The sequence below is a fragment of the Pholcus phalangioides genome, unplaced genomic scaffold, assembly GCF_987345545.1.
Source record: "Pholcus phalangioides strain wild (caught in Gottingen) unplaced genomic scaffold, Ppha-v1.0 ptg000019l_1, whole genome shotgun sequence".
Taxonomy (NCBI): Eukaryota; Metazoa; Arthropoda; class Arachnida; order Araneae; family Pholcidae; genus Pholcus; species Pholcus phalangioides.
Window position 1 is genome coordinate 6,798,117 of NW_028301612.1, and position 72,089 is coordinate 6,870,205.

General features: G+C 38.5%; 2 protein-coding genes across 2 annotated transcripts; both read left to right on the forward strand.

The window, feature by feature from the left end:
* Positions 1-21,020: 21,020 nt before the first annotated feature.
* Positions 21,021-49,782, forward strand: LOC149071171 (muscarinic acetylcholine receptor M2-like). Its single transcript, XM_089248201.1, has 2 exons — positions 21,021-21,560; positions 42,837-49,782. The coding sequence occupies exon 2, from the start codon at positions 42,988-42,990 to the stop codon at positions 44,692-44,694; it is 1,707 nt and encodes a 568-aa protein (XP_089104327.1). The 5' UTR covers positions 21,021-21,560; positions 42,837-42,987; the 3' UTR covers positions 44,695-49,782.
* Positions 49,783-57,810: 8,028 nt separating this feature from the next.
* LOC149071172 (uncharacterized) lies at positions 57,811-63,778 on the forward strand. Its single transcript, XM_089248232.1, has 2 exons — positions 57,811-58,116; positions 61,432-63,778. The coding sequence occupies exons 1-2, from the start codon at positions 57,972-57,974 to the stop codon at positions 62,058-62,060; spliced, it is 774 nt and encodes a 257-aa protein (XP_089104358.1). The 5' UTR covers positions 57,811-57,971; the 3' UTR covers positions 62,061-63,778.
* The last annotated feature ends 8,311 nt before the right edge of the window (positions 63,779-72,089 follow it).

Below are 72,089 nucleotides of genomic sequence, written 5' to 3' on the forward strand. Positions count from 1 at the left end.
CAGGTGGCTCGAGACAAAACTCACAACCGTGAAAAAATTACGATACCAAAATCAAAAACATCCATTGCCGCTCAAGTGCAAGAATGGTCTGGCATTGTTGCTATCTCAAATTCATTATGTTACGCATTTTTGCAAAATAGACCTTTTTGTTGTTGTTGTTGAACAATTGAATTTTGCATCGACTCATGGCATGTAGGTTATAAAAGAAATATAGCCAGTAACGTAGTCCCTTTCCGTTCAGAGAGTTGCTCTGGACACTTCTCGTATCGAACCCGGCTCGCAGTGGAATTTGGTTGAGGGTAGTATCGATCGTTTTGCTTCATTCCTGATGTTCTCTGTCATTGATGCAGATGCACCAAGAGAGGAAGCTATAATACTTTCGCGTTATCTCTCGTGTTCGATAGTGTCTGGGAGGCCCATTCGTCCAATCAAGCAGCTCCTTTTTGTTTGTCGAAAGGTGAACTGTATGAGGGAGAGAGTGAGATTTATGGACTTGAACCCGAGCAACACTCAAATACAAATACAAATACAACGCCACAACAGACAAAATGCCCAACGAGGTGGCTGATAAAAAGATGCCCATAAAAATATGGATGTCATATATTTCAAAATAATACAGCAACCCAATTAAAAATGCAATTAACATAAATTATAAACAATATATACACATGATAAAATATTATACAATGCCCATAAAGAATACTTATGGTTGTCTTATTCTAAGAATGGATAGTTTTTCGATTTACCCCAACATGTTTATCGTATTTCTTTTTAAACGTATTAATTGTGTTACAATTTACTACCTCTGGGGGTAAGCTATTCCATTTATTAACAACCCTATTAGAGAAAAATTCCCTGCGACACCATAGCCTTGCATTGTCCCTCACCAATCGATACTGGTGCCCCTTGTAAAAGCAGTCGATTGGCGGTGTACTAAAAGTTCATTGTCCATCCTATCCATCCCATTGAAAATTTTGAACACTTCGATTATATCTCCTCGACACCTGCGTTCATCCAATGTAAACATATTCAAAAAATGAAGTCTCTCTTCATAACTCAAGCCCTGTGTGCCAACAAGGACACACGTAGCTCTTCTCTGCACCCCTTCAACCAAGTCTATGTCCCTCTGTAGGTATGGTCTCCAAAACCTTACAGCATACTCCAGTCCAGGACGAACTAAGCCTCGAAAAAGTGGAAGAATGACTTTAGGAGAACGCGAAGAGACCTTTTTGAAAATGAGACCAAGCATTCTATTCGATTTTTTGACCACCGCTGAACAATGTTCAGAAAACCTAAGTCGCTCGTCAATGAGAATTCCCAAATCATTGACCCTAGTTGCATCCGGGATAGTGACACCATTCAACACGTAAGAGAACCGTGGGTTGTTCAAACCAAAATGAGCGATCATGCACTTATCTACGCTAAACGTCAGGCTCCATTCATTTGCCCATGCTGCAATCCTGTTTAAGTTAGTCTGGAGCAACTCCCTATCGCTTTCATTCCCGACTACCCCCATTAGCTTCCCATCATCTGCGAATTTGCTAGTAATTCCATCGATACCCTGATCGAGTTTGTCGATAAAAAGTGAAAAAAAGTATGGGGCCAAGGACACTTCCCTGAGGAACTCCACTTGTGACGTCTGTCCAACCAGAGAATTCCCCGTTCACCATAACTCGTTGCGACCTATCTCTTAACCACGATTCTATCCAATTCAGCAAGTTGCCCCCTATTCCAATCTCGTGTAAACGCTTCAAGAGTTTGCCATGTTGGACCCAATCGAATGCCATCTGGAAATCAAGGTAAATAACGTCGACATTTTTGCTCTTACCCAAAGCCTTAGTCACGTAATCATAGAAGCAAAGGAGGTTAGTTACACATGACTTCCCCTTCCTGAACCCATGCTGATTATCCGACAATACATTATTCTCGTCTATCCACTTCACAAACTGCCTTTTGATGATAATTTCCAAAATTTTCGAGAGGGAGCTCGTCAAACTCACTGGACGATAATTGGACACAGCTTCTCTACTACCCTTCTTAAATATCGGAACAACGTTAGCCAGTTTCCAATGTCTCGGGACGATACCCTCAGCAACACTACTCCTGTATATCTGTTCGACTGGCCCCAACAATTCATTAGCACATTCCCTGAGAACCCTGGGATAGATATCATCTGGTCCTGGTGCTTTGCTTGCACATACATTTCTTAGAAGATTTAGGACATCCACGTCTTCTACTTGAATATCGTTGAGAGTTTTACTACCCCATACAACACCCGTGTATCGAATATCATTATCTCCATTAAAAACCGACGCGAAAAAGTCATTGAAAGCACTACACATGCCTACATTGCTCTCTACCCTAGAGCCTCCTATCGAGAGGGGGCCAACTGTCCCCTTACATCCATTACTGACGTATCGAAAAAATGATTTTGGGTCAGAGCCAATGTTATCTGCCAACCTAGATTCAACTTCCTTTTTACTATCCCTTATCGCTTTCTTCAACACTCTTCCTTTATCAGTAAACAATGATAGGTCACGTCGTCCACTTTTATACTCTCTGAATGCTCTTTTCTTTTCAAGATAAAGGTTACGCTCGCTATCCGTGAACCATAGAGGGTGCGATGTGCTAACACGCTTTTTTCGAACAAAGGGTATGACGTCGTGCAAAACAGAGGACAGCTTCGTACTAAATTCTTCGATCGACCGGGTTCGCTAGCGGGTCTACGAGAAGCTACATGTGTTATGTGAATAATTATTAGTCATTAGAATTGCTTGATTTATAATATTAGCTATAGAGCAAATGTTCCTGAGAGGAGGTGAAGAAGAAACTCCATCACATATATCATGCGCTACACGTTAGTCATGCCCCCCCCCCCACATCATTTAGCAGCAGCTCCACCCCCGGCTGAAATCTTTAGCAGGGCGCCCAAATCAAACTTATCACAGGCCCTTCTAAAGTGAATTTATAGCATGAAAAAAGATCATAGTAATTGTTCCGGGCCGCAGGGCTGAAGCAGGGCGGTAACTATTTTTGCCTCCCTGGGGCAAACATGATTCAGCCTCAACTTTGAAATTCGATAATTTATAACGGTGTTCTTTGTTCTTACCTGAAACTGCCGCCCCCTAAATTTTGCTGCCCGGAGCAGTTGTACCCCCCCACCCCTCTCTAGTTCAGGCCCTCCCTCTCTAGTTCAGGCCCGTGTCCGGAAAATTCACCGCCAGCAATTCACCGACAACAATTCACCGCCGGAAAATTCACCGACCAACAATTCACCGCTAGGAAAATTCACCGACCAACAATTCACCGCCATGCTATTCACCGCTAGGAAAATTCACCGACCAACAATTCACCGCCATGCAATTCACCGCTAGGAAAATTCACCGCTAGGAAAATTCACCGACCGACAATTCACCGCCATGCAATTCACCACTAGGAAAATTCACCGCTAGGAAAATTCACCGACTAGCAATTCACCGACAACAGTTCAATGCGAGGGAGTGAGCGATTGAGTTACTGAGTGAGTGAGTGACCCAGGGAGTCAGTGATTGAGTGACTGAGTCAGTGATTGAGCGACCGAGTGAGTAAGTGATTGAGTGACCGAGTGAGTGACCGGGTGAGTGAGTGACCCAGTGAGTGACCGAGTGAGTGAGTGACCGAGTAAGTAAGTGATTGAGTGACCGGGTGAGTGAGTGACCCAGTGAGTGACTGAGTGACCGAGTGAGTGAATGATTGAGTGACCCAGTGAGTGACTGAGTGACCGAGTAAGTAAGTGATTGAGTGACCGAGTAAGTAAGTGATTGAGTGACCGAGTGAGTGAGTGACCCAGTGAGTGACCGAGTAAGTAAGTGATTGAGTGACCGAGTAAGTAAGTGATTGAGTGACCGAGTGAGTAAATGATTGAGCGGGTAAGTAAGTGATTGAGTGACCGAGTGAGTAAATGATTGAGCGGGTGAGTGAGTGACTGAGTGACAGAGTAAGTAAGTGATTGAGTGACCGAGTGAGTGAGTGACCCAGTGAGTGAGTGACCCAGTGAGTGACTGAGTGACGAGTAAGTAAGTGATTGAGTGACCGAGTAAGTAAGTGATTGAGTGACCGAGTGAGTAAGTGATTGAGCGGGTGAGTGAGCAATCCAGTAGTGACTGAGTGACCGAGTGAGTAAGTGATTGATCGAGTCAGTGATTGAGAGGGTGAGTGAGTGACCCAGTAGTGACTGAGTGACCCAGTGAGTGACTGAGTGACCGAGTAAGTGATTGAGCGAGCGAGTAAATTGGTTAGTGAGTGAGGGAGTGAGTGAATGGTCAGTAAGTGAGTGAGGGAGTGAGTGAATTGGTTAGTTAGTTAGTTTTTAACGTAGTAGTGTCACAAATGATTAAAAAATCCGATTGTTCCGAAAACGTATTTATGATGAAGTGTAGATTTGAAGACACTTGGATCAGGCGTCCTCTTCGTCGTGGTGGTCGTCGTCAGCCGCGCTTTGACATCGACATTTGGAACTGCTTTCAAGGAACGCGTAACGATTTCCCTAATACCAACAATTCTATAGAAGGATGGCATCGAGCGTTCCGACAGCAATTATCTGCTCACCACCCAGATACATGGAAGTTCATCGGTGCCATAAAAAGAGAACAGAGTTTGAATGAAGTTCGGATGGAGCAAATTGTAAGTGGACGAAACCATCACATTGATTAGGAGAAAGAAATACCGGGACTCTGCGCAGAGATTAAAGAATTTAGTTGATAAGTATCATCAAGGATGTGACATTTAAGACTATTTGAGAGGTATAGCTCATAATGCATCATTTTAATTATGATATCAATATTTGTGAGAAATGAATATTTTTCTCCCGTTTTTCCTTACATTTGCGTGTTATCTGTTTTTCTAGATTAGTAGATTGGAACCCTTTAATTATAAATATGTAAGGGAGGAAATCATGTCGAAAATTGTTAAATAAATACTGTATGTTTTGAATGAAAATTTTGTCAGATATTACTAATTAAATATTGTAGGTTTTGATTGAAAATTACCAATTAAATATGTATGTAATGAAAACTGTGTGAAAATTATCCTTCTAAAATACTCCTCTAACATTGCCCAAAAAGAATGCCATGTTTTATATCGTTTTTTGAAGCTGTGGTTCCGTGAGTTTCAGTTTTCGAAAATGTTATTTGTCACCCAAGAGGTTTTATGTCCAAGAATTGGATGTTTAAAACGAGATAATTTCATACGATTTTTGAGCTCACGCATATAATTTTAAACAATATGAGGCTATGGCTTTCTTTTACCAGTTTTGCTGATTGAGAAAATTAAACTTATCTTTATATTCACTTTATTTCATTAATTTGTTTTCCAGCATCAGTAGTAGGACATAATTATATGGCCTCTACAAAACGAACTGCGTCGTAGTGAACTAATATGAGGTGGGGATCATACATAATCACCGGTAAATGTTAGAAAATAACTAAAAGAGCTCTAGAACAATATTCTAAAAGTGAAAGCAATACAGCCAGACTCGGTTATAACGCCGAAATCCCGCGAAATCTTCGATGTCGTTATAACCGAGTTTAACTGTATTTAAAATACTGGTTTTAATAGGTGTGGCATCATCAACAACCAATTTCAATCCACTGCTGGATGTAGGTGTTCTCCTTAGATTTCCCCTCAAACGAAATGCGATATTTTATGAAATTTTCGAAACTTCTATATGGTAATATTGCAACAAAAAATTAAACAACAAATTCAAGAAAACTTCGACTATAAACGAGTAAAACCGTGACATTTTTCAAAAAGTCTGGATGGAGAAGAAAAAACAGAAAAACCGAACTGTCACGGAAAATACGAGACAAAATGCAGGACATGTGGTCACCGATGCTTAGACTAGATTTTTAAAGATTTTTAAAATCACCCCTACCAACAGCGAGCTCTAAATCCACCCCCGTCTTCGACATATAGGCTTGTGTCATCTGCGAATGAAATTATTTTACCGTTCTACTTAATTTTACATAAATCATTAATATAAACTAGAAATAATTATGACCCAAGGGCCGATCCTTGTGGGACTCTTTTCATTATATTTCAAATGTGCTGATTTTACCATTTATTATGGCAACTTGTTTCCTATTGTAGTAATATGTTTTAAACCAATATAGTACATTACCTCATTTGCCTGCTGAGAAGTGTTTTTATTTGTTAGAATATTTAAATCAACATAATCGAATGTTCGTTTTAAGTCTAAGACTGTAAGTCAAATGTCAAAATTCAATCCCCCTAATAAAGAGGGGGGGGGGTTTGAAAGGTTATATGGAGTAATCATCACTGAGCCGAAATCCCTGAAGCCATAAATATAAAATTTAGTAAGCATTATATTTTATTACGAGTTGTTATCCGCGGCTTCGCTCGCGTGGATTTTGCAATCTCAAAATTACTCTCACCTCATAACCCCTATGGGTGATGAACTTTCAGAAATCCTGTCTTAATGTGTATGTACATTATAAAATATAATACTAACTAAATTTCATATTTATGGCTTAAGCGACTTCGGCTCAGTGCTGATTGCTCCATATAACTTTTGAAACCCCCCCCCCCTAGGGGGTTGAATTTGGAAAAATCCTTTCTCAATGAGTCTATATTACAATATTGATCTAATATCATATTTATAGCTTCAGCTGTTTCGGCTCGGCATGATTTCAACGTTGACCCCCCCCCCCCTCTTATGACGCCCATAGGTTGTCGAATATGGAAAAACCATTTCTTAGTGAGTAGTGAGTCTTTACGTCGTGAAAAAAACTATTCACAAAATTTGATATTTACAGCTTCAGCGGTTTTGGCTCGGCGATGATGAATCAGTCAGGACATGGTATTTTATATACAGTACTAGGGGGCTCTGCCCCCCTACCACCTTTGGCGGCCAACCCCCCCCCCCTTTTCTCTTCATAACATATCTTGTTTATTTCGTTTCACTTCATCAGTGTGCTATGGAAAGGGACACGTGAAAGCACCAGCTTACAGAAGAAGCGAATTTTATAATAATAAAGCAACAAAAAACAAACGTGATTCATCAAGTAACCCCAGAAAACTTCCCCATGGGGGGGTCCCCAAACTCCAATTCGTTGAATTGTAGTGGGGGCCCTGACTGGGTTTATCTCGGGCTACCAATGTGTTGCAAATTTTACAATGTTAAACAACAAAAATGAATGAGATTCATCCAGGGACACCCGAAATGAAACCTGTCAACTTTTCCCATGGGGCCCCGACCTGAAGGCTTGTCGGACATACCCCCTGTGAGTGGCCACGAAAATTTTAAATTTTTATCAATTTAAAAACGAATAAATCCAGGGCCCACATCCAGTAACGGGACCCAATACACAGATATTTAGTGGGGCACCCAGACACTGGATTTATCTCGGGCTTCCGCTGTTGAAAATTCTACAATGTTAAACGACAGAAAAGAATGAGATTCATCCAGTGCCCCCAAAATGAAACGAGACCCCTGACTCGGAAGCCAATCGGGCATCCCCCTGTGAGGGCCACTGCAAATATTCATTTTACCAACGAATAAAATCCAGCCCCCCCCCCCCTCGCAATTACCCTTGACTGAATTCGCAAATTTTATGGGGTCCCAGACTGGATATACCTTGGGCTTCCACTATCGCAAGGACCCCTGGAAATGAAACCTTTTAACTTCCCCATGAAGGTATATGTGCAATCCCCCGGGTACTCCGACCCTGTATGTTTGGAGCACTGGTGACATATGTATATTTTACGTATACATACCTCTCGGCATGTCCCCCACGAGGGCAGGGCTGGCAGGGGCAGGAACGTTTCTTATCGCTTTTTGATATTTTCACACTATAAATTAAGCACAGAGGGGCCCGTGAAAAAGCTGGTTTGGGGGCCCGCTATCTATTTCAGCTTAGGGGACCTGCTGTAGGATGTGGGAAACTCTGGGTACATGCACATTACTTGGTCCCGATGTGTCAAATGGGTCCCGATATATGCAAGAGTTAAATGAAAACTTGACCCCAAAATCGTAACCGACTTCCGTAACACAAAAACGTAACAGATTTCCATCACTCAAAAAACGTCACCGACTCCCGTAATAAAAAAATCGTCACTAATTTCCGTTGCATAGGAAGTATATATATACGTATATAGTAAATATAGAGTACATATACTAGATACGCACTAGGGCGGGATTCCTGAAAGTTCATCACGTGAAATCGCGGGTAACAGCTAGTTCAGCAGAAAAAAAATCCATTGGTTACTGATGATCAGCGATGTTTTTTATAACATCAAAGTGATAACAGGAGATGATTTAAGCATTTTTAGGAAGTTAATTTATCGCGTATACACTTACTTTATTATCTTTTAATTCTGTTATTATCCCTTTTAACATTTCATTAGAAGTTTCTGAGTAAAACAGAGTTAATGGAATTTTGTTGAATATACTATCTTATATTGGGCAACAGCAATTTGTAATTTATACAAATACAAGGCCACAACAGGCAAAATGCCCAGCGAGAAAAAGATGCCCAATAAATATGGATGTCATATATTTAAAAAATACAGCAACCCGAATCCGTATCATCTGAATTTATTCTCATACAGTCATTATTTAAACTTTCCGCCATATCCTTAGGACATGGCACTTACTCACTCAATAGATCACTCACTCACTAGATCGCTCACTCACTTAGCAGCTCGCTCACTCACTCACGGACTGACTTACTCGCTCATTGAATCAGTAACCCACTCGCTCACTGAATCACTTACTCACTCGGTCACTCAGTCACTCACTGGGTCACTCACTCACTCACGGACTGACTTACTCGCTCATTGAATCAGTAACCCACTCGCTCACTGAATCACTTACTCACTCGGTCACTCAGTCACTCACTGGGTCACTCACTCACTCAGTAACTCAATCGCTCATTCCCTCGCTAACTGACTCGCATCGAACTGTCGTCGGTGAATTGCATATCGGTGAATTGTTGGTCGGTGAATTTTCCTAGTGGTGAATTGCATGGCGGTGAATTGTTGGTCGGTGAATTTTCCTAGCGGTGAATTGCATGGCGGTGAATTGTTGGTCGGTGAATTTTCCTAGCGGTGAATAGCATGGCGGTGAATTGTTGGTCGGTGAATTTTCCTAGCGGTGAATTGCATGGCGGTGAATTGTTGTCGGTGAATTTTCCGGCGATGAATTGTTGGCGGTGAATTTTCCGTAATCGCGAGTCTTCGTTTGGTGATTGGCACTGCATTTGATTGTAATCCTTGAACGCAATTTTTTATAGGGTGTTTAATTGAAGCGTTGATCAAGTGCTCGCGAGCACATGAAATCGGACACGACCATTGAGCACTCTTGGTGCTTCAGGAAGCCCCATATGGTGCTCACGAGCAACAGGTTGAAGATGGCCAGCTCATGGCCCCCATGGATCACATTTTGTCTTGTGGCGCCCCGTATAGGCCAGGGCCTCCGCATCCAAGATTGAGATACTTTTTTTTTTATTATGAAGGAAATTTGAATAAATCAGATCAATATCTGGAATCCTGGCTAGGCACGGATTCAAATGGTGGATTATCATCCTTCCCAGGAGTCAAATTATATGGTAAAAAACGGTCTGTGTAAAATACGGGACGATCCAACGAACCTGCACGATAAATCGACGACCTTCCCAACACATTAACCGTTGCTCTGGCGGCCCTCCATACTTAGCTGGAAATAACAGCTTACATATGAAAATGATAGTACCAGATCCCATATAGTGCAGTCCCCTCCCTCCATTATAGACATGAAGACCCGGGTCATGCCCACATAGATGACCCTGGTTCTATGGACGGATCTCATGGATTCTGAAAGTAGTAATATTGTTCAACCATGTTTCCCTTTTAAAGCTTTTCCTCTTCACAGCTTTCTATGACTTCCTTCACCACCTGTCGTGGATCACCTTTCTTCTGATTTTCTCCCATGGGCCCCCCCCCCAGAATATCTCAGGACCACAAGGGGGCAATATGGCCCCAGGTTGAGAACCACTGCTCTAGACCATTGGTGAAGTCGCCAACACCCATCCCTTTGGACACCACTTGTCCAAAGAAATGCAATTATCCCTCGCTTTTGCTTTTTCTAAGGTCATTATTTGATCTTTTAGTTTCGATTTTTTTTAATCTGTCGCCTTCTCAATAAGTGCGTGTTAATACGTAATTAATAAGTGTGTGATAATAAGTCCGCTGAGATACAGACAAAAGTGTAGATGCAGAGAGGGGAGCAAAATCAAAGATGCGTGTGGATGACCTAACATACAGGGTGAAAACTCAAGTCCGTTTCACCTTAACTGACACATAAACCATTGGATTAACGTTAACGTTAACATTAACCATTGCAGGGGTGGTAAAACCAAGGCACGCGTGCCACAAGTGGCCCGCCATTATATCAGGAGTAGGGCACGCGAACGCTTTTCAAAAAAATTAAAGAAATTCTGTTCCATTTTTGAATCAAAGAAATTCTCTCCAAATATTAAACAACCCTTTTCTTATGAATGATGGATGGTCTTGTAGGCTGCCAAACCTATATTTAGTATGGTTGGCACTCTTAAATAATAATTAAGTGACAACTTTCTATGCAATGCCCCTGGCCGTTTGAACAGCATCGTGCGTTGCAGAATAAAGCAATATAATAGGTAATAGAAACCTAAAAATTTAAATTTAAAACAAAAAAATTAAATGTCATTCTTCCTTAAGAATAAGCGATTAAATAAATGAAATTAGTGACATAATGGCTGAAATGAATGAAATTTTTGTTTTGTAAATTGAGTTTGGAAGCTCACCCTTTCAGAAAAAAAAACTATATATATATATATATAGGCCTGTACAGGGTGCTCTGTTAATGGACCGACAAACTCAGAGGATTGTTAGTAGGCCTCAAGAGGAACAAAAATTGCAATGGAACATGGTGTCGCAAACCACGTTGAGAGGATGAAAATCGCGAAAAACGCATTGCAGGCTCTGAGTCCAGAGGAGACGAAAGGTGGATGTGAGTTGATCGCTGAATGCGTTCGTGGGTTCGCTCACCATATATGACGTAAGCAGCATCGCGAAATGCATGCGCTGGGGTAGGATCACGCGCTGCGGACGGACGACGCGCTGCTTACGCGTAGCAGTTAGTTGTCTGTTTCAATGAGTATCGTGATGGCTGACTACACGAACGAAGAATACGCTGATATGCATATGATTTACAGTCGAGCAGATGGCAAAGGACGCTTAGCACAGCGGATGTACCAACAGCAATATCCGATGAGGCGTTGTCCGCACCATACTATGCGGTACATATATCGATCGACTACTACGGGAGACGTGGACCTTCCACCCAGCACGGTGGGATGCAGGGAGAACGGGCGATGTACGCACTCCTCAAATGGAAGAAACCGTGCTGTGCAACGGTTTGCCGATTCCCCGTCGACAAGTATACGAGCGGTTGCAGGTGGCTACTCGATGTTCCGCACACGGAATATTCAGAAGTGAAAAGATGTTCCCCTTCTACACCCAGAAGGTACATCTCTTAACTGAAGATGACTATCTCCCGTCGTGAACAGTTCGTGCGCTGGATGCTTGACGTCACCACACATTGTAATTTCTAATTTCTTGCCACTTTTTATTTACTGATGAGGCCAGCTTAACGCGAGAATGCATTGTCAACACACATAATGCACACATGTGGGCGATGGATAATCCCTATGCCAGTGAATCGTGGAAATCTCAACAGAGGTTTAGGTCAATGTGTGGGTATTATGCATTCTCGGTGATTATCTCGTATATTGTATATCATATTCATATTTTTTAATCAGTATAAATTAATTAACTTCATTTAATTAAAATAATTGGTAATTATGATTCTGAGAAATCTCACGTTTCACGTAACAAAAGAAATTTATGAAAAATTATTATTATTTTTTTCAGTTTTTTAAAAATTTATTTCTGTTCATGGTCATCGAAAAAAAAAATCTGGAAATCCTGAAAATCAGGATAAATTCCCAGAAATTTAATTTCTAAAAAGCCATGAAAAATTTGATTTTTTGTAAAAAAAAATTTTATGGCGCTCATTAGACCTAAATTTCAAAAAAATGTTAATTTCTTACAAAAATTTGGCTGCTTCAGTCATCGAAATACGAATCTCATTTGGCGAAAAAATTCTGTCTCCAAGCGAAAACATGTAAACATACTCGAACAGCATTCAAACAAAAGGATCAAATTGCAACTGATTTCAGTTATATCTTCAAAAATGTGTAGGTGTACGATTAATTATTGACAGTATTTCGAGTCAAGACCAATATTATTGAAAAATATGCAAGATCTTAAGGCAACTGACTACGTTCAAATGACGATTTTTTCGAAAGTTGTCGAAAATGGTGTTATAAATTCATTTGGAAGAATGTTTTACATAGAATCCAAAACTGTTTTATTCTTGTGTATGAAATAATTTAAAAAAAAGGTTATGGCTAATTTAAATCATCTGGAACAAAAGCAACAAACAATTTTCAAACGCGTTTTTTGAAGCTTCATTTTTTTTTGTTACTTTATTCCACGAGAAACCAAATTTCTCAGAAACTGTGCAAGATATTCTCATGAAAAATTTTAACAGTGTTCCAGATAACGTTAGCTGTGCAATGAACTAGAATCGTGGCCATATGTTCAGAATTCAGTATATTACAGCTGTTTGAATGAAAAGAAATTGAGTTTTTAGTTAAAATTCACGTATTGTTTCACGAAAACTGCCATATCTCAGAGAATATTTTGTGTATACCAAAAATTTTAGTTTATTGCGCAGTCATACATAGCAACGTACAGTATCAAAACTATTCAAACAGATGGTGTGGTTTTTAGTACCCAATGTCTGGCGTAAGTACTGAAAATGAGCCAATTTTAAAGACAAAATTCGGAATATCTCAAAAATCAAATCAAATTTATTCATTTACAAAGAATACATTTACAATACAGAGATTTAGATTAGTTTAAAAAAAAAAAACATATTTATTATCCAGAGGCTGTGATGCCTGTATGGATGATTGAAAATTTACACGATAATTAATGAATAAAATATATAAAACATACGACATGACCAGAGACATTAAAAAAAGAGAGACAGATATACAACATAAAATTATCACTGTCGAATAAAAAAAAATACGTAAAGATAAAAAAATCAAGAACGAAAAAACCTACACAACACAAAAAAAAGACGAAGTTCTTAATGCATGGCGAGAAATGTAAAATAAAACAAAACATTATAGATAAAAATTATATGAGGAAAAAAAATGAAACTCGCACATACATAGACAAACACAAACAAAAACATTTTTTTTTTAAATTGAAAAAATACACATAATTAAAGTGGCAAAGCTAAATTGAATAAATTTTATTGCTCCTCCTAAAAGTCAAAATAAGATTCTACATCGTCTATTGAAATTAATAATTTGAATAATCATTTTTTAAATGCCGCGTGTGTGGGTATATTTTGTATTTCTAATGGTAGTGAATTATATAATTTCGGAGCTAAATAATAAAAATGTTTACGAAAAATTTCTTTCCTAAAAGTAGGAATACGGTAAATCATATGAGGTGTTCGCTCGGAAACATTATCTTTTAAGCTGCATAAGCCTTTATTACGGTTTAAGAACAGAATAATACGAAAAAGAGCATTATGGTGTAAAGGAAATAGATTAAGATTTCTAAAAATTGTAGAAGAATGAGGCTGACCCGATTCAAAATTTTGAAAACTCTCTTTTGTATTGAAAATAAAGGCAATAAATTAGTTTTATAATCACCACCTCATATAATTGTACCATAATTTATAAGTGAATAAAACCAAGCATAGTAAAGGTCTTTTAAGAAATTAGCGGAAATTTTCTTACTTGTATAATAAAAATTATATAAAACAAAACGAAGTTTTTAAGTAGTTCATGAACATGAGATTTCCATTTTAAATTGCTGTCTACATTTAAACCCAAGTATTTAATACTATTTACTTCTTCAATTACATCGCGATGACAATGAGGTTGAAAATCACAAGCGAGGGTGTGAAATTTAAGATTAAGATGTAAATCAGATTGCATAAGATTGAAATTAACGTATTTTGTCTTCTGCAAATTTAATTTTAAATCATTAGCATAGAACCATTTTTGAATTAATATTGGATCGTGGTTAATATGATTCTTAAGGCTGTCAAGATCATCACATGAATACATTAAAACAGAATCATCGGCATAAGTGATCATGGAACCGTCAAATTCTAAATTACAAAGATCATTAATGAAAATCGGAAAAAGAAAAGGACCCAATATAGATCCTTGTGGGACTCCTCTATTAATATGGACATAATTACTGAAATTATCCTGTATTTTGAATCTTTGTTATCTATTATATAAATATGAAGTGAGCCAATTTAAAATATGACCCCGAATACCAGCTGAATTGAGTTTTTGAATGAGAATATAATGGTTCACATTGTCAAAAGCCTTTGAAGCTTTTTTTTCAAAAAGGTTTAAAAATATTTCAGAAATTTCACTGGATTTCCTTATTTCATACACTATTATGATTCAAACTTCACTTTTTTTTGTGGAAATCGCAATGTTCTAAAAAAAAAGTGCCCCGCATGTAGTCAGTTTGCCTTAAGACTTATCACGCTAGAAAACATGCGCTTTGACGATCTTCCTTCACAACACAGGCTTTAATACCTTATTATTTATTCAAAAACATGGAAATATATGGTGATAATAGGCAAATGTGAAACGTTGAGTCCTCCTTAGACTTGTGTTTCAGAACAGCTGTAAACGCAACACGCAGATAACATTTTTACGAAGATTTCGAATTACTTTCACACCGTTCGTCCTGCTCACCATAGGAAATAGCATTACATGTAGAAGGAAATTTACGAGAGGATACGACAGTCACGTGACACAATGTTGACGGAGAAAAAAAAAGGATTTCCCTCTTTCTACTTTTATACCTCCTCTGAGATGCGAACAGAGAATCTATAGATATATATCATATACTATTACCAAGGAAAACAATTTACAAAAAATATTTATGCTTCTTGCTCTAAGGTTATATAATGAGTTTAATGGTACTAATAAAGATTTTTCACTTGATATGTGTTTAAAACAGCTACAATAAATTGTGTATTTAAAGTAACGGATATTGAACAGTTTATTTTATTTGATAATTAACCCTACAGCGTATACTGTTGCCGATTGGCAACATCTACTTTAAATGTGTTTCTTTTCCCGTTGCCGATTGGCAACTTCATGTTTGAGACATTCATTATACCCATTTTTCATTTTCATTCGAAAGCCATTGATAGATGGCAGTAAAACTCCTCAAATAAAAAAGAAATGTAAATCTTCTGTAACCGGTCAAAAAAGAAAATCATGCACCGTGAGGTCGAAATGATCTATTTGCATTTCTTCACGTTGACGTTTCAACCCAATTTTTTTTCTGTCTACAGTTTGAATCACAAAGAAGGTAGTTACGCATTTATAAAATAATAATACTTCAATACATCTATTTTATATGCGATTTTACGCCCTCTGTACGTCCTCTTTGAGACCTTGTTAAAGGAATACAATTCGAAATAGATTTTTTTAAATATTTTTCCCGGCCTTCTATAGGCTTCATTAATTATGGAAAAAAAATGTATCAGCTCAAGATAAAAAAACCATGCATTTTGTAGGAATAACCAATCATTCTTATTTGAGAAAGTGAAATTTGATTTTATTCCTATTTTAAAGTGAAAGAGGGGGGTATCATTTAAATATATATAAATAGTATTTTTCAAGAAAAAAAAGTCAATTTGGATATTGAGAATTGTTGTTTATTATGTAGTATTGAGTATTATTGTTTTTGCACACTTTCTCAAGGTTGCCAAGAAAATTGTCTCATTTGAGTTACTGTTTATATGACCCATAGAAGGATAATATCTCTTTGGGTCAAATAGTGTTTGTTTTGTAGTTTTCTTTTTGTCTTTCTGTTTGTGTTTTTGTGAGGTTTTGTCTGATGAATAAATAAATAAATATATATTTATACGTACGCCATCTATATACGTCATTTAACATTTAAGAATTTCATTTAAAGAATTTCATTTCATTTAAAGAATTTCATTTCATTTAAAGAATTTCATTTCATTTAAAGAATTTCATTTTATTTAAAGAATTTCATTTCATTTAACGAATTTCATCTTAAACAAAAAAAGCATTTCAAATCATCACAGGATGATGACGGCAGAGACTACTATTTTCATCATCTATAGATGATGGGAGCATTCTGAGAGTTAAAAAGAAAAAAAGTGACGAGGTAATTAATGACTGTCAACGATATTTCACACAAACGGAATTCCACCAAATAAATCCAAAATTTTTTTTAATTATTGTCCTTCCATAGATATTTTTATTATGGAATAGGCCATAAATCCTACATATAATAATGAATTCGATACCGATCGCATCACATCACTGATACCTGCCCACCTGGCCAACGTGAGTCAGGTCACTGACCAGCTATTAAACTTTTCCAGTGTTTAATAGCTTTTTTTCAATAGCCATTACCAAAGGAAAATTAATCGAATTTAGGCTACACACAGAAGGTCTTATTACTTTCATTTTCCATAAAATAAATTTCTAATCTAATAAGGGCCGAAAAATTTCTCCTATTTTAAAGTATAATAACATAATAACACAAACACCACACACAGAGCGTATATTTTATGGCCGCAGTTATTGAGTATTAGAGAAGAAAAGACATTTTTCCTCTCTATTTTTAATATAGAGGACAGGAGAATTTTTGAAATTGCTTGGCATTGAAAAAGAGAAGGATGGATTACATACATGGCTCTCTCGCCATGTTACCATGAGCAAAAAAAAGAACATCATTCGACTTGCGCCCGCCGAGCTTATGACTGGAATGACGTTAAGCAGCAGCGGCAGAGGGTGGAGTTGTGTGTAAGTTGCACATGGATGGAGGTTAGACCAAGCTTGGTTTCATGCCTGCTCCTTTTTTTATATATATATGTGAGTGTGTGTTCAAGAGACATTCATATATCCACCCCTGCTGCACATGCATATCCTCTGTCTCTCCCTCTCAGACTCTCGCACACTCTCCATATACACCATCGATCTCCCTTGTTAACTATCTTCCCAGCGTCCTTCTTGCTCTTCGCGTTCCCGGCTTTTAGCGAGTCCCTGTAAGGGCATGTCCACCAATTGAATAAGGGATATTCTATGTTATTAAGGTCAAAATAAGGTCGATGTCGTTCGGGATTGAGGATCAACAGTTACGTGAGTTTGGTTCGCGGTGTTTAGGTCCAAAGAAGTTATTTTGAAAGTGCCTTCGAAGAGGTGATATTTATTTATAAGGAGAACGATCGCTCTAGCAAATTTTGTGATCGAGCATATTTAGTAATTAATGATAATATCACATAAATATTAGAATTTTAAATTTCGGTCTATACTGTACTTTAAGGTTATACAAGATGATAATAAATGTTATCAGTGTAGAATAAAAACTGCTCTTCTTCAATTTATCTCTAATGTCGTTGAAAGTCTACGATTTTTCCAAAAAAACCCTTGTTGTTTTTCTTGATAGAGAAAAAGCTTTTGATAGCGTTAACTATGAAAAATCTCCTTCAATACTCGTACTTTAATTGTACCGTGTTTTAACATTGAACATTGAAAGACCGGGAACACCCCGCTTCTCATCTCAGAAAGATATGGAAGCATTTTTTAAAAATGAGCGCATCTGGAAATTCTATTAAATTATAGCAAAAAAAGAAAATCAAACACAACAATACACATGACCGTCATACAACAGCGTGCAGCGCGTCCTTATATTATATAAACTATAAATCTCATACTATATCCCTTCAGCGTCAGACTTATTCTTTATAAATGTCATTATCAAAAATGTTTCGATGATACATCGTACATCCTTTTTATTATCATATTCTCATCGGGCAATTTTTCAGAAACTTATGTAAGTTTTACACTTAATGTGTTATTATATTCAGAGCCAGAACTGGAGGGGAGGGGCAACTGCCCCAGGTGACAAAATATAGAGGGCGGAAATTTTAGGTGGGCACAAAGAACACCGTCATAAAATTATCGAATTTTAAAGTTGGGGGTAACAAAATAATATTTGCCCCAGTAGGCAAAAATCCTAGAGTTATGGCCCTGTGATTATATTTTAATATATTAAATTAATAATAACATTATTATTGTTATTATTACTGCTTATATCTCACTTATGTAAATTGATATAAAGATATTTCAACATATGTGTAAAACAAGAATTTCGTTTCCCGATGCGAATGTGTTAACACCATTGGCGTTCACAAAGGGGGGTTTTCGGGATCTAACCTCCTCCCCTCAAGCCGTAGTGTATTTTGTAATGTAATGTAATATAATTATTTTAAAATATAAACTCCCCCTTGACAAGAAAAAAAAATCCCCCCTCCCTTGAGAAAATTCTGCCTAGGTCTATGGTTAACACTTTATTATTCTATTTTTCCCTTTCATTTACTTTACGGCCTTCTAGTCAGGGGCAGTGACAATTTGAAATTTATTAATTGTGCGATAAAACAAGAGCAAGTCAATTACAAAAACACCAAAAACGTATATGCTTAGACGTACACACATATAAAAGAATAAAAATAAAACACGATTTTTTTAAAGATTAATACATAAAATCAGCGGTGTTAAAACAAAAAGAAAAAATTAAAAAGAAGGAAAAGAATACATTTTAAAACAAGTCAATATCATTCGAAAAAATATCCATATCAATGTTATTGCGCATTTTCAAAAAATTTTAGAGTTGACTATTTCTTCAGAATATTTGTTCTAAAAAAGGAACGGCAAACAGATCTTGATTTCGGATGCTGTAATTATTTGGCGGGTCATGATCTGGTTAGGAGGAGGATAATGACGCTGTAATTAGGTACATAAAAGGTTATTTTACTCAATAAATTGAATACAATCGATTGTACAAACTTTAGAATTACAATTAAAAATCTATTCTTCTCGATTCTTAAAGTATGCAGGGTGACACTAAAGTATGGGACGAACTTTAGTGGTAATATAAGATACCTAAAAGCAATCATTTTTGGTCATAGGGTGTGTGGTTGATCGTTGATCATTTTCTGCACCGAGGGCTAATTAGACCGGGACCTACAATTTATTGCCGATTCCGAACGGCAGGCTTGTTTTTTATACTCATCCAGAGGTTGGTGCGCTAACCTCTGGATGGGGGATTCCCTGCGGAACCATTTTTTGTTGTGGTAATGTCGCCATTTCTGTTGTACCCCTGTGGTCAGGAAAGAATCGCAATAGCAAACACGGTCGAGGATGTTTACAGGAAGTGCACAAAATTTCACCGAAAGAAAACATCATATTTTTCTACGTATTTGCCGCGATTTGTGCTATCAACCACTCGAGGGTGCAGCGGGGGGGGGGGGCTGTAATATGGTAGGCTTACTCATGGTTCAACCTGGGTAATGCAAAATTTACCAGAAGACATTATACTGCTTGTCGTCATAGTTTGGTGCACCATCACCTTGATGGTCCTCACACGAATAAAAACCAAAATCTAATCCAATCCGAAGTTGCATACGCACCTATGAAAACCAATCTTTTTTTTTAAACCAAAGTTTGGTTTTTATTCGTGCGTGGACCATCAAGGCCGTTCTGCGTCAAATAATGGCAAGCCAGGCGTGGGTCCAGAGAAATGTGTTGGGAGGCGATTTATTTTACTTATTTATTTGGCAATAACACTACAAATACATTCTGATACAAAAGACAAAAACAGAAATTACTGGTACAAAAAAGACGAATATACTGGTACAAAATACTGGTACAAAAAAAACTCATATGAATACATAGATTAGGAACATGTACTCTGTGATACCCAAGGAACTAATGTGTTCTTCCAGTAGGTCTACAAAAATAATCTACTGTCTGTTGATACATGGCAACCGCCACTCATTTTTCAAGGATTTTTTAATTTATATTATTTTTTTTTAAATAATCTTTTATATCTTTTTTATTTCAATATAAAGTAGCACAAAGAATTATTTAATATCAAGTTATGTATACCTCCACTTTCCATCTATTTGTGTAATCGGTATTGCATACCGTTATCCATCATAATAGGTTAGTTTGATTGCTCTGTAAAATACGGGGCACAGCAATTTTTTCCATATTTTGGGAGGAGTGATCGCCCCTTTCTGAATCAATGCTGTGACAATCGGTACAATGATTTGTAGTAGATTTTACGTTACCCAGGTTGTACCTTGAGGAACCCTACCACGTTACAACACCCTCCATCCTCGAATGATTGATAGCACGTATTGCAGCAGATACATCGGAAAAATATATTTTCTTTTGATGAAGTGGTGTTGTGCACTCATTAAAAAAATCCTCTACCGCCTTTGCTATTGCGATTCGACCAAATATTCTAGTACTAAAAATGCTTGTTTGGGTGTCTTTTATCACCTTTTAAAGTTTGTCCCATGAATTCAGAATCACCCTGTATACAAACGTGTAAGTGATAATCGTCAAAAACAGTCCAGAAAACAATGTTTCCTTGGGTTCAACAATGGCTCTTTCGATAACGAATTAATGGTTAGAATAATTTTTTTCACTTGAAAACGAAAACGATTAATTTTTTCCGTATCAAAATAAATTCATATTCTAGATTTCAATGTCGGGTATGAGATTTTTTTTTCTTCAAAACATAACTTTAGATCAGTGATGTGCCTTGTGATAAATTTCTGGAAAATCCCTCAATGGTGAATTTCCGTACAGAGAGAGAAGGAAAGCATGGTCGGTAAAGATAGCGAGTGAAAAGGGGGTTGGTGGCTCTTTTCTGGAGAGAGCGGTAGAGAGAGAACCGAAGAAAATGATTTGCCAGTGGGAAGAGGATGGTCGTGTGTGGACAGAGGATGGCAAGGACATCACAGAGGAGGTGCGCACATACAGGACATTCCGTAGGAAGCACCAGCAGCGGCGTTCCTCGCTGGAGGAGAGTGAGGACGTACCATTTCAATGGACGTAGCTTCCCACCATCGTGGTACACAAGGGTAGAGAAAAGAGTCGGTATACACGAACGCGTTAGGTTGCCCCACACACACACACACACACAGCGACCCATTCCCACATTTCATACACACACACACACGGATCAGCCCCCGCACGATCATCATCATCATCACCTATCCAGGAAGACATCGTCCCGATTGCCACTTTTACGGGCAGGGGGGTTACTTTTATATTTTTCCCCCCATCGTGACCCTAAAGCCTGAGAAACAAACACAAACGGAGCATTGGACGGACCTGTCAATGGCGTATTCGGTCCTTGGAAACAGCTGATAACGAATGGTGACCGACAATCTGCTGGTATTATAATCGGATGATATATATAATTTTGATATAATTATAACTTATAGTTTCGGGTCTGGATTATTACTGTTATTATCATTATCGTATTCGACGATTTGACTTTGGAAATCCATGGAATGTTCTGACCAGGTAAGCGGTCGATTCTCATTTTATTTTCTTCGTTTTGTTACCTGAATCATGTTAACAATGATGTCTTTTTCATCGATGTGAATGTTAATTTCATGATTGGTGTTTCTTTATGGGAGTTCTGTATTGTAATTTACGATTTTTCAACCGTTTAATTGTTTCGTTTCTCGGATTTTTCGGAAATCTAAATTGATATATAAATTTTTTAAAAATATATACTTTTATGGGTTTTTTTTAAATTTCAGAAGGAAAGCTTAGGTTGTCGGATTTGAAATGAAGTATAAAATTTGTGCGAAATTTTGGTCGCGATTATTGTAATTTCCCATTCATAATAATTTTATTTTTTAAAAATCTTCAAATTTTGATGGAAATTTTTTTTAACTTTTAATCAAAACTATCTTTAATTTTAATCAAATTAGTAGTTTTTTTTAGTGGAAATGATCTGCTTTTTTAGAGGAAGCGATCTTTAATTTTAGAGAAAATTATCTTTAATTTTAGTGAAAATGGTCTCTAATTTTAATGGAAAGGATCTTTTATTTTCGTTAAAATAATGTTTAGTTTTAGTGAATATGGTTTTAATTTTCAATGAAAGAATTTATAAAGAAAAACTTCGGTTTTTAATGGTTAAATATATATATATATAAATAAAAAAAAATCTTGAACCATAAAACATTAAAAGTTATATGTTAAAAGTTTAATTTAAGATTTAAAAAGTGATCTTTGATTTTCACAATGAGAATGATTTTAATAAAAAACTTTAATTCTTTGATGGAAATGTATTCAATAAGCAGATGCCAATGAAAAAATATTTAAGATCAAAAATAATTTTTACTTTTTGAAACAAAATATCTTTAATATTTTTGGTGAAAAAATATCGAAAATCTAAGGGGAAAAAATCTTGAACTATGAAAATATGAATTTTTCTGAAAATAAATCTTAATAGAAAAGGAAAATGTTTCAACACACATATATATATAATTTTTTTTAATATGATAATAATTTATATTCACAATAATCAAATAAATTGTAATTTTTTTTACGATAAAACAAAACACAAACTTTTTAAATTCAGAAATTAAATTATAACCAAAATAAATAAATTTCGTCAGTTCGAAAAATTTATAAAATACTACCGTTGATTCATTCCTTTATTTCCCGTCAAAGGAATTTCATACTGCCTATAGGCTCTAAAAACACATTTTCGGCCTAAAGACTGTAAAATTACTATAATAGATTCCAACGTCGGACTGCAGGAATGAAAAACCCAATTCAATACATCGATAACGCGAGTTAAAAACTGATAATTTCCCCAAATTCTCCCGCGTTTTAGAGTATCTTTAAGGAAAATGATTCCCAAACAGTGTAACGAGGCACATTTGGATCCCACGAGATATTATAGACATAAAAACATATCTGAAATGTTAATCATGGGATCATAAAATTTGGAATTTACGAGTAAATCAGGATTTGTGTGAGAGTTTTGTTTCAATTTTATTCGAAATTGAATTTGTACTGTACATTTATTAACATAAATATATAAATTGGAAGTTTTTCGTGAGTTTCAACATGTCCGAATTTGAATCGTGATTCAGTCCTTCATGCATTCAGTCCTGAATCCACTCTGATTATTTAAATTACTTTTCTGTGACATGTAAGAAACATTTATATTCAATGTATGGTTATTTTGTGTAATGGATATTCTCATTAATTCCTCCGTCTCTGCCATTGATCTTAGGATGAGCTTCATGAATATGAGCCCCAGCAAGATGGCGTTTTTACATAATAGATAATCATACAGTGAAACCGACTTTACACAATTCCATATGATCTCAGTTTGGATCATTTTTCTATGCCCTCAATTCAACCCTTTGATGGAAGGTGGTTTAGCTGCAAAACCACCTGTTCAAAACGTTTTTCCTCAGCCGGGTTATAGCTTAGGGGTGATTGATTATTTGATTTGGAAAAATATGTTTTCTAACATTGAATACAACTATTAGATACAGCACAAAATAATTTTCTTATGACATGATGTCGCTCTCCACTTATTAATGCAAGATATACAGAAAACTGGGTGTTGTGAAGATATTTATTATTTGAGATGTTGATTTTTTTAAGGAAGGAAAAACTCATCTCTGCCTCTACCGGGAGTCGAGCCCGGGTCCCTGGATTGCCGGACGAGTGCTCTGACCACTAAACTACAGAGGAGATAGAAATTTCCCTTCGCTACAGCGTATATATGCCTAACGGAAGCGTGCAATGGACACTATCAGCTAATAGCTCATGGAAGACAAGCCAGCAGATGGCTATATATACGCTCTAGCGAAGGAAAACCTATCTCCTCTGTTGCTTAGTGGTCAGAGCACTCGTCCGGCAATCGAGGGACCCGGGTTCGACTCTAGGTAGAGGTGAGTTTTTCCTTCCTTAAAAAAAATCAGCATCTCAAATTATAAATATCTTCACAACATCCAATTTTCTGTACATCTTGAATTTTTTTTTCTTATCGACTGATATGAGAATAACCTTCGGCTACAGGAAGATGGAAATTTTTCAATTTTTAAATTAAAATCTCCAAAAATTGTGATTAATAACTAACCTGGACCAAATTATAAATTTTCCAGCTACATACTCTTTCATTTGCCAAAATCAGAACAATGAGAAAAATTATTGTGGAAACTCGTACATATATTTTTTTTCAAAAAGTTGTTTTTTAGGTAGTTTCATGGGTAAACTACCACCCACTTAGAGCTAAGAAGCAGATACGTATTTATAGTTTTGTCGCTTGGGGACTATATGAATTTCTTTTAGCCCTTCCTGTTGAATTTTCTTGAAATCCTTCCCCCTCAATTGTATGCTTGTGTCTCTAAATCACTCCCATCCTCACACACATTCTCTAAGTCACTCCTACGCTCACTCTCTAAGTCTCTGTTTAATCATTCACATGCTTCCACACTATTTCGCTTACTCACGTGCTCGCACACTGTTTTGGTCACCCACATGCTTCCATACTATTGTGGTGATTCCGATGCTCACATACTCTCTGAGTCACCCTTTTAGCCATTCACGTGCTCTAGGTCACTGACCTACTTTACCGCACACAAACCTCTTTTTCTCCAGCGTGGCTTCGTTCACTGCTTATATCCCTCTTTGGGACAGAATGGGAGCTATATTCTGGTGGTAGGTAAAGAACTTGTTTCTGACGTTCTATACCCGGATTCGAACACGTGGACCTTGACGGTGACTTTCGTAGTGGAAGACGAGCATCTTACCACTGCGCCACTCATGCAGGTCACTGACCTGCTCCCTCACTTTGAGGTCACTTTTTTGCTCACTTGCTGGCCTACTCCCTTACTGTTTCGGCAGAAGCGGATTTATTTAGGGGGATAGACATTTTTCTGCCCTTCTCCCATTCTACCAATTTTTTGGTAAGTCATTCATCAAATCTTCCACCCTGGGCTATAACCCGCTACGCCCCTCCCCCAACCTGTGAAGTTCAGGGAGGGAGAGGGGTTCCCACTCCACCTTCTTAGGCACTACTAAGAAGTTGATATTTTTTTTGTGGCTAGGCATATGATATGCTTGCTAGTGGAGAGACTGAATTGTGTGTTTTTGGGAGAAATTGGCGTTATTCCCTTTTTTTGAAGAAAAATAAAAACCTAACATATACAGTATATCCCCACATACCAGTAAAGTGTACATCACAAAAATATGACTTCTGTAGCACTTCAAAATATGAAAGACAGATAGCTGCACCAGCAAAAACACAAAACAAGCACAACTCTCCCACCATAAATACGCTGAGGAGGCATACACGCATTCCCACATGCACAAAATCGTTAGAAATTCCGTAGAAAAATGTGTACGAGGTACATATACGGTTAAGTAGCAGTAGTAGAAAAGAGAAGTCTCACTGAACAAGTACTATGCTCAGTATTTGTAAAAAACCATCGTGGTCTTATCATGGGGGATGGGCCGTCACATGTTTCCAGAAATTTAATGATTTATAAAGTAAAGTAAATTGAAAGAAATGAATAACATCAATGAATTTTTTATATAAAATTTTATTGAATAATTCTAGATGAAATTCTGTACATTATGATTTCATTTCAGACATTTTTCTTTCATGTTAAGTATTTTTTCATTCAAAATCGTATGAAATGGAATCATAATGAATACTACTACTACTAAACCAGGCACACACCTCGTGCATATTCCTCTGCGGAACTTCTGACGAATTGGTACATGTTGGAATGTGTGTGTGCACGTATAGTGAACCTTCCGTGAAGTTTGATTGCCATCTGGAATCAATTTTTCAAACTATGAGTTTTGTTCTCAACTCATAGTAAGTGAAGTGTAATGAATAGAAGCATATGCACATTCATTATAGATTAATGAATGAAAGCATTCAGAGAGTATAAAAGTGGACGAGTTGACCTATCATAGTTTACTGATAAAAGAAGAGTGTTGAAGAAAGCGATAAGGGATAGTAAAAAGGAAGTTGAATCTAGGTTGGCAGATAACATTGGCTCTGACCCAAAATCATTTTTTCGATACGTCAATAATGGATGTAAGGGGACAGTTGGCCCCCTCTCGATAGGAGGCTCAAAGGTAGAGAGCAATGTAGGCATGTGTAGTGCTTTCAATGACTTTTTCGCGTCGGTTTTTAATGGAGATAATGATATTCGATATACGGGTGTTGCATGGGATAGTAAAACCCTCAACGATATTCAAGTAGAAGACGTGGATGTCCTAAATCTTCTAAGAAATGTATGTGCAAGCAAAGCACCAGGACCAGATGATATCTATCCCAGGGTTCTCAGGGAATGTGCTAATGAATTGTTGGGGCCAGTCGAACAGATATACAGGAGTAGTGTTGCTGAGGGTATCGTCCCGAGACATTGGAAACTGGCTAACGTTGTTCCGATATTTAAGAAGGGTAGTAGAGAAGTGGTGTTAAATTATCGTCCAGTGAGTTTGACGAGCTCCCTCTCGAAAATTTTGGAAATTATCATCAAAAGGCAGCTTGTGGAGTGGATAGACGATAATAATGTATTGTCGGATAATCATCATGGGTTCAGGAAGGGGAAGTCATGTGTAACTAACCTCCTTTGCTTCTATGATCACGTGACTAAGGCTTTGGGTAAGAGCAAAAATGTCGACGTTGTTTACCTTGATTTCCAGAAGGCATTCGATCGGGTCCAACATGGCAAACTCTTGAAGCGTTTACACGAGATTGGAATAGGGCGCAACTTGCTGAGTTGGATAGAATCGTGGTTAAGAGATAGGTCGCAACGAGTTATGGTGAACGGGGAATTCTCTGGTTGGACAGACGTCACAAGTGGAGTTCCTCAGGGAAGTGTCCTTGGCCCCATACTTTTTTCACTTTTTATCGACAAACTCGATCAGGGTATCGATGGGATTACTAGCAAATTCGCAGATGATGTGAAGCTAATGGGGGTAATCGGGAATGAAAGCGATAGGGAGTTGCTCCAGACCAACTTAAACAGGATTGCAGCATGGGCAAATGAATGGAGCATGACGTTTAGCGTAGATAAGTGCATGGTCGCTCATTTTGGTTCGAACAACCCCCGGTTCTCTTACGAGTTGAATGGTGTCACTATCCCGGACGCAACTAGGGTCACCGACTTGGGAATTCTCATTGACGAGCGACTTAAGTTTTCTGAACATTGTTCTGAACACAGCGAATAGAATGCTTGGTCTCATTTTCAAAAAGGTCTCTTCGCGTTCTCCTAAAGTCATTCTTCCGCTTTTTCGAGGATTAGTTCGTCCTGGACTGGAGTATGCTGTAAGGTTTTGGAGACCATACCTACAGAGGTACCTCCTTTTGATGTAAATCTAACAGCTTGAAAATTCATCAACATCATGTTAGAGAAGGCAGTAACAGTTACACCACTAAACCACCATCCACTTCTCCTTTCGGGGATACAAAAGAATATTTTTCACCATATTTCTCATTCATAAGGCCTAGACATCGGAATTTAGCAAGTTAATTCATTAAATACTGTAGAAAATGGAAAGCACCCACTTTGAAGTGGGGGCCTCTAGAAGCTTTTAGATTCTATACAAAAAATTATTGGATATGGTTTCGAGAAAAGTGATTTACCACACTTGCTCAACCCCATGGTCCATGGGTCAAATGTGGCCCACGGAATCATCTGATGTGGCACGCGATAAATAATCAAACCACTCGAGTGGCCCACGAACAATTATCAAATCACTTGGCACATTTCCATATTACCTCAGTGGCTCGCGGCACATTTCCGGATCAATTGAGCGACCACAAGCACGTTTCAAATCGTTTGAATGACCTGCGGTTCCACACCTCTGATTCACTTTAAAGGCTCGTGGTACATTTGCAGATTACTAAATTAGCTGGCAACACCTTTCCAGACCGCTCGAGCTCCCAGCACCGCAATCACGGGAGGACAGGAAGATCTGGTGTGCCGGAAGCTGCACCAGAATGGACGCAGGTTAACTTTTTTTCTGTTCAAAATAAAGGGGAAGGGGCAAAGCCTCCTAGATACTACATAGGAGTAGCATCTAGGACTCTTCGGAAGGGGCACTAAAATATATACTGTCCCCAGGAGACGAAATAAATTTTCATTTCCAGTTGCGGCCCTGCTCGAGTGGCCTGAGGTACGCTTCGGGTCCCTTGAGAGGCTCGCATCATACTTAGAGATCACCTAAACGGCCCGCAGCAATACATTTACAGTTCACTTTAGTGGCTATTGGCGCATTTCCAGATAACTCAAATGGCTCGAGGTACACTTCTAGATAACTCAAATGGCCCGCGACACCTTTCCAAACCATTGAAGTGCCCACATTCTCCAAAAAGTTGAGCACCTTTGCTATATATATTTATGATTTATGAAAAGGCAAGAAATTAAGTGTATTAAGAGCTTTACATTATAGTTGTTAATATTATTAAGAGCTTTTTAAAAGTCTTAGTAGGGGACCCCGAGGAGGAAAAAAATCTTGGCCATGTTGGTTGTTTCGCTCATGAACAAGGGGTAGCATGCTTGTTATATTACCCTAGTAAAATTTAAAACTTGCGTTCAAAATTTAAAAGTTAGTTTTTACGCATAAATTATGATTACGAATCTCCTCTCAGTCATTCATAAGTGCAAATTTTTGACGTGAATATGAGGTGTGTGAATGCGCACGCACCCTTCGTGAAAATAAATTTTTCGCATACCACGTTCAAATATAGTCGAATACCGTTACAACGAACTCCAAGAGACCGGAGAAATCACTTTCTTGTAACGAAATTTTGTTATAAAGGAATTCAAGGTTTTTGCATTGTTCCTATGTAAACTTATCTAGGGGGAGCAGAAAAGTGGTCGTTAAAACGAGACATAACGGCATTCGTTAAAACGGGATTCGACTATACAACAAATTCCTTCATTTTTGTATGCATTTTTAAACTATTTGAGAATTTATGGAAAACACCCTGTATAGTTTAAATAATAATCAAGCACAAAAAATGAATTTTAAAAATATTTTAAATTTGGTTTTTCTCAATACAGTCGAATCCCTTTATAAACGAACGCCAAGAGACCGGAGGAATCACTTCGTTAAAACGCCGCCTGGCAGTCCAGTGGCGCATGGCCCCCACATCCTGAAGCAGGGCCCCTAGGCTGGGATCTTTTACGGGCCCCCGGACCAGACTTTTATGAGGCCCCCTTTATGATGAATTTATAGCTTGAAAAAACAAAAGAATGATTAAAATCCTCCCGGGCCCCAGGGCTGGAGCCTTGTCAGCCCACCCCTTGTGGGGGCCATGGGTTAGGGTGCTAGCTTCTGGCTGTGCAGGTCTGGGTTCGAATCCCGGTTCGGGTATGGATGTTTACTAACGCACTAACAAATTCCCTGGACAGATCGTAAAGATCTCTTAGGAATACGTGATGATCATATATATATATTAAAAAAACGAAATTTCGTTTAAAGGAATTCCAAGTTACTTAACATTGTTCCTATGTAAACTTATTTGGGGGATTAGAAAAATGTTCGTTACAACGAGATTTCCACTATAACAGTATTCGTTAAAACGGAATTCGACTGTATTAAACCGAAATCTAAAAATAGAACTTCGCTTAATTTCTATCCCCAAACTTTCCCAATTTTTTTGTATAATTAATTTTGTAATAATTATGTAACAAATGATTGAAATTGCAAATTCCAGGAAATGACTCGCAGTCAACATTGTCATCATCATTACGTTAACTCTCCTTACGTAATTAACAAGGGCGTTTCCGGGATTTCCGAACGCGATGACGTCATAATGGTGATCAATAGATGACGATTATCGCGGGAGCTAATTAAAGCAAAACAACAACATCGGGACATCTTGTAATCATGTAAAGTTATCTTCAAAGATCATTATTATGGACGGGTTTTTTTTTGTTTTTAATTAAATAGTAAGGTGGAGTCGTGGATGGGACGCCATTTCCCAGGGGGGGGGGGGAAGGATTTTTTCCTGGAACTTCACCGAACTCTGTGATGAAAGAATGTGTTACACGCATACAAAAGTGAATTTTAAGTGAAGAGTGTTATCGCAACGTGCAGTTTTACACATGCCAACGAATGAAGCTTTCCCATACAGGGTGGTCGTAAAATTACTTTGCCGATATACAAGCCCCTGGAAGCAGGGCCGGACATAGGCAGGTGCATAGACTGGGCCGCTAAATTTTTGGGGCCGCAAAAGGGGATAAAAATGTTTTGATTACATTTTGACTTCAACTTCTTAGCAAGCAATAGCTTAAAATTCAGTCCATCAGAGGACCACCAAGGTTGAGGGTCTGGGTAGATAATCGGTTTTCTACCCCTCAGAGCCCCTAAACCTTCAAGTGCCTGGGGGCGCACTCGCAATTTTTTCACTGTGAAGAAGACACTTTTATCCATATTTATTTGCCAAATGACAATTTTTTATGACTATGAAGTAGTTTTACAATCGTTTTCGGGCACCAACGTAAACATGGCGGGCACCAGAGTACCCATGGGCACCCTGGGGTATTATAAAACCCCTGTTCTTAGAAGTGGCTGCAATTTTTTTTTGTAAAAATAGAAAGGGCCGCAAAATACTTAAGCCCGTCCCTGCCTGGAAGCCACAAAAACCTTCTTCATTTCTTTCAAACCGAGCACTACTAATGTCTATCGCCACGAGCAATTTACTACCTAGTGAGCTGTTCCGGAAGTGTAAGTGTGTGTACCTAACAGTCTGAGTGCGTATCTAGTGCTGCGTCCGATTTTTTAGTTTTGCCATTTGCATTTCAGAAGTGGACTGAACTGTAATGATTGAATATATTTGCACCGTTTGCAGGCCTGTTGCTCTCTGTGGCGAGACTTTTCGACGGGATGATCGGCTCGCATTCGCGCCTCGAAGTTGGGAACCATAGGAAACCAATTTCAGCTGACTACCCCTGTGGCACACCGGTGGGGTTCAAACCCGTGCCGGAAGTGTGAGTGTGTGTGTACCTAACAGTCTGAGTGCGTAGGCTATATAGTGTTGTGTGTGAATTTTTGGTGCTGCCATCTATATTTGAAATTGTGAATCAAGTGTAATGATCGGATATTTGTGCCGTTGTGGGCATGTTATGGCGTTGCAACGGGGGCTGTAGCACCTTGAACGCTGACGCTAACCCATCCGTGGGAGACTTCCTACGGCAGAAAATGATCTGCATTTGCTGTTTTTCTTCTTGTTTTTTTCGTCTGCGTCTAGTTGCAAGTGTTTATGGTGCTACAAGTACGTTCTGATGCAATTCAAGGTTTTTCACTGCGCCGATGACTTTGCGGTGCATGAAAGTGGGTGTTGTCATTTACATTTTCTGAAATTTTATTGCTGTGACTGTATCCGTGAGAGCTAGGGTTTTGTTTTCCTTCTCCTTCACGGGCGCATAATCGGAAACACCTATATCTCGAATTTCATTCGCATCGCATGCGTCGATATTTGCGGCCGCTAGGGGCTCGTATATCGGCAAAGTTATTTTACGATCACCCTGTACTCTGTTGTAGTTGAGTCGAGTTACAACTCCACACGCTATGCCAACCAAATATTGCTCCTGATAGCCGATTTACACGTATTGTCGAGTGTTGGACAATGTGACATGAATTTCTACAAAATTCAGTTGGACATATGTGACTGAGTGTTGTCCTAAATGCAGTCTGACACATGTCACTAAGAGTTGTTCTAAAGATGCGTTTCTTAGGTGAGATTAGACACGTGTCGCTGAATGAATTATTACGTTTGATCAGACACATATCGATGATTGGTGTCCTAAATATGGTGTGCGATATGGTTTCGAATTCGTTCCGACTCGTGTCTCTGAAAATGAACTGAAATGTGGTTTGTGTCAGTTGTCACTCAGCTGTCCCTGTAATGTAGTCTGAGAGGTGTCATTAAATGTGCCTTGGCATATGTCTCCAAGTTTGTCCTTAACATCGTTTGACATGTATTACTAAGTGGCGTCCTAAATGCGGTCTGCATGTGTCGCTGAATATTACCTGAAAAATGTGGCATACGATCAATGAGACGTCTCTAAAATACGCTCTGAAATGTTTGCTGGAAGTTGTCCGAATGCGGTCTGAGACGTGCCACTGAATATTGACTCCAAATGTGGTTTTGCATGTGTCGCTGAGGGTTTTCTTGCACGTGGCACTGAGTGTTGGCTTGAATGCAGTTCGACATGTATGGCATAACATCGTGTCGCTGTATGTTTTCCTCAATGTGATTTAACCTGAGTTGCTGATTGAAATACATCACTGAATGTTACCAGAAATGTGGTCTGCGATGAATCGCTGAGTGTTGTCCTAAATGAGGGGATATGAAGCGGGATGTGTCTGGTCATTCAAAGTCAGTATCCTAAATGCGGTCTGACATGTGTCTCTAAGTGTTGTTCTGAATGTCGATCAGCATGTGAGCATGTACCACTAAGTGTGGTCCGGAATATGGTTTGACATATGTCCCTGAGTAATGTAACATATATCACCCGGAATATGGTTTGACATATGTCCCTGAGTAATGTAACATATATCACCCGGAATGTGGTTTGACACATTTCATTGAGTTTTGTTTCGAATATGATTTTTGACATGTGTCACCAAGTATTGTCCTGAATGTGGTTTGATATGTGTTGCTAAATTTTGTTCTAAATGTGTTGCTAAATTTTGTTCTAAATGTGTTGCTAAATTTTGTTCTAAATGTGTTGCTAAATTTTGTTCTAAATGTGTCACTGAGTATTATCCTATATGTGTCGCTAAGAATTATTCTACATGGGTCGCTGAGTATTGTTCTAAATACTGAACGTTTTCCTAAATTTGGTTTTCATGTGTCGCTGAGTATTATCCTAAATGTGTCGCTAAGTCTTGTCCTACATGTGTCGCTAAGTATTGTCCTAAATGTGTCGCTGAGTATTGTTCTAAATGTGTCACTGGGCATTTTCCAAAATATGAGTTTATATGTGTCGCTGATTATTGTCCTAAATGTGTCTCTGAATGTTTCAGTAAAATTAATGTGATTCGATGTGTGTGAATCACAGTGTTGTCCTAAAATCAGTTTGACATGCTTCACTGCATCTTATCCTACATGTAATCTGACATGTTCTGTTGAATTTTGTCCTAAATGTGATACAACATGTGCGTCGCATGTGGTCTGGTAAAAAAAAAAATCAAGTGTCGCATAAATACAGTTCGATATATGTTCCTAGAAATTTCCGAGACGCCGCTCTAATCGCTAAATAACAACACCACGACGTTGTCCTCAAGAGTTGCAGACATTCAAATCAAAATTTAAACATTTCTCCATTAGAACACTTCCACGCAGACATTCCCAGAAATCTCCGGAACATTTTGCCAACATCACGGCAGTTGGTAATTTACAAAAGAGAAGAGGGTCCTTAAAAAGTAAATGACTCTAACGCCCCCCAGCGGCGAAAACATAATGATGATTACGTTTCGAAGGCAGTAGGTACAAACTGAACTCGAACAAGTTTTTAGTGACTCTTTATCTATTATTAGAACGACGGCTCTAAACACACTTCCTGTCGAAAAGTCGTTTCCGCATATCAGGCGGAAGAACGAACATAACATTCTCCATAACAGAACTGGGAAAAAGGGTACTTGGATGCCATAATAACTTCACCAAATACTCCCGAAACCTACTGAGATACTATTTCCGCATCATTTAACTGGAGAAAAAAAAGGATATTTCTCTCGTGTCTAGATTTATTTTTCCGGACAATTTTATATTCTTTTCTTTAAAATCTCTTTTTTCCAGGCGTAAAACGACATAAAATTGCGATAATATATTGTTTTCTTCTTTCCATTCTCTTTAGAAGAGCATTTTATTGTTGTTGTTGTTACTCGGTAGACTCCGTTTATTAGAATCACGGTCGATGTTGTCGTTCGGGCATCGTTATCACTATCGCGAAGTGCGGAACAGACCAATATCATAAAATAGTTATCAGGACTTCAGTTTGTGTTATCAGTTTTTATTTTCCGTCGAAAGTTTTTTTCTTTTCTTTTTGCATATTTTTTGAGGCTAAGGTTGAACCACAGACTGATTTTTTTTCCCTTTATATTATCGTTATCAATCTGCAAAACTGTGTAGGATGTCAGAGGGCTCCTTCGTTGCCAAAAATAAACTCAGTTCACAATGTCCTAATTGGATAAATACAGTTGAATCCCGTTATAACGAACTTTAAGAGAACCAGAGAAAACACTCCGCTGTAAAGAAACTTCGTTATGAAGGAATTCCAGATTTTTGCATTGTTCCCGAAAAAATTATTTAGGGGGATAGAAAAGTGTTCGCGTTAACACGAGATTTTTTTCCCCGTTTTAACAAATACCGTTATAACGGGATCCGACTGTAGTAGGGCTGGAAATCGATTAAGATTTTCAACTGTTTAATCGAAAAACTTTAATCCATTAATCGAATCTTAATTCACTGTTTTCTAATGTGTGTGCTAACGCTTTATAACGAACTTATTAGGCAACTTTTTTTTATTAATTGATGATGCAAAAAACATAGTTTATTCTTTCTACTCTCCTAGTCTAGTAAGAGATATTAGAATAGGATGAGAAATTAACCACTTCACGTACAAATTTTTGGCAAAAAATTTGGATTATCTTTATTTGATGGATTGGCGATAAATCTGGTAACCTCGTCCTTACATAATCGCACGTTAGAAAAAAGAAATTGAAAGGAAAAAAATATATATATAAGGAAAAAGTATAGAATTTATGAGGTAGATAAGAGTGTTTTTTAGTCTCTTTTCACACTCACCCCCTACTTGTTCTCTTTCGCTCTTAAATGCATATAGTAGAAAGCTACATTATATGTGTGAAAAAGTAATTGACATTAGTATAGAAAGAAAGGAGGGAAAGAAAAAGCCACTTCAGAGTTGATCGGGTTACTATAAAGCTTCGCGATGATAAAGACAGGTAAGGAAACACAAAGAATTTGTTTGAATTTATTCCATTGACGTTTGGACGCAATAATACTTCAGTGATCATAAGGGATGCATTAAGATTGCAGGCTTGAAGTAATGCTAAACACGTTTTCATCAGATCTTGGAATTTCTTTACTGGGATCTTGTTTTTTCTAGAAAATCAATCATTTTAGGTGTCACTGATTTCGAGACTTTGATCTTCATACTGTTAACTTTTCTCTCGGGAAACTGCTCCCAAATGCTACTACTAAACCACACATGCACGTCGTCTACATTCCTCTGCGGAATTCCTAACGAATTGGTACATGTTGGAATGTGCGAGTACGTGTTGTGAACCTAATGTGAAGTTTGTTACGGTGTAATACTTGTTGAGTGTAGTGCTGCCATCAGTTTTTCTAACTATGGGAGAAGTGCAATAATTGAATAATTGTACCTCTCTAGGCTTGTTGCTCTCTGGGACGATACTTTTTAAAGGGGAGATCGGATGGCATTCGCGTCTCAAAGTTGGGAGCCTCCCAAATGGAACTGGAATACGAATACAAAAATTGCTGGTCACAGAGGAAGTAACAAATGTTGGTCTCTTGTCTTCCAAAACTCCCATCAAACACAATTTATAAACTGAAATCATCACCAATTTTCGTTTTTCCTCTATGTCCAAATATTTGATTAAAATATTGATTCATATATTTTTAAATATGGTCACTTATCTGAAATGTTAAACCAGTCGAATCCCGTTATAACGAAATCCAGGAGACAGGAGAAATCACTTCGTTATAGCAAAATTTCGTTATAAAGGAATTCCAGGTATTTGCATGTAAACTTATCTGGGGGATTAGAAAAGTATTCGTTATAAAACGAGATTTTCGCTATAACGGTATTCATTAAAACGGGATTCGACTGTATCTAGATATAACTAGAATTTGAGACATCTAATCGGTTTCGTTAAATAAATTACAATAAAATGTGACCGAATTTTTATCAAACTAATCGAGTCGATTCACTCAACTAAAATTTTTAGCTGCGATTAACAACTGATCAGTTAACCGACCCAATTAATCGATTAATCGGACCAGCCCTAATAAATATTAAACCGTAATAGCAGCACCTCCTAGAGATAGAAGGCTTCCGCATCGGTTGCCAAGTGCATCTTTAACGTCATTAAGACTGTCCAGCAAGTGCGCTACATTTTTGAACCACAGCATCCTATTTCGTTACTTCTTATTTTGGTGTAGAATCTTCCTGGTTGGCTCACAAATTCCGCATGGTGATTGGATGTTGGGCATAGAAATCGACAATTCTGAGCCCGAACGTTCTTTTCCGCAACTATGATACTGGCGAGTGCAACGGAATTTTTCCCCCATGAATATTCTGAGGGAAAAGGGACATCACGAGCAGCGTACGGAGACCTTATATCTCTAGGAAGTGTTGGTAATAGCCACTATGATTTATGAGCGTTTAGCGGTTCTTTTATGATTTCTTTCCTATAGTGAAGGCACATGTAGATGGTGGAAAAAACAGTCCCTTTTTCAGTTCATGGTCAGTTTCTTTCAATTGACCACGTTCACAGTTTCCAGGCCGAAAAAATTTCACAAGGGAAACTATGGAACGCGTATAATACATTATAAAAAGTATTGTAATTCGTAATACACACCCATATATTAGACTATTTCGCTCTAATTCCTTACAATTTCTGAATTTTAAATGAAAGGATTTTATCTTAAAGGAAAAACCTCCTATTTCAGAACAACTGAAAAAAAGAAGAGACGATTCAACATTTTGAAACTTGCTACGTCGGTAAGGAAAAACTAAATTCCTCCGTTTCCATACGTCTCCTTCGACCAAACGGGACATGTGGTCATCGTCCTCCCACTAAACCAGACATGCATCTCGTCCATATTCCTCTGCTAGCATCAAACGAATCGGTACATACCGGAATGTGTATGCATGTAGTGGACCTCCCGTGAAGTTTGTTTCTGTGTAGGGGCTGTTATGTGTCATGCTGCCATCCATTTCTCTAACTGTGCGTGAAGTGTAACGATTGAGCAATATACCGTTGTTAGCCTGTTGCTCTCTGTGGCGAGACTTTTTAACGGGGAGATTGGCTAGCATTTGCGCCTCGAAGTTGGGAACCACAGAAAACCAACTTCAGCCGACCACCACTGTGACGACAGTGGGATTCGAACCCGGTTCCTCGCGATGTGAGTCCGTCACTATGACCATTCGACCACCACAATGGCTACTGTCATCGTACTTACAACCGGGATTTTTGTTTCGGATATATGAATCAATTGGTTATTGTTATCAGAGACCCCCGAAGGCCCGGTGTGATCACATTAAAGCGGTGGGCGCTGTGATTCTTTACAGTGTATTTTATTTTAAGAGACCCGTTCCGTATATAGAACTAAACACTCGATACTAGGAACGGTATTTCTTTCAATTGGTGTATCGCCCTCAGATGTACTGATTTAAGATTTAAATGCGTCGCTGTTGCTAAATTATTTTCTAAGATTGAATTCGAAGTAGCTACGTAGAGTCCGAGCCAGCGAATTGTTATAGTTCAGTGTTCAACTGTGCTTGAAACAAAGGAAAAAAATCTATACACGAAAGCGAAAAGCACCCGCGCAAGAACTCTGACATATGGCTTTGGCATATCATTGAATCATAGGGTGTTCTCATCTGAGTTCCCAGCGAATATTTCCTGAGTATGAAATCGAACATCTACCCTCAATTGTTCAAGTGAGCACTATGACCCCTACAAGGGTAGGGCTGGCAGGGCTCTAGTAAACCTAGAGCCGGGATAAACCTCCATTTTTTATACCATAAATTCACTATAGAGGAGCACCCACCAAAGATCTCAATCTTGGGGGTGCCTAGCTCCCTAAGGCAGAAAGAAAAAAATTTATTCTTACATGAAAATATGCCCTTCAACTTTTTTTGCAGATAGGAAGCACATTGCCTTTTATTTCACCTAAATAGACCTGTTTCAGTGCTCACAGAATTTCAATGTCTGTGTCGAATGATAACATAATATGCTGCCTTATACAAATATAGGGAATTTTTTTCTTTTGCTCAGAAAAAAAAAAAATCAGTGTACACGAAAGCATTTTCAGTCATTCTTAGACTCGATTTTGTAAATTTTTTCACCATGAAAAAATGGTTCCTTTCTTGGGCACTTTTGCCAATAACCAATAAACGAGTAAAAATAAAATTTCATCTGAAAAAATATGTGTTCTAGAAAATATTGAGAAGACAACTATACAATATGTTATTACATGTCAAAAGACATCAGTGAACTAGAACCCCTTCCGTCACCTATCAAATAAAACTGTTACAATTCTTTGATTGAAATTAGTGACCGGATTTTGATTAATGCGCTATTTTAAAAAGAAATATGAAACGATATTAGTGAATATTTTATAAGCAATAATATGAATTAAATCATCAAGTTTGCTTCGAAATTTTAACAGTTCTTATTTGTGTACGGTAAAATAACATTAATAAAACTCGCAAATTGTAGCCTTCTGAGGCTTTCTGAGTTAAAAACACTATAAAAGTTAGGACGACAACACTTGCAAGTTTTATTACCGTTGTTTTACCGCCCACAAGTAACAACTGTTAAAATTTTGTGGCAAATTTGATAATTCAACTAATATTATTGCTTATGGTATATTGACTGATATCATATCATATTTTTTTTTATGCGGTGCATTACTTAAAACCCGGTGACTAATTTCAATCGAAAATTTGCAACAATTTTATTTGATAGGTGGCGGAAGGGGTTCTAGTTCATTGATGTTTTTCACATGTAATGCAGCGGGATTCTAAATTAATGTGGCAAACTTTAAGAGGTGATATAAGACACCTAAGCAAGCATTTTTTTATCATAGAATATGCGGTCGAATCCCAATAGCAAAGGCGCAAGAGCAGGGGCGTAGCCAGAAATTTCATTCGCGGGGGGGGGGGACCACAGTGGTAGAACAATAGATTTGGTCACCTTTTCCCCTTTTTTCGATCATTTTCTCACATTTCGGGGAAACCACACTCTCAAGTCCCCCTCTCCCTCGCTACGCCCTTACGCAAGAAGGTGTTTCAGGAAAGTGCACAACAGCACTTCACCAAAAACAAATATCATATTTTTCCGACGGATTTGCTGCGATGCATTATTCTATAAACCATTCGAGGGTGCATATGAACCTTCGGATTGGATTGGAGTTTGTTTTTTATTAGTGTAAGGACCATCTAGGGACCAGATTATGTTGCGCCAAACAGTGATCTAGTGGTACAATAGCAAAGGCGATACAATAGTTACCTATACCTAACCTATACGTTAGGTATAGGTATAGCAAAGTGGTACAATAACTGGTGGTAGAATTTGCATTACCCAAGGTTCACAATGACTACCACATTACAATACCTTACTCCCTGGTCACGAACATTTGCGCACGAGAGATTGACCTTTAGAGGGGGCACATTGGGTTTTGGGAGCACAAAGAATCTCTTCCGGAGACGTTTTGAGCTACTAACCTTCAGAAACGATTTTAAATTATCAGAAATGGATAAAGACACGTATAAAGTATATCAATATATAGGCATTTTCTTTTGATATCTTAAATTTTTTTACTAAAATATTTGAAAATACTTTTAATTTTTTATCGTCTTGGGGAGGGCACGGCACCTCTTCCCCATGTTTTCTCCTGCGTACTACGCCTCTCCTCTGATCACAAACGTAGGAACTCGGGGATGTTACTTCGCTAGAAAATTTCGCAGCAACGTATGAATGGAAAAGTAGGAAAAAAACTTATCTTTTTATGCTATGTAGGCAACATAATAACATTTACGCAACATAACGCGAAGAATCACGATTTTAAAAACTAGGAAATGAGTTGAGCGATTCTTGGATTTTCAATAAATAAATTTTGTCTTTGAATTCAGAATAAATATTAACTCTCATTAACTTTCCATGTTCTCTCATAAAAGTGCGCAAAAGCACATTTGTCGTAGGCCACTTGATTGAAATTATTTTTAGTAAATTTTATGCAGAATTTTAATGCGTTATATGTGCTAAATAATGCAATATGCTTCAAAGGATTAATGCAATTAATCCTTTGAAGGGCAGACCTTTTTCCGAAACCCATTGGAAAAAGTATAGATAGTGCTCCCACTATGGCGTATTACAACACGCGCGCACACGTCACCCAAGAGGGGTCATGAAAAACACTTTGGAAACCACTGTTTCAAGGTAATAGAGGTGAAGAAAGAAAACTCTTTTCAGATAGTCGTATCTTAAGGGCGGTAAAATATTATTCGCCTCAGGCGGCAGAATTTCTAGGATCGGCCCTGTTTAAGCGCATCACAATATCTTGGTAGGGAAAAAAAACATCATGATCTTTCTTCAGATTAGAAGTTTCCATTCAAATGGTCTTGAATTTCAACGTTCGCAATGTCCAACGTATCCGTCTCTTATCTTACATTTATTCAATTCAAATCCGACTTGGATTCAGTTCGTTTACTCGAGCTGCGTTCATTTGAGTGATTGGAAGGTGTGACTGAGATTTCATTAAAACAGTGAAGAATTACGATTGGAGCTGGAAAAGAGGAAGTGATAGCAGATGATCCCCTTCCACACTCATTTCAAGAGGCAAATGAACCCGACACAGCGGCTAATTAATTTTCGCAGTTCATTAAACTCCAGGGGCTCAAGATCCGACATGTATAAGTAGTAACAAGAAAATAGAATAAGGGAGTTCCTCTGAATCCACTGGAGTATCAGTTCCTGTGTGAGTGTCTCTCTCTCTCTTTCTAATCCTTCCGGTTCGTTGAACTTGTCCTTCTACTCATTTGGGCATACAGTACTTTGAACTTGGACTTAATGCCAAAAAATAAGCGAAAACCGAAACTCATTGGCACCAATCTAGGGTGTATAGGTAATAGGCCGAATGACATTTCACTGGACTCTCGTCTCCTGCATAATCCACGTCCTCGGGTAGGCACTTGAGGACGTGTAGCTGCTACTACTCCCAGCTTCATTTCCCCAAGGGGCGATATATATCGCCAACTGTTTGAAACACTTGTGTGGGCGAATTCTGTGAACGAGTTTGTTAGCAAGGCTTTTAGCACGTCATTTTGCGGAATCGACTTATGAAAAGTACCTCAGATAACCTAAAACTCGGTTGATCGGGGACCGAATGTATATAAATTGAATCCGACCGTGAAACCCTATCCTCCTATTTTTAGAGTGAAAGCCTATCCTCTAGTTTTATATATGCTACTGCCAAAGCCCGAAGTTGGCCACTTCGCGAAGTGAGCCAGCCTAGTTGACCTGGCCAGTGTCCGAAATTCGGGCTTTCACCGGGCTTTGGCCGGGTCCTGTATATCGATCCCTATACATCCCTATTTCAATCCCCCTCACTAGGTAGTAAATTGCCTTTGGCGATAGACCTGAGTTGTGCTCGGTTTGAAAAAAAGAAAAAAAAAATATTTCAATCCCTATGATTGATTGATTCTGGGTCATCGCCATGTTGGCGTATGTTTTTGTGATAATTAGCCATAGTTAACCATGATTATTATGGTTAGCTATGGCAACCCTAACGATCAATGGAATCTGAATATCAATATCTTAGTGATGTATATATAGGGATGTACATATAGGGATGTACATATAGGGGCCGGCCAAAGCAAGGTGAAAGCCCGAATTTCGGACATTGGTGGGGTCAACTGGACTCGCCCACTTCGCGAAGTGGTCAACTTCGGGCTTTGGCAGTAACATAATGTTATATACAAGGTGGACGTGACTTTCCTGCCGAACGAAAGGGGCATGATAGACGAGCCGAAGTAGAACATAAAACACCCTAACAAACTTATCTTATCGAGAACCGTTTTCGAGTCATGGGGGGGGGGGGGTGCGGTATAATCGATTATGGAAGAAAAAATGCGTCAATTCTGAAAAAAAAAACACACACACACACAAGTTCGTTACATAAGATTCTGAGAGACCTACACTCAAGCTAAGCACACATTTGGAAAGAGAAGAAAAATCCTGTAAAGCGACATTATTTCCATCGGAATCTGGATTAATTGGCGAGATAAAAGTGCTAAAAGATTGGCGAAGTTAAAAATTGAATTGTCGCCAAAATTTTTGGCATTCCACAAACATCTTTTTAGCTACAATCAGTTAAATTTACCAAAAAAACTTGCCCATTGCACCAGCTTCCGAAAGAGCCTACAATAAACCATATCGGTGATCTGGTTCAGAAGATTGCAATTATTTGTTCAGTTTACAATACATACTTGCTATAGTAAAATGTATAGTCCCTTAAATGAGTGAGGGACGAAATAAAATGCAGGACGTCACAGATTTATTCAAAGCAGTTATTTACATGTATTCACAATCAGCGATTTCACTATACACGCTAGAAATAGAGCCCCTGAAAGACGGCTTTCCAAGCGCTCACGAGAGTTTGTCTTCTCAACTACGGTGCCAAGTTTCGCTTTGTCGGGCGAGGGAGAAGAGATCGCGAAGCCTCGAGAAGCTCTCTCTCTCTCTCTCTCTCTGTCAGATCCCATATATTCTTTCTCTTTACCAATTTCTCTGGCGAAAAGGCATCATTTGTAGCATCAATGCCGATAACACCGACCAACTTCGTTGGCGAGAATTACAGAGAATGCTTTCTTTTCCTCAAATAATAATGACACAGGCGAAAAATGACAATAGTAAATGATAAATAAGGACTATTTACATAAATTTCATAACTATGAAATGTGTTTGTCTTCTTTTTCTTCAACCAATCAAATGTCTGATTTTTTTTACTATTTGCAGGTACAGCGAAGACTTTGCCTCTGTCACGTGGAAAAGACTTGAGTTTCCGTAGATGGGTTGACGCAGTGACTACATAGTGAACTCACGAGCGTAACCAGATGCTTTATCTGCTCAATATATCCTGAGGAAAACACAAAGAAGAGTACACAACATGAACATCACTGATTACTTCAACTATACCAATGATACTCTCACAGGCAACGAGGTTCGACCCTACACCGTCATCGAAGTTGTCCTGATCACGGCGATAACGGCCGTCCTCAGTGTCGTGACGGTCGTCGGTAACATCCTGGTGATACTGTCGTTCAAGATGGACAAGAGACTCCAGACCGTCAATAACTATTTTCTCCTGAGCCTAGCCTCGGCGGACTTCATGATAGGCCTCTTCTCTATGCCTCTGTTCACGGCCTACACCGTGCTTCAGGAATGGCGTCTAGGCCCGATAGTCTGTGACCTGTGGCTCGCACTCGACTACCTGTGCAGCAACGCGTCGGTCCTGAACCTCCTGATGATTAGCTTCGACCGGTACTACTCGGTGACGAACCCGCTGAGGTACCGGGCCAGGAGAAACAGCAGGAGAGCGGCCATCATGATAGCCTGCGCGTGGGTGATATCGTTCATAACGTGGCCACCCCTCATACTCGCCTGGCCGTACATCGAGGGCAAGAGATCGGTCCCTTCGAACGACTGCTACATTCAATTCCTCAAGACAAACTACTACGTGACGGTGGGCACCACGTTCCTTGCTTTCTACATACCGGTGACGGTGATGATCGTATTGTACTACAAGATCTGGAGGGAGACCGAGAACAGGAAGCATTATCTGGCAGGTCTCTTCGCCGAGAACGACCGGACGGAGACCTCCGTCCAAGAGACGACGACGTCGACCACCAACAACTGCGCGTCCTCGTCCAGTCCCGACAGGACAAAGGTGTCCTGCACAAGAAGGCTGAAAGAATTCCTCATAAAACTCTGCAACGTCGATTGCGACCCGGATGCCGAGGACGAGAGCATGAGTCCAGGTGCTCAGACCCCGTGCTCTGCGGAAACGCCGCTGCAGTCGTCGAGGGCGACTTCGGTCACCTTGAGGCCGGAGCAATTGCAGGCGCTACAGGCTCTCATTGATAAGCAGAAAGACGACGAAGAAGCCAAGGGGAATGGTGTCGGGCAGGGAGATGACCAGCAGAAGCATCCTCTGGCGGCGGCAGCGACTGAATCGATATACACCATAATGATACGGTTACCGGCGCCATCGGCACCTGACGACGCCGAACCGCAGCCGTCAGTGACGATGATACCGGATGACACGATGTGCAGCCCCGGTTCACAACCGCCGCCGATGAAGACGTCGCTGAGCACCAGCGCCCTGGTGGTGAATTCCATCACCGACAACAACCTGCAGCGATTCAACTCCTCCGATCTGCTCGGTGTCGGCAAATTCAACTCGGACGGTAAATTCGTTCCCGCAAAGCACGCCGTCAAGCCAAGAATCAACATCAGCGCCAACAGCAACAACAACAAGAAGAGGAACCAGAAGATCCAGGAGAAGAAACACGACAAGAAAGCGGCGAGGACGCTCACCGCCATACTGGCGGCTTTCATCATAACGTGGACGCCCTACTGCGTCCTGGTACTAGTCAAGAGTTTCTACGGAGACGACGACGACGAGATCATACCGAAAGTACTGTGGGATTTCTCGTACTATCTGTGCTACCTGAACAGCATGATCAACCCTCTATGTTACGCGCTGGCCAACGCCAACTTCCGCAAGACCTACAGGAGGATTCTGACATGTACATGGAGGAAACGTTCGAAAATGAGCATCATCATCAGGGGCCTGCGCGGGAGACAGCACTGAATACCATCTAATGTTTCAGTGCGAATCATGTTCGTAAATTCATTTTCAAATGTCTGAACACCAACACTTCGAATGATTTGGAGATCATGGGTTTTTTTTTATCGCGAAGAAAAATCACCAATTTTAACAATATCTTTGTTACGAAAACCAATTATGGTGATGCGAGAGGGTTACTTCAAAGTACATTGCCTGAAATTGGCGACAAATCGCCTTTTTTGGCGATCAAATTTTTTAGCTGTTAACAATGAAAGGGTTAACCAATTTTTTTTTCTACATCATCATCACATTCCCATTAATGAACATTGAAATGATAATTTTTTTAATGAAATATCATTGAGTGCTATTTATAATGAAAATTTGTGTACACATCGTGTTATGGTTGCTCATTATACGGTGCTGATTTAATTTCATCAAATTAGTTAACCAATTAATTAGTCAGAGTGAAATGACCATGTATTTGATTAATTTCAAAAATTGATGTAAATTAGAGCAGTTGGTAAATTTTTGGTGCTTGATTACGTTGTAAAAAATCTGATAATCTGTTTACCATTTATAACTTTGACGCCACGTTTACATACATTAAGCGTAACTATGTTCACTATGTATATAATGTTCTCAGCTTCATGTTCACAACTTCGCATTAACCCTTGGGTTCCGGTTCAAAGAGTTCAAACGCGCCAAATTCTCCTTTCTTTCTTTCTTTTTTATCAAGGAAATAAAAATTTGGCTGCTTTTTAGTGTCTCATCGCCAAATATGGACAAAAGAAGGAAAAAAAACTCATTTATAGAAAATAGGACGTCTTGCTCATTATTTTTGCGATTTTATTTCCTTCCGAATTGGTCACTTCCAATAAAAAAGAAGGAAGTTATCCTATAATTTTGATTCACATTTGGCGACTCTTCAACATTCTGGCCTCTTTTCCCCCTTATTTTTAATATTTTATCAGTGAAAGGGCTAGAATGTTTATTCTTTTTTTTCAATTACAGTCGAATCCCGTTATAGCGGACTCCAAGAGACCGGCGAAATCACTTCGTTATAAAGGAATTCCAAGTTTTTCCATTGCTCCTATGTAAACTTATCCGATGGATTAGAAAAGTGTTCGCTATAGCGAAAATCCAACGATATTCGTTAAAACGGGATTCAACTGTATTATTTTATATATGATGTCCATTGGGTACCGAATTTTTGGCGATCATTGGCGTGTCTAATGTTCTCGGATGAAATGGTGAGAAGTTATGTACAGCTTAAATGGAGATAAGTGTCTTTCATTTAGCTTTTTTAGTCCTTCTTGTATGGTGCACATTTGTCTACGTTATCGTTCGTGAATGTATAAAACATACATATTGGCAACGAATGAATTATGCAAAAATGTATGAAGTGAAGTGAAGGGGGAGGAAAAAAAACCGTCTTATACGTCTTCCTGCGATACGTTGATATTCATATATATGTATAATAATGATTATAATTATAGCATGTTATTTAATGCTCGCTTGATTCGCACATTATTAATTAATAGTCCACGTGTTTGTTGCTAATCGACGTTTTACAGATGTATTTATAATTAATATTTTACTACTATTAGATGTATTATACGTACTCAGTGTTCGGGGTGAAGTATGAATTTTTAAGAGCTCAGTTTGTGTTTTTGTGATCATGTTCTTATTTAAAATCGCGCCAAATCGACGTTAATGATGCTAAATGGCATCGTCTAAAGAGGTTTTTGCAACTTAACAAGTGTTGGGTTATGAATCGTTTGCCTCTGAGAATTGAATTAGGGCGGGCACATACCAATATGACCACGAGGTACGGGAGTGCATAATTGTTTTGCTTTGTTCTACACGGCACGTATACTCTGGAAGCGAGACAAAGAACAGCAAAACGCCACTCGACGAGGTGCGGGAGTTGAACAAACATGTTTGTTTTCACCTGGATCTGCTGATTTTCGCTATGAGCAGATTGGTACGTGCCCCCCCCCCTTTTCCCTTTCCCTCTTCCGCGGAGGGATCATCATCATAACACCCTTACGTTTCAGAACCTCTCCCTCCGGTCATTTTCTCTACCCCCCTCCTCCTGCGGACATCTCTTCTTCCACCCCAATATGCATTTTTTTTCTTCCTAGTTTCAATGCTCGGAACTCGTACTTCTTCGCTCCACAATAAGTGCACCTTAGGCTGGCATTAAACTCATGGCCCCAACATTCTGAAGCAGGCCCCAGGCTGGGATCTTTTGCTGGCCGCAGACCAGACTTTCACGGGCCTCTTCATCGTGTGAATTTATAACGTGAAAAAACACAAAATGATGAGAATCGTCCCAGGTTCCAGGGCTGGAGCCCTGTCAGCTCCCCCCTCCTTGTGTGTGTGGCTATGATTACACTTTAAATGTTTCAGAAAAGTTCTTTTATAAAACTTGAAAAATGCAACCAATAAGCGTATCCGTAACATTCAAGTGAATGGCAGCCAGTGCCGTCTTAACGCATGGGCCCATCCAGGCATTGGCCCGGGAGCATAAAGAGAAGAGAGGTGCCTCCCAAAAATGAGATCTGTTTGAAATTTTCGATAGTAAGCATGTAAGGTTGCTTGATGGGGGCCTCAGAAATATCACTTGGCCCGGGATGGGGGGGGGGGGAGCATGATGCTCTTACGACGGCCCTGATGGCTGCCCTGGGTATCAGCGATTCTCCACATTCTACAATTATGTAGGGGTAACTTTTGTTCCTTGACCATAGCAAACCTTGAAACACTTGAAATAGTTTTGACAGTACTGCTTTATAGCTGATGTTTATGGAGCGCAAGAGATTGGAAATTACATATCCTTACAACTGAACGTGGTCTCCGTTCTTTTGACTATGACATTGACACAGATTTTGCAAGTAGCCACATAAAGTAAAAAAAAATAATGTTTTTATTTTTGCTGTGGTTCTTCTCAACGTTTCAAGTTTACTGAACTATATATATTTATATAATTCGTAATTATATAATCTATGCACTCTTATCTCCTTGAGATGGGAAGCGGGGTGTGTCCGGTCCTTCAATGTTCAATCTATGCATTCTCCTCATGAATCGTGCCAAGTTCTCGATCATACCAAGCAGCATGGAAAAATGTATTAATATTTTTCACAAAATATAGAGCATCGTGAACATCGTGAACAGTATAAAACTTGAAATTTCCCTAGTTTACCTTGGAATAGTCAATTTTTAATATTTCTTTTGTTGCATTAAAATACAATTTCTATTTTAAATTTCAGAGTTTTAAGCTTTTCCCGATAGAAAAAACCTCAGCTACAACCATTTCTTCTCTTCTATTCAGCTTCGGTTATTTTTTAGTCAAATTTGTTAGGGAAAAAAACATAGTTCACATTGTAACATTTTTAATTTTGCCCTGGTTTCAAGCTACAGCAGTGGTTTTGTATACCAAGCTGCAAGGTATACAAGACCCTTTCTAGGCATTTTGCCTGTTGTGGCCTTGTATTTATTTGTGGGATTAGTTCCACAAAAACTTTTACCAAATGAATTACCTAAGGAGGAGAGCTGAGAAAATATTTTATCGTTTATCAGTACCAAATACGGTACACAACATCAAGGATACTGTATCCCTAATGCAATCATTTTTCCAGACCAGACAAGGCCCCGGGCTCTGTCCCTTCCGGTAGCAATTTACCCGTGTGGGGCGGGCCATGCTGGGGAGACAATACAATCACCTGGCATCAAAGGAACTGACAGAACTGAATATTTTAACACATTTAATTTCCCTTTCTAGAAGTGTAATAAAGAATAATTATTCATTTCATCTATATGAAAATATGTTCCCTCTTCCACTGTTGTTAATTTTGTTTGTATCTATTAATAATCATATTTGTGTCATTATTTTGATGTTTCATACTTCAATTCGTGATTTATATTTTTAAAAAAATTATTATTTTTCCTGTAACATTTGTATTTTTTTTTTCATCTTTGTAATTTTACCCTCGTTTCAAGGTACACAAGACCCCTTGTTGTAGTTTTTTAACATTTTTGCTTTTTCACAAATCCACATTTTCTTGATTACAGTAGGAAAAGGTAATTTAAATTCCACACGATGTTCCATACAGTATACAAATACTAAAAATGAATTAAGTGAAATTTTTTACGGTAAAAATTGACTGAGGAAAGAAAATTTTGAAAAATAATATGCTAAAGTGTAAAACAGTCAGGGTAGCAAACGATGTTTGGCCCGGCTCCCAAACTCGTTAAGACGGCCCTGCTTTCGGTAATTTTAACCATCAAAGCACAAATAATCATTCCTACAGTCAGAATTAATTAATCCATTTAACGAAGAATGAAAACACTTGAGACTTATCCAATGGTTGCTATTGCGCTATGCGAAAAAAAAGTGTTTTTTGACGGTGGTGCTAATTAAATGCTGATTTATCTATTTTTTTGTGCTTAATTTCATAATACGTATATACTCTATGTACATAGAAGCATCTTTTCATTTCCGTGTGTATGTGTGCGTGTGTGTGTTTCCCAGGGAAAATGTCTTTGCCGACCTGTTCCGATATTCTATGCATTGACCGATATCGTTTTGTGAATCGATATGCACGTATTTGCTAAAGATTATACATAATGTGTGAATTGTCTCAGTTATATGAATGGCATCTGAGAAAGATAACATCCATGGTACAAGATGAATCATACTGAAGATTACATGTAATATAAATGGCACTATTTTCTCTGTCCCCGGTGCTTTCACGAAAGAATTCACAGTATTGAGTTGTGTGGTGATGCCACTCCCCTCCCTAATTTTCATGCCGTAAATAATGTATTATGCAATGTACAGCAGGTTATTGCTCAAGGTTCCGTTCGTGCGTGCGTGTGCTTTATAACGATATACTGTACTATCCGAATGAATTTTAAAATTGTATATTTGCCATTTAAGGATTTATGAAATTTCTAATTTTTGTTTACATGATTGTATGAGCCTGTTATGCATTTAATGTGTGTGTGGAAAATAACATCGAAGTTTTACGTGAAATTTTTCCCCCCACTTCTTGATGTGTGTTTTAGAGGATATGTGATTTGAAAAAATAAATCTGTTTTAAAATGTGTGTAAATTGGTGTCGAATTAATGTGTTGAGGAAATTTCTGTGAAAATAAATTTTTAACCACCAGGTGAAGAAGTGGCGCTTTTTTTATTGGATTTTCCATTTTCCCCATGGACCATACAGCGTGTACACCAAGTTTCAATGGAATACGTCCTCCAGAACGGGTGCCACATAGGTCGGAGTAGTGTACACCAGTGGTTCTCAACCTAGAGCCATATGGCCCCCTTGCGGTCCTGGGATATTCTAGGGGGGGGGGAGGGGGCCCACGGGAGAAAATCAGAAGAAATTTGATCCACGTCAAGGTGATGAAGGGAGCCATAGAGAGCTGTGAAGAGAAAAGCTTTAAACGTGAAACATGGTTGAAAAATATTACTACTTTCAGAATCCATCAGATCCGTCCATAGAACCAGGGTCATCTTAACCCTTGGGTCTATGTGGGCATGATCCAGGTCTTCATGTCTATCATGGAGGAAGGGGACTGCACCATATGGAATCTGGTACTATGATTTTCATTTGTAAGCTGTTATTTCCAGCTAAGTATGGAAGGCCGCCAGAGCACTGGTTGATGTGTTGTGAGGGTCGATTTATCGTGTAGGTTTGATGGATTGTCCCGTATTTTACACAGACCGTTTTTTACCATATAAATTGACTCCTGGGAGGGATGATAATCCACCTTTTGAATCCGTGCCTAGCCAGGATTCCAGAGATTGATCTGATTTATTAAAATGTCATTCATAATAAAAAAATAGAAAGTATCTCACTCTTGGATGAGGGTAGACGGGGGTCCTGGATAGGACAGGGGGCCACGAGAAAAAAATGTGATCCATGGGGGCCATGAGCTGAAAAAGGTTAAGAAGCACTGGTGTATTTGTCCTAAGTAATTGGCTGTACGGGAACTTTAATTATAATCACCCTGTATGTAAAAAATTTAGAAATTTATGAATGTAAGGATCGATCTGAAGAAGAATCGGATTTTTTGTTATAGCTGTATTTAAATAAATTACAGGGAGATTTTCTGGTGATCGTGATAGTGATTTGTGTGACAGCGATCTGAAACTGCATCAAAAACTATACGAGTGGAGTGCACTGAAAAAAATAATAAAAATAATTCTCAGGCCAGCTTTTTGAATGAAGGAGTCCGGTCCATTCCCGACAGTCGAGGGAAAGTGAGGTTCAAGACATTCACGGATCCAGAATGATATGACGGGAGAGGCGAATAGTTCGTTTGACCATCCCGTATTTTACGAGACAAACAAATTTTTCCATATTATTCAGTTCTTAGGAAGGGTGGTCGTTCCTGTCGTCGTCGTCCCCCGGATCCATAGTTGAGAGAAGGCAAACAACTTCAACTGCGAATGAGCCGAGGCAGACATTCAGCTGCTAATGAAGAAGAGTTGGATATCTTCGACTGTGAATGAGCCGAGGCCGTTATAAAATTGATCATTTTTGTCGCATCACGATCATTTTCTGAGGGTCGATTAGACCCCGGGAGCTACAATTTATTGCCGATTCCGAATGGCATTCTTGGTTTTTATACTTGTCGAGGAATTGGTGCGCTAACCCCTCGATGGGGGGCTCCCTGCGGTAGCATTTTTTCTGCTGTCATGTCGCCGTTTCTGTTGTACCCCCGCGTCAGGAAAGTTTTCTGACAAGGGCGAACCGGGTATCGAACTCGCGATACCTCTAAACATCCTTTGGCACTTTAGGCGATGCCGTTATAAAACCTAGAAACATTCGCGGAGATCTTGTTTCTCAATGTGTTTGCTGCTCACAATGACGATAAGTTTACGAGATCGCGCTTTCTTGGTCAAATGGCTTTACCAAAACAGCAATTCCACAGTAACTGCTCTACGGAAATATCGGACTTGGAAGAGAATTCGGAAATGTCCAATGAATGTTAAAACCTTCGGAGTATGATAACGAAATTTGAAACCACAGGATCGTTGACTGTTTGTCCTGAAAGAGGAAGAAAATACTTTTCTATAGACGCAGTAAAGGAGGTTTCGCTTCAGATGGAAGAGGACAGAGCTTACTGGGAGCTTCGCGCACCCCAGTAACACATAATCGCTCTCACTGTCCAATCAGTGCAAACATTCAGGATGTTCCAGAAAGAAGAAAAACACCTACAAACACGGTCAATTGCTTAAAACTGACATTCCTTTCATTTCATGTTTTATGTTTTTGCTCAAGCTGGAATTTTTCACTCCTCTGAGACCACGATTTCAGTTTGTGCTGAAATCTGAATAATTTAATCTTCATATTTACTATAGCTGGTGTTGGTTTGGCACACTGGACCGGGAAAGGGGGGGGGGGGAGCGAAATCACGCTTTCTCTTCCTTTGACCACTCGTTCTACATTTCGGATGAGAATGGTGTATGCAAAATTCACACTCAACCCGGCTGACCAAGTACAGTGAGTAGTAGTAATTTTTTTTTCTCTTGTTCTGTATTTTATTATTAATGTTATTTATTTATCGTTAAAGACCATTTCATACAGGATCGTAACCTAACATTGTTATGGGGGGGGCGCAAACATGATTTTGCCCCCCCCCTCCTCTTCAAATTCCGATGACTTTATAACAGTATTTCTGTTCTTTCCTGATATTTGCGCCCCTCTAAAATTTGGCACACACGGGGCAGTTGCCCCCCTTTGCCCCCGTTTAAGTTCCGACCCAGATTTCATTAAAAAAAATTTTTTTTACTATTTTCTTGCTCTTTTGACAGCTTCTTGCATTTCGTGAATTTTACTAATGTGAATACTTAAAAAGAAATCAGTGATACTTGTGTATCAGTTGTCATCAAGGGCGTAGCGAGGAGGGGCGGGGGGACTTGAGGGGTCTGCCTCCTCCTCCTCCCCCCCCCCCCCCCAAAATGTGAGAAAATGACCGAAAAAAGGGAAAAGATGTTCTATCACTTTGGTTTCCCCCCCCCCCCCCCGAACGAAATTTCTAGCTACGCCCCAGGTTGTCATGATTAAAAAACCATGGGTAATCGTGGAATACTAATTACATAGCAGTGGATTATGGTAGCCCAGGTTGATAAGATACTCGAGAACTGTGCCACAAGATGCTCAGAGATGTGTATTCTCTTTTGTCCTTTTGCCAGTGTTCGTTTTTTTCTGATACAACAACTATTACAAAAGCAGCGATATGATGATCAAACAGCACACACATTGCTACTCAGGAAAGTCTGCGCACCAAACGTTTGGCGTACGGACCTCTCGGTGAGAAACATGAAAAAGCCTTTTGGAATGGGCTGTAAATTGTATAAGTAACGGTCTAACTAGTTCTATTGTACAGAAAATGAAGGTGGCAGAGATAAAAATATGATTACATGAGCGTGTTTTTGGTTATTGTGAAGCTATGTGTGTAACTAGGATGATCAAATGAAAAAAAAGACATTTTCATCGATGTAGAGCCTACAACTCATGTTAAAATAACGAATTCACGATTTAAAAACTTCAAAGTGAGTTTTTTTTAGAAAAAACTAAAACATTTTTACTAAAATATGGGACATATGGTCGCTCTATGTGTAACTCATAAATATACGTATTTTTAAACACTTTTTATCTACTACAAATTTCGTTTCTTGTTCCGAGAGAATGCGGAATTTTGGGACACCCTGTATATTGAAGAAATATTCAAAATTTGTGAAGGGTTCCGCGGAATAGCCTCGTAATCATCAAGGGTTCCGCGCGAGCGAGCTTTCACGTTGGAAAACCCTGGTCTAGTTTATCTTATGTCTATGCGTACGCAGGAGAGGGAAGCTGCGTTGCATTGTTTTTTTTTTTCAGAAATTATTGGGGGGGGGGGGGCGTTCGAATGGTCTCAGCCCCTTGGTTCCGGCACCTTAGGCAACAGTAACTGTATTCACAACTGGCATATTCTCCTGCAAGACTGTTACTACCAAAGCTGAGGTTACTACTCACAAAGAAAGAAAGAAAGAGAGCTTCTCCTCTTAAACTCCCCCCACACAGAGGGGCCCGAAATGGGTTTTGCACATGAGCGGAGGTACGTGGGGGGGAGGTACGGACTACCCCCCCCCCCGACAAAATTTTTTTTTTTTTTAATGTAAAATATATTTTTTTCTTCAATAATATCAATTTCTATTAATTTCAATCCTATTTGAAGTCAAAGAAATTTTTTTAAGAAATTCATTGCGACTCACCCTCTTAGCCATTCAGGACCCTTTTACATTCAGGAAATCAAATTCCTCAAATCATAGATGAAATCAACTACGATATGAACATATTAAGCACCTGGCTATCAGTGAATAAACTACAACTCAATACTTCTAAATCAGTTTGCATACTTTTCAGACCTTGGCAAAAGCCGTTGGACACTGTGCCATTGCCAATAAAATTCAAAAAGGAGGAAGTTTGTCGATTCGGTTAAATACCTCGGAGTTTTAATTGATGAGCATCTTTCATGATCTAACCATATACTAGAAGTCAGCAAATCATTAAACTCCTATATATACATATTTTCGAAAGCGAGGCATTTCGTACCTTTTTATGTAATACGCACGTTATATTTTTCACTTTTTTTCTCTAAATTAACTTATTGTTTGGAAGTATGGTCATCTGCCACTCAAACATCTCTACAACCCCTGATAATTGCTCAAAAGAAAATATTGAGGGTAATGAGCTTTGCCTCATTTAATGAGCACGCGGCTCCCCTTTTTAAACTATGGCGAATTCTTCCGTTAGATAGCTTGGTAAAATATCGATTAGCTATAATAATGTATGAATGACTACATAAACTAACACATATTCCCTCTTTTCCTATCACTGCACACGGATATCCAACAAGATTCTCCTCTAGAAACTGTATCCCGACCTCTACAGCGAGAACTAATTTCAAGAAAAATACGGTTTTCTTCCGGGGTATTCACATTTGGAATTCTCTGCCATTGAGTGTTCGAAATAAATCCTTAGCATTGTTCAAAATGACTGTATTTAACCACTACCTCATCTGGATTTTCACCCAGAAGATGGTTAAATCACTACCTCCTATATACATATGTATGGTAGTGATTTAACCATCTTCTGGATGAAAATCCCTTGGAATGAACAGTGCGCCCGTCCTCGTCTGTACATATGTACAAAAGCACTTGTTATCACTGATAAGAGGTTTTCTTTTCCTTCACCCCCTCCCTCTCCTCTCGTCAAAAAACTATTTTCTTTTTTAATCCAATCTTTGTAATGTGTATGTAATCTTTGTAAATGTTTCTTATACATTCCCTTTATACATTCTGGTTTTTTTCTCTCTCTTTTTTTCTAACACCTGTTCTCCAGAACCAAACTGTTGAAGGGACATTACCAAAACCTCCTAGAAGTACTAGGAGATAGTATCTAGGAGGCTTTGACATTACCGGATTTTGTAATCGGCATGGTGTCTCCCATTCGTGTCCTTATCAGAACCTCTACTTTATCCATACTATTTTTATCTTCCCCCCCCCCCCCCCATCAACGACCCTTGTAAAGTGACTTGCTTGGTCTTTCTTAAAAAATTAATTCTTTTTGCTGGCTCCTTCTTCTGAACTAATTATACAAACAATTATGAACTTTTCACAGAAACTCAGATAAACTCCTTCGTTGGTGAAAGCAACTTTCCTTCTTTTTCATTAACTGTGGTTAGCAAAGTACTGCAATAGCAATGTCACATTAACAAATTAATGAATGGGAAGACAATAAATGAAATTCAAACAAATATTACGCAATGAAAAATTAATTTATCCTGATATCAAATAATAAATAATTTCGACAGGTAAATTTAAGTGAAACAATAATTCGATTTGGTTATATGGATCGTTAACATCAAGTGAAGATGATATTTATTTTAATCGTTATTTTTGTCTAGCTTTTTCTCTGTATTATTAAAAATTTGCCATTGAATTAAAGTGAAAAAAAAAACGTGTAGAATGAAGTTCTCTTATATCAGCTTTGGGTTGCCATAATTCATTTTTTAATTTAATAAATAAATATATTTGCACCTATTTGGCCGATGTACTTCGTTCTTTTTATCTTTCTTTCAGGTCAAAAGAAATAAGAAGATTTACGTGTATCGCAAGAGCAAAGATGTCATAGGGTCGAGAGCATTTTACTAGCCTTTAGCTATTGCTCTCTTCCCTGTCCCAGCTTTCTTCACCATATTATGAATTAACTGTTTTCTACCGTGTCCTTTCAAACATTTTTTTCTTTCTCTTTGCATTTTCTGTCAAATATTGTAAAATATATAATTTAATTGTAAACTCTAATTTGTATAGTATTATTGAAATTGATTGGGGACAAATAAATTATGTTATGTTAGCCATATATGATGAACCCTTGGCCTGCGAACCAAATGTGGCCCGTGGGGGCTATCTGACGTGGCATATTTACAGATCACTTAAATGACCCGTGGTACAATTCTAAAGCATTTACGCGGCCAGTGGCGCAGTTTCAGATCACTGAAGTAGGCCCGTAGCACATTCACAGATCACTTAAGTAACCCACGATACAGTTTCAGAATGCTTAAGCGATCCGTGGCACATTTAAAGATCCCTTGAGTGACATATGGAACAGTTAGTACATAAGCGCCCCCCCCCCCCCCAGTGTGGTTCTACATCACTGAAGTTCCCTACGGCGCATTCCCAGATTACTTAAGTGGTCCGCGGCATAATTACGAGTCACTTGAGTGATTCGTGGCACCATAGAACCCCCCCCTCCTTGCGTACGCCAATGCATGACACAGTTCCAGAACAGTTAAACGGCTCGGACACATTTCCAGAGCACCTGAAGGATCTGCAAAACATTTAGAGATCGCTGAAGTGGTTCTATAGAGGGCTTATCAATAGGAAGACTGTTAGTTCAGGTGCCCACAAATTTAGCGAAAGGTTTTTCTCGTTTATGGCGCACCGAGTAAGATGCCATTAAGAATATTTCATATTTTCATTAATGGTGGTTGATGACGTAAGCATCCTCCAACCCCCCCCCCCCTTCCCCCGTTTTCCCCTTTGTCATCATAAGTCAGCAAATCGGAAACCCCTCCCCTATCGATGCTGACGTTAATACTTGAATGACCCTAAATGTGCATAAAGCTTTGTTGGAAAAATGGGTTATAAAAGAACAATATAAAAAATTAATCAAATTTTAAATTAAAAAAAAAAAAAATAATAATGAAATTTTTAATTTAAATTTTTTTAAATAAAATAAATGAATAAATTTGCAAAATAATTTTTTTTAAAATGAGCAAAACAATGGTAGAATAAGTAAATATGAATTTTTAAAATTCCTAAAAACGCAGGAAATAAACTAATTTAAACTTTTTTTAATAACATAAATAAATGCAAAACAAATAATTTTTCAAACAAGCGATATAATGACATAAGTACATACATTTTTTTAAATTTATAAAATAATGCGAAAATATAAATTTTAAACTTTTAATTAAAAACAACAAATGAATAGATATTTCAAATAATAACCATGTGTTTGATTTGAAATTTTTGAATAAAATAAACAAATAATGAACTATAAATAATAAACAATGAATTGATAAAAAATAATTTATTAAATAAATTTATAAAATATACAAATATTTAATAAATGAATAATTTTAAATAATAAAATAGATAAATGAAACAATAATAAATAAAAATAAATGAAATAATAAGATAAATAAACAAAATAACAAGATAAATAAACAAAATAATAAATGAAATAAACTTAAATTGTTTGTTCTGCTTTTATATCAATTCCACATTCAATCACTCATTCCTAATTTACTCATGGAATATACATACAAAATGAAAAACAAACTCAAAAAATCTATTCACTCGCAAACGGATAGCCAAAATGTGATTGATTCATTGCACTCGATGACGTACCGCATGACGTCACTGCAGCCTACTTCTGATTCGCCGACGCGCCAAGGTCCGAAGAGTCGTGTGATTTCCGTGCGCTAGTCACGCAGATAACAGTGACGTTGCCTAGATACCGGAAGAATGTTTCCAGGCGACCCAACCCTAGTATGGCGCCGAGATATTGGTGAATTGGCGACTAGAAGACCCACGCGACCTGTACACTGGCGACTCGGCGTGCGGCAGTCTCCTCGCTACTCCCGCGTCAGGAATCACGTAAATATTTCTCCCGTTATTTTTCGTGTATCGTTCTCGCGCGATCGAGGTTGAAAAAAAAAAAGTTGATTGAAAAACGATGGGTGATCAGCTGTTGAATTTGCAATTCGTGCGGGCGGTTGAGAAACAACCGTGTTTGTACAACTTCCATTTGAAGGGTTACTCGAAAAGAGACGAGACTGATAGAGCGTGGTGCAAAATCGGGAAGGAATTCGGGCTGACGGGTGAGTTCACGATTTCATTCATTATGGATTGATTTTTATTCATTAAAACTGATGTCATTTTGAAATGATGACTCGATTTGTTTTGGAAGCCATGTTGTACAGCGGATGTGTTTCCAACGATATTCATTGTTAACGAACAACGTTTCTTTGTTTTTTTCCCGTGACTTACGTCGCCATCTAGTAGCCAAGCTCGTTAATACAGTCTCATTCGTGAGCTGTTTAGGTGAATCATGTCACGTTTATATGGTTTGACCATATGAACATTTTTTGTAAGAAAATTTTCCCGTGTTTAACAAACTTACTTCGATTCGTTACTTTTCTCGAATATAATGAATGAATATTATTGTTGAATGAGAAGAAAATTTGTAAATTATTTGTTTGAAGAAGATAATTCGTAAATTATATATACAAATATGTATTGTATATAAATATATATAAATTTGCAAGATAATTTGATAATTACTTGTGTATTATTTGTTTGATAAAGAAGATAATATATGTAAATTTCACCTTTACAGTCATTACCGGAAAACTAAATTCATGTCATTATATATATTTTTTGATTTACACAAATTATATTATTAACAAAATATATATATATATTTTAAATAATATAATTTGTAAATCATATTTGTTTTTATAGCGACATAATTTGTAAATTATATTTTTATTGAGGTAATTTGAGAATTATCTGCAAAATTATTTATTTTCAGTGAGATAATTTGAAAATTACCTGTAAATTATTTATTTTTAGCGAGATAATAATTTGAAAATTATCTGCAAATTATATTTTTAGTGAGATAATTTGAGAATTACCTGTAAATTATTTATTTTAGTGAGATAATTTGAAAATCATCTGTAAATTATATTTTTAGTGAGATAATTTGAGAATTACCTGCAAATTATATTTTTAGTGAGATAATTTGAGAATTACCTGTAAATTATTTATTTTTAGCGAGATAATAATTTGAAAATTATCTGTAAATTATATTTTTAGTGAGATAATTTGAAAATTACCTGTAAATTATTTATTTTTAGCGAGATAATAATTTGAAAATTATCTGCAAATTATATTTTTAGTGAGATAATTTGAAAATTACCTGTAAATTATTTATTTTTAGCGAGATAATAATTTGAAAATTATCTGCAAATTATATTTTTAGTGAGATAATTTGAGAATTACCTGTAAATTATTTATTTTAGTGAGATAATTTGTAAATTATATTTTTAGTGAGATAATTTGTAAATTATATTTTTAGTGAGATAATTTGTAAATTATATTTTTAGTGAGATAATTTGTAAATTATATTTTTAGTGAGATAATTTGTAAATTATATTTTTAGTGAGATAATTTGTAAATTATATTTTTAGTGAGATAATTTGAGAATTACCTGCAAATTATATTTTTAGTGAGATAATTTGAGAATTACCTGTAAATTATTTATTTTTAGCGAGATAATAATTTGAAAATTATCTGTAAATTATATTTTTATTGAGTTAATTTGAGAATTACCTGTAAATTATTTATTTTAGTGAGATAATTTGTAAATTATATTTTCAGTGAGATAATTTGAAAATTACCAGTAAATTATATTTTTAGTGAGATAATTTGAGAATTACCTGTAAATTATTTATTTTAGTGAGATAATTTGAAAATTATCTGTAAATTATTTGCTTATTATTATTTGGTTATTGGAAGATAGTTTGTAAATTTCATCACACTAGTTATTGCAGAAACTATTTATCTCACGTAATTGTCATTGTTTGGCTCATAGGCACCTTCTCAATAAGTTTTGTGAAGGGGCTGAGCCACGACCTCCTATATAAGGTTATCTAGGTGGTAGTGGCTGAGCCCCCTTCAATGATTAATGAATATACAATGCAAAGCATCCTCCCCTCCCCCTCCCCCACCTTCTACACACGGGCTTAGTCGTCAACTTTCAGTCCGCACAATATTTTCTTCATGTCGGTGCCTCTGGTTTGACTGATACGTGAGACAGACATCAGCTGTGAACAAAGCCGATTCAGACATCTTCAGTTGCGAATGGAGAAAATGCAGACATCACTAGTTCTTCAGCGCTGTGAATGGAGCGGAGGCAGGCATCCTCAGCTGCGAATGAAACCTAGACAAATAGTATCTTCAGCAGTGAATGAAGCCGTGGCAGGCGGATCCAAGGCGATGTATCGGAGAAACGACTTATCGTGTAGGTCGGGGGCTCAAATTTAACCTGACAGCGGCGCCCTTTTCTGCTAATCTAGGGGCGTCGGGAGTGTTTTGAACCTGTGAGTGCTCGTCTTGAGTTTCATGTAGGAAATTTTGATTTCTGAATCAATTTTGGGGTTCCCGTTCTACAAATTTCCGTACGTGCTCGAGCACACCCCCGGCTATGACCTGACGCCACTGCCCTAATCAACGCCAACCGCGGCTTCCCATAGCAGTTTGACAAAGAATCTCTTCGAGAAACCTTTGTCAAGACCAACGCTTCGCTGTGCCCCTGACAAAGGTTAGCGGTGCGCAGTTAGAGGGACCCCCCCCCCCCCCGGTGTGTGCTCGTTGAATCATCCCGTATTTTACGGGACAAACAAAGTCACCCCCCCCCCAACCACCTCTGGATCCGCGCTAGAAAAAAAATGTTTGGCTCCTAGGAAATTTGGATGGCACCTAATGTTTTCTTTTTTCGAATTTGCCAAGCTCAGGTATAAGCTTCGTTCTTCTATGATAGCGTTATATTTATGTCCATTATTTTTCATTGCCATTTTTTGTATGTTACTGCCAAAACCCGAAGTTGGCCGATTCGCGAACTGGCCAGCCCTGTTGACCCGGCAAATGTCAGAAATTCGGGCTTTTGCCGGTCCCTATATTAGGGACGTCTTAAGAGTATCATGGGCCCCCGGGCCAAAAGATTTTTCTGAGGCACTACCAGGCAAACTTTCGAAAATCTCAACCATATGTCATTATTGTGAGGCCCCCGAGTGGGCCCATGCCTTAAGACGGCACTGCCCTACATATATAGATCCCTATGATTCGAGGTCATCGCCGCGTTGGCGTATTTTTTTTTTGGGTAATTATGGCCATTTATAATCAGATACAGCTAACCATGACTATTATGATTAGCTGTGCCAACCCTAACGATTAAAAGAATCTGAATATTGATATCTTAAGAGTGATTCGTACATAGGGATATATAGCGATCGACATATAAGGGCCGGCGAAAGCCCGAATTTCGGACATTGACCGGAACAACTGGGCCGGCCAGTTCAATTTCCAGGCTTTGGCAGTAACATATACATATGTTTGTATTGTTTTCTTTGCAGTGCACGCGTGCAAGGAAAAGTGGAAGAATCTCCGTTCCGTTTTCGTCCGCAACCAGAAAATCCCCGCCAACACCAAAAATAGGAGACCTTATTACCTCGCCGACGCGATGAGGTTCACGCTGCCGTTCATCAAAACGCAAGGCCTGCTGGTCGACAATCCGCCAGAGGTAAACAGCCAACTTAACGAGCACGAAGTCAAGAAAGAGCGGATTTCGCCGGACGTGTCGGAAGCTTCGCGAGACCAGTCCTCGGAGGGAACGGGAGTCATAGTGTACGACGAAATCGAACTCCAGCCCGAAACCTCCTCCGAAGAACAGTCCCGTTTCTTCCAGGAACTGACCCGGGAATCCTTCAGCCCGAGGCAGCAGGACGCGCCGAAACGCAAGCGAGTGGATGAGGACAAGAACACCGACCAGGAATTCGTGAGGGCAAAGGCAAGGAAACACCAAGCGGAAATTTCCACCTCGAACAGCAGCGGCAACAGCGAAGGCAAGAAGATGTTCCTTCTGAGCCTGTTGCCGGAAATCGAACCCCTGACGGACTCGCAAATGAGGTCGTTCAGGCGTAGGGTTCTGCAGCTCATCGACGACATCACGAGTCCGTCTAATTCGACGTCTGCAACAGACTGAGACCTACTTGATTGGCGATTCTTTTCTTTTTTTCCCCTACATGCTTCCATATCACACCGGGATGAAAATGTTTCCCGGAGTTCGCGCCGCCCGGAAAAATCATATGCTTTCTTCCACTAGAACCGTACATGCACCTCGTTGACATTTTTCTGATGAATTGGTGCACGTTGGAGAGAGCTGTGCGTGGTCCTAACGTAGTTATGCGTGTTTTGCATTCGAGAAGTGTTGCCATCTGTCTTTCACGTGTTGGAAAGAATTGAGCAAAATGCTGTGTAAGAAAGTGCCGTCTTATGGGCCCGTCCGGGGACTCAAGAGAAGAGGTGGGGGGGGGGGTCCTCAGAAAAACGAGAAGTAGTTGAAGTTTCCAAGAATTGGCCAGGTAGGGCCTCACAAAAATCACTTGGTCCGGGGGCCCCATGATGCTCTTAAGACGGTCCTGTGTGTAAGGTAAGCTCGTGAGAAATCGATCACGGCCATGATATTATGATTTTTTTAAGGAGATAGCTGGCAGCACCAGTAAAATACGAACAAGCAAAAAAAATGCTGACAACATATACACGTTAGGGCCACGCATATATATACACACACACTCGCAATTCATTGGGAATTTCCCAGAGGAATTTTCGCGAGGTGCATGTACGGCCAAGTAGCTCTTCAACAGCGTTTCCCAACATTCCATGACTATGGTAGTGATTGGTGATCATGGTAGAGTGTGATAACACCATTCTGTTTTAAGGCCGAAACACACTACACTGACGAGACGTCACTCTCACGTTCTCATTCGTGGAAATTCCACATCACAGAATTTCCGCTAATCATAATTCACTGTGTTTCCGCCTTTACTGTGCTGTTTCTTACTCATTGTAGGGGGGGGGGGGCGTTCAAGTATTACGTCAGCAGATTTTTAGTCATTTTTGACCCTTGTCAGCAAGGGGCAGCTCTGCCCCCCTACCTCCTAAGGCATATTGGGATCAGAGACGTAAGCGAGCGAGGGGCATAGGGGGCTCGTGCCCCTCCCAGACGATCATTTGTGATGCAAAAAAATATTTAACAAAACTTAAAATTTCGAAATAAAATACCTTTATATGCTATTATAATCAATTTCTGTTAATGTTTGAAGAACTCAAAATTTATTCTTAATTTAAAAATCCATTGCGACGTACCCTTTGAGGTCTAAACCATATATGATAAACCCTTGGCCCGGAAACCAAATGTGGCCTGCACCTCAAACCTAATTTTGTGAAAATGAACTAAGCAACATATTTACAGATCGCTTAAGTGTCCCGTGGTACAATTCCAGAGCATTCAAGCGGCCCGTGACACATTTTCGGATCAATCAAGTACGGCCGTGGCACATTAACAGGTCACTTAGGTGACTCCGCGGCACAGTTCCGGAATATTTAAGCGGTCCGCGGGACATTTAGAAAAAAAAGAATCTCTTGAATGACATGTGGCGCAGGTTTAGAGCACTTAAGCGGCCCCCCAGTGCAGTTTTAGCATCACTCAAGTTACCCGCGGTACACTCCCCAGATCAGCAAACCAGAAATTCCTCACCCCTTTATCGATGCTGACGTAATATTTTAATGACCCCCCTAACGCTATCTGAATTTTGTTTTTCATTGTGTGCACAAAAAAAAGTTTTTCCTCCCCTTTATGTATGCTCTTGTATGCAATTTTTCGAATGTTAATTTTATACATACCTTTTCAAGTATTTTTGGAAATAAAAATAATTTAAAACAGAAAAGAGGTGCGTCATACAATACCATGGAACAATACACACAGGGTGATTCCATTATTCCTTTATTCGGTGCTTCAAATTATTAACGCGCGTATGCACTAGCGCGCCGATCTTGCAACGTACTACCTCCCCTGCAGCGGTTCTAATCCGCTCGTGGGTACACAAACTTCCTTTGTGTTCGTTGAAAAAAAAAACCGATTCCAGGTGGGTCCAGTGTGAAAACAGCTCAAGAATCGTTCGCAACCCCGTGCAAATAGCTTAAGAACCAATTGCGAATGCCTTCATTGCATGATCCGCGCGCTAGTGTATACGCGCCTTTAGAAAAAGTATCCGAATTACGTGTAGAACTCAGATACGTCATTCTTATTGAAAGGGGTTGCACACAGTTTTATTAGAATGAGAAAATAAACTTTCCATGCGGACACCGTCCTCAAAAACCAGATTAGGAAGTTGTTGCCCTCAGGGGCGTAGCCAGAAATTTCGTTCGGAGGGGGGGACCAAAGTGACAGAACAATGGATTTGGCCATCATTTTCCCTTTTTTCGGTCATTTTCTCACATTTTGGGGGGGACCCCCAAGTCCCCCCCCCCCTCGCTACGCCCTTGGTTGCCCTGTCTCTTTTCTGTGGCCCCACCAACAAAAATCCTACGTTTTTAAGCGCAATATTCGCGATATTGAATATTCGAAATACAGAGAAGAGTTGTGGGGGAAAAAACAGCACAAACACGAGGGGAAAGAAGCGTTTTCTTTTAGTTTATGCTGTTTTTCCTCAGCTTCCCTCAGATTTTTTTAAATTTAAATATCCCAGCCATGCCCCCCACAAGGGCGGGGCTGACAGGGCTCCAGCCCTGGGGTCCGGGACAGTTCTCATAATTTTTTGCATTTTCACGCTATAAATTAACTATAGAAGGGCCCGTGAAAAGACTGAAAGGGGGCCCGCAAAAGATCCCAGCCTAGGAGCCCTGCTCCAGGATGTGGGAGCCATGATCCCAGCGAATGTTGTACTTACAAGGAAAGGGTCCAAAGGTGTCATCCTAAAAAAAAAATTTAATTACACATTCATCTCTCGTAAAAACAAAACAAAAGTGAATAAATTAGCGGCGGAATGCAATTATCAAAGCTACAGCAAAGTATTTTACAAATGACAACAATTGGCTACTCATCATCTCGCGATTCTTGGCGATAGCTGTGAAAACTTTTTTGCCCTAGAAACACTTTAGTTGTTTCTTTTTCCTCTCTTTCTCTATCTTCGCTTATTTAATTTTCTGCTGTTTCGATGACGTCACTCTATGACTTTAGCCCCGATGACTTTAGGGGGTTGCGTGATTTTTTAACCACTTCACGATCAAGGACGTAAGTCTGTTTCTTTCCCTCTCTCCAGAACACCACAAAACTTGGTTGCAACCCTATGGGAAAAAAATTTATTTTCATCTCCGTGAGACGAGGTGTACTAAAGCTTCTATACTAAGGTTAAATAAGTTCTATTACAGTCGAATCCCGTTATAACGAACTCCAAGAGACCGGCGAAATCACTTCGCCGTCTCTTGGAGTTCGAGGTTTTTGCATTGCTCCTCTGTAAAATTATCTGGGGGGATTAGAAAAGTATACATTAAACGAGATTTTTCGCTATAACGGTATTCGTTAAAACGAGATCCGACTTTATATACTGTACATGTACATAAGAGGCGGGGGGGAGAAGAGAACAGTTCGGTGAGGGTGAAGAGAAATTTACTTCATACGTACTCTCTTATCTGTAATACATAAACAAGAGAGAGTATAATAATACAGTCGAATCCCGTTTTTACGATTACCGATATAGCGAAAATCTCGTTTCATAACGAACACTTTTCTAATCCCCCAGATAAGTTTACATAGAAACAATGCAAAAAAACCTGGAATTCCTTTATAACGAAAATTCGTGTAACGAAGTGATTTCTCCAGTCTCTTGGAGTTCGTTATAACGGGATTCGACTGTATACTTTTTCCTTTCGTTTTTCACTCCCCTTACTTTTCTTCCCTCCCCCCTTCTTTTTCTAACATGTCATTACGTTAGAACAAGGTTATCAAAACTTGTATTGCCGATTCGTCAGAAATCATCCGAATTTCTTGCCAATCGCTTGTGAGCGAAGCAGTTGCAATTCTTGGAGTTCAAAAAATATTATTTGCATTTTTTTTTTCTTTTTGTGAGCCATAATAATTCCGCCGGATATTTTTATGCATAAAAATGCATGTTTAATGATATACTCTATACCAGTGGTTCTCAACCTTATTTTGTCCATGGCCCCCTTTCAACCATTTCTTATTCCTATGGCCTCCCCTCTTGCGAACATGAATAATTTTCTACCACCCCCCCACCCCGTTTTTCCATTAGAAGATAGTTATTCAAAAATTGTCTAAAATATATAAATATGTTTGAATTTAATTTGATTAATTTATGAAAATAACGAAGGAGCAAAATGAACGTAATAGAATACAGTAAAAAAATTAGAATAAATTATTTTCAATCAATGTAAATTCTGCGCTTGAAGACGACACAATGTCATCAAGTTACTGTAAATACAGATACAACACCACAACAGGCAAAATGCCCAACGAGGTGGCTGAGAAAAAGATGCCCATAAAAATATGGATGTCATATATTTCAAAAATACAGCAACCCAATTAAAAATGCTATTAACACAAATTATAAACAATATATATATGCATGATAGAATACTATACAATGCCCATAAAGAATATTATGGTTGTCTTATTCTAAGTATGGATAGCTTCTCGATTTACCCCAACATGTTTATCGTATTTCTTTTTAAACGTGTCAATTGTGTTACGATTTACTACCTCCGGGGGTGAGCTATTCCATTTATTAACAACCCTATTAGAGAAAAATTCCCTGCGACACCATAACCTTGCATTGTCCCTCACCAATCGATATTGGTGTCCCCTTGTAAAAGCAGTCGATTGGCGGTGTACTAAAAGTTCATGGTCCATCCTATCCATCCCATTGAAAATTTTGAATACATCGATCATATCTCCTCGACACCTGTGTTCATCCAATGTAAACATATTCAAAAAATGAAGTCTCTCTTCATAACTCAAGCCCCGTGTGCCAATAAGGACACGCGTAGCTCTTCTCTGCACCCCTTCAACCAAGTCTATGTCCCTCTGTAGGTATGGTCCCCAAAACCTTACAGCATACTCCAGTTCATGACGAAGAATGACTAGGAGAACGCGAAGAGACCTTTTTGAAAATGAAACCGAGCATTCTATTCTATTTTTTCACCACCGCTGAACGATGTTCAGAAAACCTAAGCCGCTCGTCAATGAGAATGCCTTCTGGAAATCAAGGTAAACAACATCTACATTTTTGCTCTTACCCAAAGCCTTAGTCACGTGATCATAGAAGCAAAGGAGGTTAGTTACACATGACTTCCCCTTCCTGAACCCATGCTGATTATCCGACAATATATTATTCTCGTCTATCCACTTCACAAACTGCCTTTTGATGATAATTTCCAAAATTTTCGAGATGGAGCTAGTCAAACTCACTGGACGATAATTGGACACCGCTTCTCTACTATCCTTCTGAAATATCGGAACAACATTAGCAAGTTTCCAATCCCTTGGGACGATACCCTCAGCAACACTACTCCTGTATATCTGTGCGACTGGCCCCAACAATTCGTTAGCACATTCCCTGAGGGCCCTGGGATTGACATCATCTGATACTGGTGCTTTTCTTGCACATATATTTCTTAGAAGATTTAGGACCTCCACATCTTCTACTTGAATATCGTTGAGGGTTTTATTACCCCATGCAACACCCGTATATCGAATATCATTATCTCCATCAAAAACCGACGCGAAAAAGTCATTGAAAGCACTACACATGCCTACATTGCTCTCTAACCTAGAGCCTCCTATCGAGAGGGTCCCCTACATCCATTACTGACGCATCGAAAAAATGATTTTAAGTCAAAGATAATGTTATCTGCCAACCTAGATTCAACTTCCTTTTTACTATCCCTTATCACTCTCTTCAACACTCTTCTTTTATCAGTAAACAATGATAGGTCACGTCGTCCACTTTTATACTCTCTGAATGCTCTTTTCTTTTCAAGATAAAGGTTACGCTCGCTATCCGTGAACCATAGAGGGTGCGATGTACATATACGCTTTTTTCGAACAAAGGGTATGACGTCGTGCACAACAGAGGACAGCTTCGTACTAAATTCTTCCCATTGACTTACCACCCCTACTGATTCCAACCGGTCTTTGAAAACTTCCGCTAACCTTCCTCTCAAAACATCAAAGTTAGTTCTTCGAAAACAAGGAACCAGTCTTTTGTTATCAACCTTACCCGAAGAAAAGTTACAGTGAAATCTGACGATACGATGATCACTGGAAGAAAACTCTATCCCCACCGAAACATGTTCAACAAGATCCTCAGAACTAGTAAGAATTAAATACAAAATAGCAGTACCCCTAGTGGCTTCTGATACATGCTGATACAAAACATTTTCGAGCACCAACTTAAGAAAGTCTCTTTCATACTGATCTCTAGATGAAAAGTTCACCCAATCAATACCTGGGTAATTGAAATCCCCTAGTATGAGAACCCTCTTACGCTTACACATGTAGGAAATTTCATCATGGATGAAATTTGTATTATTTCAAATTAGTTTATTTTTGTGTAAATGATTATGGTTTCGTTGACAAAATGTCAAGTTGTAGCTTCCAAAATACGCATTCTTGTAGTGATAAAAATCGCCAAATGTGGTAGCAAGCAGCTTTATTAATTTTATTCTCTTCGTGCGGATAAAAGTAGTTAAGAGTAGCCACACAAATTAATCACAATTGAAAAGTTCAACCTTTCACATCGTTTTCAACAATAATACATGTATCAAGGATATAGGTTCATGTTGTAGCCCTTCTATAAACTTAAAAAAATGAACTAAAATACGTGAGCAAAAATATTTAAATATTTGTTTGAAACATTCATTCCAGAGAAATCATGTGAGCAGTCACAGGGCCGGATTAACCATTAAGCAAAATAAGCACGTGCTTAGGGCATCAATACTAAAGGGGCACCACCAAAAAGATATCATATGGTATTTTTTTTATGCGCGATTTTTTTTCAACATCGATCATCCGATAGAAGATCCTAAAGCCGAGCTTTCCTAGGAGCAGGTTTCCTGTGCCACGCGCAACGTGATTCACCCAGCGCGACACGCCGTCCACTCACCAGTAAGAAAAGCAGCATGACTGTTTTCCTACAGAGCAGCAATACGCCTGACGACAGCGCTTTACGTCCGGCGTGATTGGCCGACTGCTTCTGGAGGAGTCAAATGCGTCGTGCGCCGCGGTTTTGCCGATATTCTCTTCACTCTTCTGTGTTTTCTTTCCCTTCCCTTCAAACCGGAGCATGCAGACGACAGAGTAGCTGATGTCAAAGCCATATACTTTATATAGCCGCCCGGAACTGATGCGTCTCGCTAGGAAAACGCAAACGCGTGGCGTGATTATGTAACACGTTTCTGTCGGCGCGAAATAGTCTAATTCGGTTCACGCTGCGCAACAAACCTATTCCTAGGAAAACCCGGCTTGAAATTTTAAGAACACTTGATTGTATAGTTGAAGATCATTATTACAAGAATGGCACAAAAGATGAGAAACGAATAAAACTAGACCACATTATTTTGCTGAGTTTTTTGATTAGCTTTCCACAATTTTCATAAAGTACGCCCAGGGCTGTCTCTTAACATTATCACACGCCCACATACAAAGCGATTTTTCTGAGAGAGGCACTACTACCTAGCTAAAAATTCCTACCTACCTATTTGCGCAACGGTGAATCGTCAGAAATAATATACTTACTCGCAGGGCCACAACTGGATACTTAGTTAGCCGGGGCAACCACTCATTTAAGCACCCCCCCCCCGTAATGCTGAAGGATAGGTTAAATGGTTAAATGGTTAAATCTGCGCCCCCTTTTTAATACGCCGGGGGCACCAGATTCGTCTGCTCCCCCCAACTACTTGCGGCCCTGCCTATTGGTAATATTATGGCCATTCTAAGATTCAAAGGTTTCCCCTTGGAGTGTTGTTACAGTCTTTATCTCATCAACCGCTCGTCGTAGTTGTATGGTTCTAATTTTAAAAATTCTAAAAATGTGACCAGAAATCACCCTTTACGAGTTTTGAGGATGAAAATACAGTGTACACAAAATAAAAAATGAAATTTTTATACGATCCCCTCCCCCCCGTCCTCTAACTTCCAATGGGACAGTTGTTGCTCTTTCTCTTCTGAGCCCAACAAACAAATTACATGTTTTTAACTCCATTATTCCCTGAGATATTCAAATTCACAAATCCGAGACCAGTCCACGCTGAGGAGAATTTCACTGCCCAATGCAAAAAAAAAAAAAAAATTGCGGCCCTCTCTAAATTTTTTTTATGCAGTTGCTCCCCGACTTACAAACTTTTCGAGTTACGAACACAAATCTTGAAGAGGAAATTTTGTTTTCACGAAAAAAACTAATTCTATCACACTCATTTTTTTTTCATTATATCAGGAACGCGTTGATAGTCTGGATCGTAATCAAACACGATCCATTGAGAGGGAATGACATTTAAATTAAATTCCCAAAATTCATAAATTATTAATAATAATTAGCACGTGGTCCACCTGCTGACACTTCATCGGGGCTCGAACCATATTGAACAGACATAAAGTTTTGTCATCATCTCTTCATCAAATATACGTTGCGATTCGATAACTTTGATTATTTTCCGAACTTTTTATTGCAGTTTTTGTTTAATTAATGTAAATTAATAGAAGTAAAGGAATCAGGTACTGGAATTCCATGACCCCCACAAGGGTGGGACTGACAGGCAGGATCGTCGTAATAGCATCATAGGCCCCGAGCCAAGGGATTTTTTGGAAAAATTCAACCTGAAAAATTCAGAAAACAACCATTCTACCTGAAAAATTAAACTCCGTCTGGTTTTCATGAGGCACCTCTTCTCTTGAGGCTCTTCGGGCACGGCCCGGGGTCGGGGAAGCATGCGTTAAGACGGCACTGCCTAAGGTTCGCACCAGGCGTCCTCCTTTTTCAGTTTTGAATCTGGTAACCCTATCTGAAGACCACATAATCCGTATTTTCACTTATTTGTTCGATCATCCATATTGTCCGATTGTTTTTGTGGAAAGAAATAATTATATTTTCTACATAAAATCGATTATTGCAAATGTACAATTTTTGTTACCAAAATTTTCGTCTCATAAAAAAATTTTATGCCAAAATATGACAAAGAATCTCTCTTTCATCATCGCATGAGTTGCCTGAAATTTCGAGATTAAATGGCAGCACCAACAGTTTATAAATCAAGCCTCTGGAGAGAGTATGACGTCAGCGGTCTCCGCCTTGGCAGTGCTAAGAACTGTGTCCCCCCAACATCTTTTGTCAGAACATCACGTTACTCGGCGAAAACAAACACGATCCCCCCCCCCGGTTATTTTCTTATGGCATAAATAGGAGTTTAAAACAATAAATTAAAAAATAATTTCAGCTTGGACGAGATAATTCCAAAATAAATGAAAGTTATAATTTCAGCATTAAAGAAAGATAATTTCAGCATTAATGGAAGAAAATATTCTAGAATTAATGTAAGAGATAATTACAGCATTGATAGAAGTGATAATTCCAAAATTAGTGAAAGAATTAATGAAAGCGATAATAATAAAATTAATGAAAGACATAATAATACAATTAATGAAAGAGATAATAATACAATTAATGAAAGAGATAATAATACAATTAATGAAAGAGATAATAATACAATTAATGAAAGATAATTCCAAAATTAGTGAAAGAATTAATGAAAGAGATAATAATAAAATTAATGAAAGAGATAATTCCAAAATTAATGAAAAAGAGATAACTCCAAAATTAATGAAAGAGATAATTCCAGAATTAATGAAAGAGATAATTCCAGAATTAATGAAGGAGATAATTCCAGAATTAATGAAAGAGATAATTCCAGAATTAATGAAAGAGATAATTCCAGAATTAATGAATTAATGAGATATAATTTCAGAATGAATGACAGAAATAATTCCAGCATTAATAAAAGAAATAATTTCAGCATTAATGAAAGAAACAAATCCAGAATTGATGAAAGCAATTATTTCAGAAGTAATGAAAGAAATAAAATAATTAATAAAGGAAATAAAATTCCAGAATTAATGAAAGAATATTCAAAAAATAATGAAGGAAAATTCAAGAAATGATGA

Coding starts and splice junctions, on each gene's coding strand:
- LOC149071171 (XM_089248201.1), top strand. CDS start 42,988: ATGAACATCACTGATTACTTCAACTATACCAATGATACTCTCACAGGC.
- LOC149071172 (XM_089248232.1), top strand. CDS start 57,972: ATGGGTGATCAGCTGTTGAATTTGCAATTCGTGCGGGCGGTTGAGAAA. Junction 58,117..61,431: donor GAAGGAATTCGGGCTGACGG/GTGAGTTCACGA, acceptor TTTTCTTTGCAG/TGCACGCGTGCAAGGAAAAG.